We start from the raw sequence: 72,089 nt of genomic DNA on the forward strand, positions 1-72,089 counted from the left end.
TCACATGTTCCATTTGAAATGTGTTCCCTTAGGAAATTATGCCTAATTTCAATGTGTTTGGTTCTTGAATGCATGACAGGATTTTTGGTTAAGTTGATTGCACTTGTGTTATCACATAGCAGAGGTATATGGTTAAGTAAGATACCAAAATCATTTAATTGATGTCTTAGCCATATAGTTTGAGCACAACAACTCCCTGCTGCAATGTACTCTGCTTCAGCCGTGGAGAGAGCTACACAAGCCTGCTTTTTGTATTGCCATGAGATCAAGCTTTATCCAAGCAAGTGACAGGTTCCACTTGTGCTCTTTCTATCAATTTTGCAACCTGCAAAATCTGAATCAGAATATCCAGTTAAACTTACTGAAATGTTACCTGGATACCACAAGCCAACTTCTTTAGTTCCTTGCAAATACTTCAAAATCCTTTTGTCAGCATTGTAGTGTGATTCTTTAGGAGCAGATTGCAACCGAGCACACATGCACACTGCAAACATTATGTCTGGCCTGCTGGCTGTGAGATATAATAGAGATCCTATGAGTCCTCTGTATTTGGTTTCATCAACAGAAATTTCAGCTTCATCATGATCCAAATGACAGCTTGTTGAGAAGGGTGTGCTGATTGGTTTGCACTTGTCCATTTCAAATTTCTTCAGCAGATCCTTGCAGTATTTAGCTTGATTTAAGAAAATGCCATCCTTGAGTTGTTTGACCTGTAATCCTAGAAAATAGTTCAACTCACCCATCATTGACATTTCAAACTCACTCTTCATGACTTTCACAAAAGTTTCACACAATTCTCTATTGTTTGATCAAAAAATGATGTCATCCACATATACATGTACTAGAATCGTGTCATCTACTTTCTTCTTAATGAACAAGGTCTTATCAGATGTGCCTCTGTCATAGCCTTGTGAGGTGAGGAAATCACTTAGCCTCTCATACCATTGCCTAGGAGCTTGCTTGAGCCCATAGAGAGCCATTTTGAGTTTGAACACGTATTCTGGATGTTGATGGTCTTCAAAACCTGGTGGCTGTGAAACAAATACCTCTTCATTTATATAACCATTCAAGAAGGCACTCTTCACATCCATTTGAAATAGCTTGAACCCTTTGATGCAAGAGAAGGCAAGCAGCAATCTAACAGCTTCTAGCCGAGCCACTGGTGCATATGTCTCATCATAGTATATCCCTTCTTCTTGATTGTACCCTTTAGCTACTAGCCTAGCCTTGTTTCTGGTAATCACTCCATGCTCATCCATCTTGTTTCTGAATACCCATTTTGATCCAATTATATTCATCTCAGGTATTCTAGGAACAAGAGTCCAAACCTCATTAAGAGCAAATTGATTCAGTTCCTCTTGCATGGCTAAAATCCAGTTGCTTTCCTTGAGAGCTTCATTCAGATTCTTGGGTTCCACTTGAGATACAAAGGTCATTGTTTCACAGAAGTTATTCAAGGATTTTCTAGTTGACACTCTTTTCTCAATGTTCCCAATGACATTGTCAAGGGTTAGGTCTCTAGGAGTTTTCCACTCTTTTGGCAAACCTGCAGACACAGTAGATTCTTGCATAACATGTGTATCAGCAGTATCAAAATGAATCGATTCATTTTGATTTAAAATAGATTTAAATTCATTACTGTCAAGGTCATCAGCAACAGTTTTAGATATGTTATGATCAGTTTCATTAAAAACAACATGCATTGATTCTTCTACTATGAGCAACCTTTTATTGAAGACTCTATATGCATGACCATTCAAAGCATAACCAATGTGCACACCTTCATCATATTTAACATCAAACTTACCCAGATTTTCTTTGCCATTATTCAATACAAAGCATTTACACCCAAAAACTCTAAGGTGGCTCACACTAGGTTTTTTGCCCTTATACAATTCATATGAAGTTTTCTTAAGGATGGGTATAATTAAGGTTCTATTTAACACATAAGCTGCAGTATAGATTGCATCTGCCCAAAAATACTTAAGAAGCTTGGATTCATTTAACATAGTTCTCGCAAGTTCCTCTAATGATCTGTTTTTCCTTTCAACTACACAGTTTTGTTGGGGAGTCCTAGGGGTTGAAAAGGTGTGTGATATCCCATGCTTCTCACAAAACCTCTCAAATCTAGCATTCTGAAACTCTCCCCCATGATCACTTCGAATTGATTTAATGCAACAACCATTTTCATTTTGCAGAACCTTTGCTAATTTCTTAAAAGCAATGTAAGCATCATTTTTATGTGCAAGAAACAAAGTCCATGTAAATCTAGAGTAGTCATCCACAACAACTAAAGCATACAAATTTCCAGCCAAGCTAGCAACTCTAGATGGTCCAAATAAGTCCATATGTAATACATCCAATGGATTTTTTGTAGAAACAATATTTTTTAAATTGAAAGAGGATCTGATTTGTTTACCTTTCACACAAGCATCACAAAGCCTGTTATCCTCCTGTGCCACAGCCAAGACTCATCACTTCTAGACAGCAAACACTCATTTGAAGAGTTAGTTTCCATGATATTCAAAAGATATATGTTATTCACTCTCTTACTAGTAAACAACACTTTACCAGATGAATCACTTGAGATTGTGCAACCCTTTGACTTAAAGTTCACCTTGTATCCTTTGTCACAAAGTTGACTTATGCTGAGAAGGCTATGCTTGAGTCCTTCTACATAAAGCACATTCTCAATAGTGGTTGAATTCCCTGTTCCAACAATGCCTCTGCCCAAAATCCTTCCTCGGTTATTATCACCATAGGTTACATGTCCCTCTGCTTTGAGCTTCAAGCTAGTGAATTTTGTAAGATCTCCAATCATATGCTTGGAACAGCCACTGTCCAAGTACCACTGATTTTTCTTGTTGCTCATCTGCAAAACAGAATAAAAATGATACAAATGGTACCCTTTTCAGTATAGGGTCCAGCACAGATTAAAACCTTCTCTTTGGTAGCCATTTTGCTAAATTCTTAGGAACAAGATGCTTTCTAGCAATGCATGACCTAGAGGTATGACCAGATTTCATGTAGTAAAAACAGGTTACATGAGATGCCTTTTTGCCACTGTTAAAAGCTGAAAAACCTGATTTTGCTGGAACAAAAAAACTTGAAAGCTTTTTGACATTGGTTACATTTCCAGGGATATAACCAAGACCATGTTTATTGAAAAAAACATTATGTGAGCCAAGGAGAGACTCAAGGTTTTCTCTTCCCTTGCTGAAATTGGAAAGGGTTTTTAGCAAATACTCCACTTGTTTTTCCAATTTTTTGCAGTTTTCACAGGTTTTAATAAAGGCATGCAAGCATGTTAGTTCAAGGCTTACCAAATCTGTTTTGGCCTTATGCAGTTCTTCCTCAAGTGTTTTTACTTTAGGTGCAAGCACATTATTTACCTTTTGCAACTTACTGCATATTACAGCTAGCCTATTTGCTTCATCATGTGTTTCCTTGAAAGCAGCAAGCAATTGATCATAGTTATCAGAATCCACAGAAAATTCACTTACTGAATCAGAGATTGACTCCTCATCCTTCATCATGAAGCACTGATTGTTTTCCTCACTCTCAGTTGAAGAGTTGCTGGTTGAAGATACTTCATTTTCTTCCCATGAGATGTAAGCTCTTCTCCCCTTGCTCCTTCCAACTTTCTTGCTGGCAGATTTGTCCTTTGCTTGATTGTTTGGACAGTCCATTTTGATGTGCCCTGTTTTGCCACAGCCAAAGCAAGTATAGTTAGAGGAATTTGAGTCATTAGGTTTAGGATACCTTCTTTTCTGTTGGTTCCTATCTCTGCTCTTCTTTTTCAAGAATTTGCTGAATCTCTTTGTAAGAAGACTGATTGTTTCATCATTTTCAGCATCTTCTTTTTCCTCCTTGATCTTATTTTATTCACTTGCTTTCAGTGTAAGCCCTTTGGGTTTTCTTTCTGTTGTTTCCTGCTCTTTGAGTCTCTTGAGCTCTAGCTCATGCTCCATTAGCTTTCCAAAGAGTGTAGCAGTTCCCAGCTTTGACAGATCACGACTTTCTGATATGGCAGTCACCTTTGGTTGCCAGCTTCTGTCGAGGTACTTCAATACCTTTATGTTGAGTTCCTCTCTGTCAAATTCTTTTCCCAAACCAGTAAGGTGATTCACAATATGAGTGAACCTTTTCTGCACATCAGCAATGCTCTCCTCGGGTTGCATTCTAAACAATTCATATTCTTGGATGAGAGAATGTTTTCTTGACCTCTTAACATCTTCAGTACCCTCATGAGTGACTTCTAAGACCTCCCACATCTCCTTAGCTGAATTACATTGGGATATCCTGAAGAACTCATCCATTATTAATGCAGAGGTTATGATGTTCTTGGCCACAAGATCATATTGAGTCTTCCTCCTTTCGGTCTCATTCCATTCAGATCTTGGCTTTACCACTTCTTCATCCTTGACAACATGCATTGGCACATACGGTCCATGGACCACAACTTCCCAAATTAATGCATCGATAGATTCCATGAAAATTCGCATTCTAATTTTCCAAAATGCATAATTCATTCCATTGAACATAGGTGGTCTATTAACAGCAGATCCCTCAGCAAAAAAACACTTAAAACTCAGACATTATTGCAAACAAACTTGATTAAAATACAAGTCCTAGCTCTTGATACCAATTGTTGGGTTTAATAGTGCCAAAGTTCAAGAGGGGGGTGAATTGACCTTTTAAAAATTTCTCGCATAAACAATATTTATCACAGTACACAAAAAGTAAATCGATTTATTTGGAAATGAACATATTTATTTTGGCATTATTTATGTTTGAAAACGTTTATATCACTCAAGTTAATCACAAGATTATGCAGATTAATTTGCAAGTTACACACACCCTGATATTAGAAAGAAAACCAGTGAATCACAAAACAGCAAGCTTCAATTTTAAGCTAGTGATTAAGGTTCAATTGAAAGCTTGACAATTAATTGAGTAACATATCACAATCAATCTGTTCCAGTGGCTTTTAACAGATTATATATGTTCTTTTCATAATCAAACAGATTTTCAAGAAATTAAGAACAGTATGAAACAAGCCCAGAAAGAACAGATTTATTATTAATTGAACAGATTTATTTCTTGACAGTTTAACAAATATGCAGTAATTCAAGTGCAGAGATTAAGGGAGAATGAACACGAAGCAATTATACTGGTTCACTCCAATGAGCTACATCCAGTATTCACCTAAACCAAGGTGAAATTCACTAAATCACAATTCAAACAAACACAAACACCACTGTTCTTCAACCCTACAAGAACTTTGGTACACTTGCTGAAAAACCATATTTTAGCATACACACTCTTCAAGAAACCCTATCAAGAGGAGTTTACAACCACACTTTTACAAGAAATGAAATGTGAAATGAATACACCTGATAGAGGACGCAGAAATCTGCCTTAACCTAGTAGAACAGATCGCTTAAACAGTAGCAACACCTCTCACCAAGCTTTGGAACCAAACAAGAACAAACACACTTTTGATTTTGGAAATCTTTCAAGAACAAATGCTAATTCTTTGTAAAACCTTAATTCTCTGATGCACAACTTGTTTTCTCAATTGTATGATCGATACTTAAACTCAGAAGCAAGTTTTCTTTTTATAGAAAACCAACTTATAACAGATTTTTGAAAAACAGTTAAAGCTGTTATAAAAAGAACATATTGAAAATAAAATGAACAGATTTATTTTCAAAAGCAGTTAGAGAATTTGTTATGAGAGAAGACTTAGCCAACCATTTTGGTGTAGGGACAAAACTGAAAACCTGTTTAAGATAAGCATTGCACCAGACTAAAAAGAATCCATTCATTTACAGATGAACAAATTTATTTTTCAAAATGATAACAGAAAAAGCTTAACTATTAAAACACAGTCATTTTGAAAGCTAGAAGACTTAGTCAAAATACTTGATGCACAAAATCTAATTTTCACAAGACTTAGCCAAAGCATCAATTTAAAAAAGAATCTGTTTATTTAGAAAAGAACAAATTTATTTTTATGCAGTAAACGTGTTTTTTGGAAAACATGTGAAAAACACTTTAAGAAATTTTGTGCTTGCGCTTATCACATGGCCAGGGGTTAGGAGGTGAGTTACTCAACAAAAAGCCTACTCTTAAACAACCTCTAAACACTTCCTAAGACATTCTTAAAGCAAAAGGAAATATACATGAATTGTACATAAAAGTCTTCATCAAACACATGTTTTGAAGGGGCAGCAACCATCTTCAACAATCTCCCCCTGTTTGATGGAGACAAATCCCCATAGCTCTGTTGCTTTAAGAACATGTACTGCACCAAATAATAAACCAGAAAATTGAAACATTGCATAACATGTAAATCAGTTTTAAGGTGCAGAATGTAACTTCCTGTTTCAGCTAGCTTCACCTAGCATGGTGAGCTATTTTTCTCCCCCTTTGGATTCATCAAACAACATTTAAGCATAAGGGAAGATAAAACAGAAACATAACCATAATAGTCCAAAAAATAAAGACAAATTGTTCAGCATTACAGAATTTTAAAACACTGATAAAAGAAAGCATGGAAAGCAACATACTTATAATCCTTGTAGTATAGCTCTGCAAGCTACGCCTGAACTCCTTCAATTTGATCATCAAGGTGCTGAAACCTTGCTTGAGTGATCTCAAAATATGCCCTCTGTTCTGCAGTCATGACATCAAGGCGATACAGAACTTGCCTTTCAAACATGGATAATGGTTCACCTCGGTATTCTGGAGTTTGATAGGCAACAATGGCATTCTGATGAGTTGCAGCAGCCTCTTCATGCACTGATTGGGGAGCAGGTGAGTCTCCTCTGACTTCTACAGATGGGGAGCTTGTCCTATGACTTCTAGCATGACCAGCAGATTGCTCTTGCCCATAAGAGTGATGGATAAGATAACATGAGTGTTCTTCGTTTTTCTATTTGAGGAGGCACACCTCTCTTCATTCTTTTGACAATCTTTTTTGCTTCTCTGACGTATCTCTTCCATATGCTTTTGTAGAGTTGGAAACATAGCCATTTGATCTTCAAAAATTCGTTCGTTGTTTATCGTATGTCTTGTTGAAACCATGATTGCTTGTAATTCTATCTTGACCTCACGGTGGACGCCAATTGTACTTGTATAGACAAAGTGGGTCTGGATAGTACCTGAGACTGGTTGTAACAATTGTCTTTTGGTCACTCCTTTGCTCTTCAATACTTTACTCCTTAAGACTTTAAGACTCCTTCCTCAATTCATCGGCACTCGTTCGGGGTTGACCTGCAAAAGGTACTCCGACGATCAAGTAAGTGTTCAATATTTGGAGTGTATATTAAGAACTGATCAAAAAGTGTACCTTACATCTCTGTAGAGAATTTATTTATAATATTAAGCCATTGGTCATTTGAATGATGGGTTGAATCTAACATGTACCATCATTAGCTGATTTCTAGGATGGTTATCTTGATTTCTTGGGACATTACTCGAATTTTGTGGGATGTGACTCTGATTCTCAATGAGTCTTTGCAGCTGCTTTAACTGCTATTTATTATATTTGTTTTAAATGTGTTCCAACCAAGTTGGTCAGTCCCCAAGGTCGAGTGGCATGGCTCGTCCAGCATCGACCAATACAAGGATAATTATTCTCGCCGGTTGACTCGGTCGTCGTTGACTTCAAAGGCATATGGTGGCTCCTCCTATCTCCTGATGGTTTACGCTCTCTCCTTGGGTAGTTGAGAGTGGCTCCGTTGAAACAGAGGGGGCCCTACCTATTGATTGCACTCCGGCGATTAAGTCAGTACTAGGCTAAGAAACAATAAGTGTGTAAAGCAGTTTCAGTCTTACAAATGGCGTACCTTTTTTAGGGTTCTTACCACCCTTTATATAGGTTGTAATTAGGTCAACTCCCTATCCCTCAAGGATTTTTCATTAAGTGGAATTAGGGTTTGCAGGTGAGGCCTCTTGGGATGCGTTGCACAAGCTTAGCGCAGCCGTGACACAAGACTTGCCTCTTCTGGAGTGCAATCTTTCTAACAGTATAGCCGTCGGGGTACCAACTCATGTACCAACGTTGCGGCGTCATCTGTTATGTGGGTGCCCTAATTATTCACGTGCCATGCATGCAGTCTTTCCCTGGAAACCCTAACCCTTATGGGCCTTAGCGCCTCCAGGGAACACTTGCTTGTGTCGTACCCGAATGTGCTATACACACCCCATGCATGATCCTCTCGTGATTTAGGTCTTTCTGGTATTTGGGTGTTAACTCACATTAACTCATACTATTTGTGGGGCCCAGCTTACGTGGCCCATTATTACTATTGGACCACCAAGGTCCGATGTCGACATCTGACGTCGACCTCTTCTTCAGTCGAGGTCCGAGGTCTGGCCTGTACACAAGCCCCCCAAGCTCAAGCTATAACTTGTTTCAGCGAAGAGGCTAAGGGATCGCCCACGGCAACCTACGTGGCACTTAGAGTGACGGGACGTGAATAGTGCACCGAAGTGATGTCTCACCATACTTTTTCAATTAGCGTACACGTGGCAAGATCAACGGCTAAGGCTCGTTGCCGTTTGCACTTCTTCGTATACGTTAAACCCTTCAAACCCCTACACTCCTTACTGTTTTATTACTTTACTTATCATTTTCTCAGGCATTTCTTGCTCTCAAAACACTCTCTCGTCTTCTTCAACCACTTCAACCTTCGAACCCTAGTTGCTCAAAGGTGAGTTCTTTGCTTTATGATCGCCCCTGTTTTATGATTCTGATGCTCATAACATGCTATAATTGTTCTAGGACTATTTATGTTTTCTGCACTTTATATTCCATGCTTTTGTTCGCGCATTCTCTGTTTTTCTGGACTCCTGAATCGCACCATCTTCTTCCTCTAAAGCTTCGTTTTTTCTTCTCCTTTTTTAGGTCTTCTCTTTAAGATGGCTCAACCGAATCCTTCTCCAGTCTCAATACCAAATTTTACCCCAACCTCAACTCCAGCCTCGACCCCAACCCAACTCCTTCTTCCTCTAACTATAGGTCTTTGTATCGTTGGGCACTCAACAACCTTCTAGAGGAAATGATGGATTTGTGTCTTCTTCTTTGCGGTTTTTGAATGGATTTGCGGAAGCTCCATGGTTTGATGGTGGAACAAGGCTCTCCTAGGAGTTATGATAGCCTTGGAGGTGCATGAGAAGTATGATTTGAGAAAGCTGAGGCCTACTCTTCTTGGAGGTGAAAGTTTCGGAAGATTAAAAGCCTAATCCTAAGAAGTCTTAGGCAAAGAGTGAGAATGGCACAAATTTGGCAGCATTTCACTAATGAATTAATCTTAGAAAAACATGAGGTAGGCTCCTCCTTTTATAGCCTAAGGAGGACCGGAAATGAATAGCCAAATGTGAAGGAAATTCAAACTAAATGAAATGGAATTGGCGCCTAATGCAAGCACACATGATAAGCGTGACATGGTGTGTCTCATGTGATGCTTACTAGGCCTAAAGTGACCGGCCTTAGTTAAATTAGGAGTTTCTAGAAACCCTAATCTAACTTAGGTTGGTTTTTAGGAGCCAAAATTCATCCTAATTACAAATTAAATAATTTTACAAAAGAAAATTCCTATACTACTTTGACAAGAATTTAAAGACTATGCTACGCTTGATTTTGGACCTCTTGGAACATGTAGAGGTAAGTTTCTCTGCCATCAGTGGCAGTGTTCCAATCCTCATCAAGCCTCTTAGCCATGACCCTTGTAGTTGGCCCAATATGTCTTGATGTTTAGCTCTCTTTTGGGTTGGTGCTTGGCCCTCTTCCATCATCCCTTCCCCCTTGGAATGGATTTGTCCTCAAATCCAAGACGTCATCTTCTTCATTAGTACCTACAAAAGGAGACAAGTTAATGACATTAAAGGTATCATGTACTCCATATTCGGTAGGTAAATCTAATTTATATGCATTATTATTTACTTTCTTGAGGATTTGGAAGGGTCCATCACCACGGGGACTAAGTTTGGACTTCCTCTTAGTTGGAAACCTATCCTTCCTAAGATGAAGCCAAACTAAGTCTCCTTCCTCAAAAATGATTTCTTTCTTCCCCTTATTGTTGTATTTGGCATACTTCTCAGTTTGTTGTTGTAATTGCATTTTAACCTTCTCATGCATTTTCTTAACAAATCCAGCTTTGTTAGCTCCTTTCTTATGCACAAATTCTTGTGGATTAGGAAGGGGTAACAAATCCAAAGGAGTAAGAGGGTTAAAACCATATACAACTTCAAATGGAGAAGCATTAGTAGTTTTGTGAACTACTCTATTGTAAGCAAATTCAATATGGGGAAGGTACTCTTCCCAAGATTTGTGGTTACCCTTCATGATTACCCTAAGCTTAGTACCAAGAGATCTATTGACTACCTCGGTTTGTCCATCCGTTTGAGGATGACATGATGTTGAAAAATGTAGTCTAGTGCCAAGTTTTTCCCAAAGGGTTTTCCAAAAATGGCTTATAAACTTTGGATCTCTATCTGATACTATACTCCTTGGTAAACCATGAAGTCTTACCACTTCTCTAAAGAAGAGTTTAGAAATATTTTGAGCATCATCGACTTTGTGGCAAGGAATAAAATGTGCCATTTTACTAAAACGATCCACTACCACAAAGATGGAGTCATGACCTCTTGCAGTCCTAGGAAGTCTTAAGATAAAATCCATGCTAATATCTTCCTAAGGAGCATTTGCAATCGGTAGAGGGGTATATAGTCCATGAGGCATTGTTTTAGATTTTGCTTTTAAACATGAAATACATCTAAAACAATGTCTTTGAACATCTCTTCTCATGTGTGGCCAATAAAATTTTCCTTTTAAAAGATCAAGAATTTTGTCAACTCCAAAATGGCCCATGAGACCCCCTTCCTGTGATTCCTTTACAAGAAGTTTTCTACGTGTACCTTGGGAAATACAAAGTTTGCCTTCTTTAAAAAGATACCCCTCGGACACATAGTAACTTTCTTGTGCTCTATGTTCACATTTAGCAAAGATGGACGCAAAGTCTTGGTCTTCTTGATAAAGTTCTTTTATGTTGTCAAATCCAAGAATTTGAGCACCAAGTTTTGAAAAGAGCACATGTCTCCTTGAGAGAGCATCCGCCACTATATTTGTGCTTCCCTTCTTGTATTTGATGACATAAGGAAATTGTTCAAGAAATTATATCCACTTTCCATGTTTTTTATTGAGCTTGTGTTGGCCTTTCAAATATTTTAAAGACTCATGGTCACTATGAATAACAAATTCTTTTGAAACAAGATAGTGCTCCTAAGTCTTAAAGGCCCTCACAAGTGCATAGGGCTCTTTGTCATAGGTGGGGTAGTTAAGGGTGGCTCCATGAATTTTTTCACTAAAATAAGCAATTGGATGCCCCCCTTGTAACAAAACCGCACCTATGCCAACCCCCGATGCATAACATTCTAACTCAAAAGTTTTAGCAAAGTTTGGTAGAACTAGAATGGGTGCATTAGTAAGTTGAGCCTTTAGCCTTTGAAAGGCTTGTTCATGCTTTTCACTCCAACAAAATGTAGTGTCTTTCTTCACTAACTCATTGAGTGGTGAAACTAGACTAGAGAAATTAGGCACAAAGCGCCTATAGAAGCTACCCAAACCATGAAAGCTCCTAACATCTCCTACATTTTGTGGAGTTGGCCATTCTTGGATGGCTTTGATTTTTTCGGGGTCAACATGTACCCCCTTTTTGTTTACTACAAAACCAAGAAAAACTATGCTATCAACACAAAAAGTACATTTATCACTATTGGCAAACAAATTATTATTTCTAAGCACTAGAAAAACTTCCCTAAGGTGGCTTAGGTGGTCTTCTAGGTTTTTACTATAAATTAAGATATCATCAAAATAAACTACCACATATTTACCTATACAATCTCTCAAGACATGATTCATTAGCCTCATGAATGTACTAGGTGCGTTAGTGAGACCAAAAGGCATCACCAACCATTCATATAGTCCAAACTTGGTTTTAAAAGCGGTTTTCCACTCATCACCCTCCTTGATTCTAATTTGGTGATATCCACTTTTAAGATCAATTTTGGAAAATATGATTGACCCATGTAGTTCATCAACCATATCATCAAGCCTTGGGATTGGGTGCCTATACTTGATGGTGATGTTGTTGATTGCTCTACAATCACAACACATTCTCCATTTTCCATCCTTTTTGGGCACCAACAAGACAGGTACAGCACAAGGGCTTAGGCTCTTTTGAACCCAACCCTTCTCCAACAAATCTTGGACTTGAGACTCTATCTCCTTTTTTTCCTCGGGGTTAGTTCGACATGTTGGCCTATTTGGTAGGCTTGCCGCCGAAATCAAATCAATTTGATGTTCTATACCTCTAAAAGGAGGAAGTCCTATGGGTCCCTCTTTAGAGAATATATCATCAAATTCATTTAAAATATTTTCAACTTGAGGAGGTAGAATCATAGTTTCAAGGTTTGTGGCAGTGCATGTAAGTGTTCCTTTACAAAAGATAAGGCTAGGTTGTTCAACAAGAAGCATATTTTCAAAGGTATTTTTAAATTTTTTGTCTTGTTGAATGACCTTGTGGGAAGGAACATTCTTTTCCCACGCCTTTTGATCCCTAAGGATTTTCTCTTTTTCTATTTTTTTTTCTCCTCATCCCTCTTATGTTTCATTTGTATTTGATCTCTTACCACTCGGGAGTGTCGTAAAAGATTAAGTATAAATGTCTTTTCTTTGTGGGTGAAGGTAATCTCATTAGTTAGACTATTATGCATGGTTTTCTTATCAAATTGCCATGGTCTACCTAATAAGATGTAACAAGCTTCCATAGGTACTACATCACATAAAACATTGTCTTTGTAGTTACCTATAGAGAACTTGACTTTCACTTGTTTATCTACAGCTAGTTCCCCATCTTCATTCATCCATTGAAGCTTGTATAGTTTAGGGTGAGGAACTACTTGTAGATTTAATTTTTCAACCATCCTAGTGCTACAACAATTGCAGCATGAGCCACTATCCGCAATGAGAGAACATATGTTTTCTAAAACTTTGCATCTTGTGTGAAAGATGTTCTCTCTTTGTGTTTCCATGGTTGTACTAGGTTGGTTGTTGAGGGTTCTTCTAATCATCAATAATTCCCCCTCTAATGGATACACTATCTCATCATCTCCCCCTTCTTCTTCTTTCTCACTAGGTTCGCCTTCACAACTAGTATATTCATCTATTCCTTTCAAAAACAAGGTTCTTTGGTTTGGACATTGTACTTGCACATGTCCTCTTCCAAAGCATTTAAAACATTTGACATCCCTAGTGCAAATGGGTGGAGTGAGGGTATCTTTTCCTAAGGGTTTGGTAGTCTCTTTTGGTTTTTCTTTGGATGTACTACCCTCCCTTTTGAAATCTCTCTTGGGATAGGAGTTAGGATATGAACCTACCTTTTGACTTGAAGTTTTCCTTAAATTTTGTTGTTCAACTTTGATACAAAGTTGAACCAAGTCATTCAAGTCTTGATAAGGTAAAAGTTCAACCCAATCTCTTATCTCAAGATTTAGCCCACTTAAGAATCTAGCTATGGTGGTGGACTCATTCTCCCTAATGGAGGCTCTCATCATATAAAGCTCCATCTTTTGCCTATACTCCTCTACACTCATTGTTCTTTGTTGGAGTCTTTGGAGCTTATCCATCAACTCCCTATTATAGTAGGAGGGTATATGGTGGCGCCTTAGGGCTCCCCTAAGGTCATTCCAATACTCTATGGGAGGCTCCCTATGAAGACGCCTATCTCTTTCTAAAGATGTCCACCAATACATAGCGTTTCCCTGAAAAACTAAGAGTGGTTAGGGGTACTTTTCTTTCTTCACTCACTCTATGGCAAGCAAATAATTGTTCTACCTTCATTTCCCAATCTAAATAGAGTTTTACATTTTCTTTTCCATGGAAATGGGGTAGGTCTACCCTAACCTCTCTTGGGTGCTCTTTTTCTCTTCTATCTCTTCTAGTTCTTCTAGGGGGTGGTTGATAATACTCATTTATCCTAAGGCTTTCCTCCCCAAAAGATTCATGATCTTTAGAACTAGATGCATGAGAACGTATTTTTTTTATTTTTGAGAATTCTCATCCTTTTCTCTAGTCATTCTCAACTCCTTGATTTGGGCCTCATGCTCCAATTGTTTATATGATAGTGATTGAAAGTCCTTGGCTAATTGTTGTATAAGAGATTTGATGGACTTTATATCACTTTCATTAGATTTAGAAGAGTGAGTTGACATGACTAAAGATTTGTGTTTAAAAGTATTTTACTTCAAGAAAGAAGAGGAAAGTAGTGAAGGTAGCTTTCTAGGAAAGAGAGGTGAGTCACTAGGACTTCTTAAGTACCAAGTCTTTCCTTGCCAAAACCTATCCCTCAAAAACTTCACACAATTCTTTTTCTAAATAAATTACTTAGACCACAATGAGGAATGAAAAGTCAAATTTTATGCGATGGAAAACAATGCAAAGCAATTAACCAAAGCTAAACAAGTAATTACCGTAAACAATTAAGCAAAGCTATACAAGTAATTAACGTAAAGCAAACTAGCTAAGCACAATTAAAGATTGCTAATCTACAAAGCTTTAAACTAGACGTTTCCTAGGTGAGGCTTCTAGACACTTTGAGCCTTTGAAGACACACTCACCGTCTATACGTGATTAATCCACTAATTAAACAAAGGTTAAATGTAATTACAACTCAAAGAAATACAAAGAAATTGAATTGCACAAATTAAATTTCAGCTTTCTATACTATGCACTCATTGGCTTGTGATTGATCTTCCTTGTTGTGTTCTAGAAAGTGTATGTGTTTGTATTTATATTTGTTGCAACTCCTTGCCTTAACCTCTTATGGTTAGCCAATTAAAATCTTCAAAACAGTACCTACTAAGTAGGGATAGACTCACCACAAGGTTAATTCCACTTAAAAGAACCAATTTGAATTTTGTTCTCCAATTAATTTTAGAGGTCAAGAAATGAAAGCAAGAAACAATTCAAATTTTAAAAACAGGACAACAGCAATTGGATTTGATTTATAGGACACAACTAGAAGGAGTATTGAATAATATTGGACAAGCAATAAAATAGGGACTCAACAAAAGGTAGCACTCAAATGGAACCTAGAGAATGGCACTAGAATTGATTAGAAAAACCAAAACAGTACTACTGGAAATTTTAGGTCCAAAAAGTGTGACTTATAAAACTTATGCTGAGCTGGCCATTTGAAATTTGATTCTTAAATTTGAACCACAAACAATTCAAGGTCTTAGAAAACTTTTGGCGCTATAATCACACCAAAATTATGCACCAAATTATTGTGATAAATTTGTCAAAATTCTTATCCAACTGCCGTATATTTTGGCGCCAGGATGCATTCTTTTTTTGTTTTATTTATCATTTTTTCTCTATTTTGTCTTTTCATCTGATTATTTTTTTCTTGATTTTCTAACACATCAAAATGTATTAATCCATATTTTCAGAATTTTTCTCCAACGTATTTAAAATTCATAACAAAAAAACAGCTAGTGCAGAATTTGAAAAAACAGAGGAGTCCTAATTCTGGAATTTAAAAATAGATTAAAAAACTTCAAAAACACAATGGGGTAGATGTATATGAATTTGTATAGAACTAGCATACAAATATGAACTCAAACTAAAAGAAAAATGCACCAAAGGATCAACAAACACAGAAATATAAATCATCACTACATGGATTTGATGACAAATTAGGAGAAACATGACTTAGACAAAACATAATACGATTCAGAAATTAAAATGACTCAAAACACATCATATGAACCAAATAGAATTGCAAACAAGACTCAAACAACCTAAAATCAAAACAACAACACAATTCTATATAGATTCCTACACAAAATGTGAAAATAAGAAGCTCAAGAACAATTTGAACATTTTGCACCGATTGAATTTCTTCAAACAGCACCTAAATCAAATTAAAATGTAAAAAACAGCAAGACAACATGAAGAAGTGAAGAACAACACGAAATAAGAAGAACACAAACATAAATTTGGAAGAAGAAACTTAGCTCTTGTAGAACCATAGCTCATGATACCAAATGATGGATTTATGTCTTGTTCTTTGCGGTTTTTGAGTGGATTTGCGGAAGCTCGATGGTTTGATGGTGGAACAAGGCTCTCCTAGGAGTTGTGATAACCTTGGAGGTGCATGAGAAGTATGATTTGAGAGAGGTGAGGCCTACTCTTCTTGGAGGTGAAAGTTTCGAAAGATTAAAAGCCTAATCCTAAGAAGTCTTAGTCAAAGAGTGAGAATGGCACAAATTTGGCAGCATTTCACTAATGAATTAATCTTAGAAAAACATGAGGTAGGCTCCTCCTTTTATAGCTTAAGGAGGACCGGAAATGAATAGCCAAATGTGAAGGAAATTCAAACTAAATGAAATGGAATTGGCGCCTAATGCAAGCACACATGATAAGCGTGACATGGTGTGTCTCATGTGATATTTACTAGGCCTAAAGTGACCGGCCTTAGTTAGATTAGGAGTTTCTAGAAACCCTAATCTAACTTAGGTTGGTTTTTAGGAGCCAAAATTCATCCTAATTACAAATTAAACAATTTTACAAAAGAAAATTCCTATACTACTTTGACAAGAATTTAAAGACTATGCTACGCTTGATTTTGGACCTCTTGGAACATGTAGAGGTAAGTTTCTCTGCCATCAGTGGCAGTGTTCCAATCCTCATCAAGCCTCTTAGCCATGGCCCTTGTAGTTGGCCCAATATGTTTTGATGTTTGGTTCTCTTTTGGGTTGGTGCTTGGCCCTCTTCCATCAGGAAACCTCCATTTTGACCTCCCTCGCGAGCATAGCTGTTTATAGGAAGAAGCAGACCTGTCACAAGTCTTGCGTCTTCGGGAAGGAGCACGATAAATTTGTGAGGGTTGTGCCCTGTAGGGTGGGTGAGCCTGTGTGCTCTGACGAGTCATCAGACCCTAAGGGACCCTTCTTGATAGAGATCAAGTAAGAGAGGATTTTACTAATGGAGGAAGAGGCCATCCACCCAAATATTTAAAGTTCTTCCTTCTAGTCTTCTCCAAAATTAAAGAAGAATTAAATAAAGAGAGGACCAAGCCTAAAGCCAAAAGAAGACTACGAGCATTCAAGAATGGGCTCCAATTAATATCTCTCTTTATAGTTTCTTTTGTATAAATTTCTAAATAATATAGAATAGCTTTAGGATGTGCTAAAGAGGGAAACCTTAAAGACACCTCTTTTTTATAGCACCTATAGGCATTAGTTTTAGGAAAAAACTAGAAGGTGCCTCTTCACTCTCCATTTAGGCGCTATAATTGGAAGAGTTAGAAGGCTACCTTGTAAAGCTTCTCTTGTAAGCTTCTTTTGTAATAGGTGACCGGTCCTCCTCCCTATAAAAGGAAGGCTTGGGTCTTTGAAATAATAGAATTGATTTTTTTAGTAAAGAACCTCTCCCAAATTGGTGAGTGAATTAAGAGAGACTTGCACTAGTGCAAAAAGAAGAAAAGGATACTTTTTATTTAGTGCGACTTTTGCGCTACCCGCTTTCGTAAAAAACGCGGTGGCATTTTTGAAATTATTTTGATTTACGAATGCGGCTATTTGTATAGCCGCATTTGTAAATCAAAGCGCTTGATTTACGAATGCGGCTATTTGTATAGCCGCACTTGTAAATCAAAATATTTTGATTTACGAATGCAGTTTTATCTTTAGCCGCATTCGTAAATCATTTTTTACCCTAAATGTTGAAGCGCACCACACACAATTTCATACTTTCTTTCTCGTCTTTGCTTTCGTATCGTGTTTGCGCTCTGAGCTTATCTCCTTCTGTTGCATCTGCATTCCATTTGTGCCAATGTAAGTTTCTTGGTCTCGAAGCATTATTTCATTGGCTGACATTCGTTGCTTCGTCGCTGCTTCCCTATTCCGCCGTCGCCGTTGTTGGCGCTCGTGCCACTCTTCATGTATAAATTTTTTTCGTTTTTCTTACATTTTGGTTTCTTGCATTGCTCAGTACTCTTTCATTGCCTTCGTGGGTTCTTGTGGGTTTTTTGATTTGCTCCGTCGCTGCTTCCCTGTCCGCCGCCGCTTCCGCTGTCGTTGTTGGCGCTCCCGTGCCACTCTTCATCAACGTTGCCTTCACACAAGATTGGCGGTGTTTTAAATTTTTTGAACTTTTTTTTAATGTTTTGGCATATACAAGTGCGGCTATAAGAAATAGCCACACTTATAAATGGTATTTTCAAGTGCGGCTATATAGCCGCACTCTTATCTCTTTGATTTACTAGTGCATGCTGATCAAATGAGGCTATACAACTGCTTTTATAAATTTAAAATAGTCGCATTCGTTTCGTCTTTGTGCACTAGTGTTGTGTCTTCTTCTCTTCTAGTCTTATCTTGAGTGCATTCTTGGACTCTCAAGTGGCGGCAACTACACTCATCTTGAAGCCTTTCATCCTTCAAGTGGCGTGCACAAATCCAAGAGCTCCAACCACATAAGTTTCCTAGTTCTTTTCATCTTCTTCATCCATTTCCATTCCAAAACAAACTCTAAAACATGTCTTTGGTGTTTCTTGTCTTTTCAATTGGTAGAACTAGTTTGTTTTCTGTTTTTATTTGGTAGTTTCTTTTAGTTTGTTGTTCTTGTGGTTTTGGTTGTGTTTCCTTGTGTTTTAATCGGTTCATTTGCGTTCATTCTTGTTTTAATCGATTCATATGCCATAATATGGGTTTCTATATGAGTTTGGCTTGGGTACTTATGTTTTGGTGAGTTCTTGAATGTTAAGAACATTGATCCAATTCTTAAAAAGTGCCTAATCATATTCTAACTCTTGCTGAATCCATAACATGTTCATATCATATCCCTATAATGTTATTGGAATCACATCATGTGGTATCATGAGTCTTAGGTTTGTTCTTATGTGTGTTTGAGTTCTTTTGCCACTTTTAATTCAAGAACTTGACATTCTTGTTGTTACCTTTCTGTTTTAGGTTTATTTTTTAGTTTTCTTGCTGTTTTCTTGTTCTAATCACTTTGTGTTTGTGTCATTTTGGTTTTTTAATCCTTATAAGTTTTGTCATAGTCATGTTTCTCCAAAAATGTTATCAATTATATGTAGTCCTTTTGTTGATAATTTTTGTTTCTTGATTTTGTTTTGAGTACAGTTTTATGTGTTTGTTTTCTTGATCCTTTGGTGTTTTTTCTTTTTAGTTTTGAGTTCATACTTGTGTAATAGACATATACAAGTTCTTAAACATCACTTCTATTATGTCTTTTGAAGTTCTTAATTCTGTTTTTCATTCCAGTTAGGTTTCCTCTGTTTTCTTGAAAACATGCTGAATGTTTCTATTTATTGCAATTTCTTTGCTTACTGGAAAATTCTGAAATTCTGGATTTGAGTTCTTGAAAGTGTTATAAAAAAGTAGAAAGAAGAATTACATCAAAAATCCAAGTACCAAAAAAATGATAAATGAAATACGTCCAGTGTGTAATTCTGGCACAAAAAATACAGTAATCTGGCAGTGATTTTGCAAAATTTATCACAACTAATTGGCTTACTTTTTTTTGTGTAATTCCAGTGCCATTTTTGAGATAAGATCTTGAACTTTCTGTGGTTTAAATTTCATAATCCAGTTTGCATTATACAGTTCCAGATAAATCTGTAAAGTCACGCACAGTTTATTAAAAAAATAAAAATTCCAGTAGTTCTGTTTTTGTTTTCTTCATCTATTCTAGTGCTTTTCTCTAGGTTTCTTTTGTGTGTCATCCTTTAATTGAGTACCTTAATTTTCTTGATTGTCTTTTCTTCACTATTCTTTGTGTTTGTCTTCTATCTTGTATTCCTTTTGATATAGTCTTTCTTGTTTACATCTTTTCTTGCTTGTCTTTTATTGTTCTTTAAGTTTTGTGGTGCATTGGCTTTGAGAAAAAGTGCTTTTGCTTTGACATATTTCATTTGAGAGTTACCGAGACCTCACGAGCAGATTGGTTGAGGGAAGTATTCTTTCTTTGAGTGACTTGAGTGACTTTTAATTTTCAGTACATCACTATAATTGTTCCATTTGCTAACCTTGTTTTTCTTAATATTGTTTGCTATTGTGTTTGTTGTTTTCTTTGTCCAATGGATACATATTCTGTTAGAATGTATGGCTTTAAACTAGAGGGGGGTGAATAGTTTAAAGAGGTTTTTCAAAAACTTTTAAGCCTATAATGAAATTACTTCGAAAATAACTTGATTAAGGAATCAGTTTGTCAAAACACAAAGCAAAAAGCACAGCACCAGAAAAACAATCGGTTGTTTCGCAGAAACAATCGATTGTTTATACCAGTTCACAAATATCAAAACTGAATTTAAAGAGTTAAAGGATAGAGAAAATGCACACAGAGGTTTATACTGGTTCACTCTAAACCCAGAGCTACATCCAGTCTTCCCAGAAACCACTGGGGAATCCACTAAGCAATCAATCCTAGATTACTTACAACACAACCAAAGAAGTGACCTTGATCCCCTCAAGACACACACTTCCTTTGGTCCAGCACAACAACACTAAGAATGTTGATCTTGATCCCTTCAAGAACACACAACACTTCTCAGCAATACACACAAAGTTTCTTTCAAAGATACAAAGGATTACACTTGTTACAGAACAAATCTGAAATCAATACAAGATGAAAATCCTATCTCACACTCTTTGATCAAAATGCAATCTCTAAGCAATTCTCAAGTTTTCAAAATCTCAAAGCTATGAAAAACTCAAATATGTTTTTCTGTATTAAATCAAAGATGTTGTTTGTTACAAAATCTTAACAAACTATTCATTGCATTTAAAGATTGGTCAAAGCATTAAAAACTAGAGCGTAAACAGTTAGAAAATCATTTAATGCTCAGTCAAAGCACAAAACAGTTTTCTGTTATAGTCCCAAAACACACAATCGGTTGTTTCCACGATTCAATCGGTTGTTTTGGTTTGACAGCAAGTCAACCATTTAAAAACAGTTTTCAACCTTTCTAAAAACTCCTAAGTATAAAACAATCGGTTGTTTCGACAAAACAACAGGTTGTTTTTCACTTAGTTTGAAAAACACTTTTCTTTTAAAAGGTTTCAGAATGCTTATGCTTTGGATTCAATCAAGAGTGGATTATACATAAAGTCTACCCCAGATCCTATCTAAAAGACAGCTCAGCAACAGCAAGCACATCTAGTCTTTCATCAACCTTCAAAGGGTTTGGATTCTTCAAAGCTTGAACACACTTGGTTCAACATATTCAAGTGCTAAATCTTCCAAACCACATTCTACTCATAAAGCTTATGTTCTTAATGAGTTAAAAGAAGCCAAACGAACCTTTGCTATCAAAGATGAAGCTATGCAAAAGTTGGAAGAAAGATTAGCCATCAAAGATGATGTTATGTAAAAGTTGGAGGAAAGATTAGCAAAAGTTGAATTAAAGCAAGAACGATCCTCACATTCCATCCATGGAAGACATCATTCTCCTAGACATTCTTCCAAAGGTTCTTCCAATGCTCACGGCCATGGAGAAGAACATAGAAGAAGGAGGCATCACCATCATTCTCATGGAGAAAGCCATCACTGTAAACAAAGACATCACCAAGAAGCAAAGCCTCAACTTCCTTTTGTAAAAGTACCTAACTTTAGTGGTGATAGTGATCTTAATGTGCATTTAGATTGGGAGGCTAAATGTGAACAAGTTTTTCAAGTCTATGAGGTCAATGATGACCAAAAGGTGAAAATAGCCTCTTTAGAATTCATAGATTATGCCATGAAATGGTGGCATAGCATTGTAATGGACATTGGATATAACAAGAGACCTCTCGTGGTTTCTTGGAACGATTTGAAAGAGTGTATACGCCTTAGATTCGTGCCACCACACTTTAGGAAAGACCTATTGTTGAAGCTCCAACGGTTTCAACAAGGCACGCTAAGTGTGGATGCTTATTTTAAGGAGTTAGAAACGCTTTTACTCAAAGTAGACATGGATGAAAGTAAGGAAGCTAAGATAGCTAGGTTTGTGAGTGGTCTAAGAAGGGATATTCAAGATGTTGTTGAACTTCAAGAGTATTCATCTTTAGGATCTTTGGTTCACCTTGCAATGAAGGTTGAATCCCAACTTGCAAAGAAAAATGCTTTCAAAAACTCTCCCAATGATGGCTACTACAACAACTCTTGGAAAAATAAAAAAGTTTTTTCAAACCTTCCTTATAAAGATTCTTCTTTCAACCCTAAGGAGTCTAAGCCTTCTACATCTACTCATATATCACCAATCAAATCGTCTAGTAAAAAATGTTTTAAATGCTTAGGATATGGTCACATAGCTTCTAATTGCCCTTCTAAACGTAATATGTTTATACATGATGGGGTAGTAGTTAGTGAGCATTATTCTGAAAACTCTAGACATTCCCAAGTGCGATTGAGAGCGAAAGTCCTTGTGAAGGTGACCTATTGATGATAAGGCGAATGTTGGGAACAATTCCAAAATCTTTGGATGATACCCAAAGAGAAAATATTTTTCACACCCGTTGTCTTATCACCAACAAGTTATGTTCCTTGATTATTGATGGGGGTAGTTGCACTAATGTGGTTAGTACAAGAGTTGTGGAGAAGTTAACCTTACCTACTATCTCTCATACCACGCCTTATAAATTGCAATGGCTTAGTACCGAAGGTGAAATCATGGAATCACATCAACTGTTTTTCGAAGGCTCTCTCTACGTCTTCTCTTCACGCCCTTCGAGCGAGCCCTTATCACCGAAATAAACATTGCTCCCGCCCAACTTCATCCAAACAGATGGGCGTTCGTGAGGGCCTTCGCGATCATGTGCCACTGCCTTGGCCATATGCCAACTTTTTCGAAGCGAAAAGCCCAGGCCAGAAGTTGTGGGTTAGTTTCAACGGAGTTGCTGGGAGGGTGCTGCTAACGCTCTTCCAGTAATCTTACAAGGGTTTCAAGGGGCACTTCTTCAAGCTTCGGTGCAATAGGAGGGACCCTTCCCTCATGGACGAGTTCCCCCTCTACTGGGCAGAGAAACCCAAGCTCAAGAAACCTTGGTGCCTCGAGGACCTGCCTCCACAAGACCGGGAGGTGTGCAACCTCCTCTCTGAACTTCAAGCACCTTTTAACATGGCTGAGCTGCTCAAACTTGAGTTCAGACCTAAGACCCTTAAGGGTTATATTGGTACTTGTTTAACTTTGCTTATGCTCATACCTCTCTGTCTATGCACTATACCTTGTTCAGCTCTTTTATGCTTCGTTTCCTTGCGCAGGTATGGTGTTCAATGCCGAAAAGAGGAGGCATCTAGCTGAGCTGGCCCTCCAACGGAAAGCTGCTTCTGGCCCTTCTGATGTCGATGCCTCGGCTCTTGTTGACACCCCTACCGTGGCTAATTCTGCCACAAGCCCTTCTGCTCCAGCCCCTGTGGATCATAGGCAAAAGGGGATAGTTGAGGCCATTGCCTCTGAGGACTAGGACACATGTTCAGGCTTGAAGAGGAAAAGGAAAGTTGACGTCGCGGTTCCAACGAACTCTGCCTCAGACGACCGCGCCCCCTCCTTTAGGGAAAACCCTTAAAGTGCCTCTTCTCCTCGTGACATGGTGGTACACGAAGGCGGGGGGAGAGCGCCTCTGGAGGTGCTCACGATGCACCTTCTGCTGCTGACTTGCCAGCCTTCCTCCAGCGGACCCTTCAATCCTTCCAAGATCGGGAGAGGATGAGAGCATGGTGAAGACCCCCTACAAGAGCATGCACCTCATCGCATCCATTTTTGTTATGACCAAAGGGCAGGAACTGAGGACTGAGATGCAGGAACTAAGGGAGGCAGCAAGCCAAGATGCCCTCTAGATCAAGAAGCTCAAACAACGCGAAACCGCACTGTATCTGGAGGTGTCAGATCTTCTCTAGACTGACAAAGAGACCAAGAGGCTTTTGTTTGAGAAGTCCCAGGAAACCCTGAGCGCTCACTCAAAGACCTTATCTCTCCGAACTGAGGTCATTGACTTTCAGGAGAAGGCAGAAGATTCGTAGGCTAAGATGGCCAGGCTCGAGGAAAGGGCGACCCAACAGGAGGTACAGCTTGGCCAGATGGAGGAAGAGCTAGTTCACAAGGACGAACTCTTCAATCAGACCAAAGAGGAGCTCACTAACAATGTTGTTGATGCCTATGCCACTGGGTTTGAGGATGCCATGGCCCAGGTTGCCTACGCGCACCCTACGGTGGATCTTTCTCAAATCGGCTTGTCAAAGAAGATCGTTGATGGGAAGCTGGTCAATGCCAAGGAGTGACTTCTGTTTGTTGTAATTATTTAACTGCTTGATGAACAATTGTCTCTTTGCAAATATATATGTATAGATTTCTTATATATATATTTGTTTTCTCTTGTCTTGTTCCCTTTTCGTTGTTAATTGCTTTTCCTGACTTGCTTGGTCTAACAACGCTTTAGGGCCTTTTTGACTTAGGTAGCACGCTTCTTTGCCACTCGTTTGACTTTATTCTTTCTTCGTCGTCTTAGGGTAGAGGCAATGCTTACCCAAGCTCTTACTTCGCCCTATCCTTTGTCAAACAAAGGTAAGGGAGATGTTGCTCTCAACCTTGACTCATGAGGTTAAGGGAGATCTTTAACTAGGTACCGCACCGTTCTCGGCCTTGTCTTACAAGACAAGGGAGACCCTTGGTTGGGGACCATACTGTTCTCGACCTTGTCTTACAAGACAATGGAGAGATTCACTTAGCTGGACTCAACCTTTCCATACAGGGATAAGAGAGACGTGTAACTGGAAACCATACTAACCTTTCCTTACAAGACAAAGAAGAGGTCCTTCTTTCTGACCTCGCCCTAGCCGTATATATGTAGGGGAGGATTTTACCTGGTAACTGCTCTGTTCTCGACCTTGGCGTTCCCTCACAAGAGAAGGGCTTACTAAGAACCATACCGCTCCCAGTCTTGGTGTTTCTAACCCAAAGGAGATGATTACTTTGTTTACTGACCTCGTCCTCACCATCTAGGGCAGGGGGGATTTTAACTGGTGAACCATTTGTCTCGACCTCGACATTCCCACGCAAGAAGGAGGCTCACTAGGAACCATACTATTCCCAATCTTGGTGTTTCTAACCCAAGGGAGAGGTTCGTTAACTGACCTCGTCCTTGCCATCTAGGGCAAGGGAGGATTTTAACTGGTGAACCATACTTTTCTCGACCTTGGCGTTCCCATGCAAGAGGGAGGCTCACTATGAACCATACTATTCCCAATCTTGGTGTTTCGAACCCGGAGAGGTTCATCTGTTGCACTGTACAAAATACTTACAAGAATATCTCTTTAATTGAAATTTTATTGGATGATCTCGATAAAAAACCCTTATAAGGAAAAAAGAGTGTCCCCTAAAGACTGTGTACAATGCAATAATTCAACTGAAATAAAACTTAAGGTTGGTCGCATTCCACGTATGAGGGATTGCTCCACCTTCTAAAGTCTCAAGCTGGTATGCTCCATTTCCAAGGGCCTCTGTCACACGGAAGGGACCAGTCCACTTGGGAGACAACTTGTTTTCTAGCTGGTATGGGTGGGCCTTTCGCATCACCAGGTCGGTGACCTGGAACTGCCGAGGTCTCAGCTTGGAGTTGTACTTGTACTCCAGCCTTGATTCTTGCTTCTTCCTTGAATTCATCCAATAAGTCCAGGTTCACCTTTCATTCTTCGTTGGATTCTTCAGCCACGAAGTTCTGGAAACGTGGTGAGCTATCCTGGATTTCTACAGGAATCATTGCGTCCGAACCATACACCAAGCTAAAGGATGTTTCTTTGGTAGTGGACTAGGGAGTGGTGTGGTAAGCCCACACAATTCTAGGAACCTCCTCTGCCCAGATCCTTTTGGTTTTCTCCAGCCTTCTCTTCAGACCTCTGAGCAGAACTCGGTTGGCAGACTTGACCTGCCCGTTCATCTGGGGGTGTTCGACTGATGCAAACACCTGCTTTATACTAAGTTATGTACACTACTTGCCCAATTGTTGGCTCGCAAACTGGGTGCCATTATCGGACACCAATCGTTTTGGGACTCCAAAGCGGCATACTATGTTCTTCCACACAAAGTGTTGGACCTTGTGGATTGTGATCTACGCTACTGGCTCAGCCTTTATCCACTTTGTGAAGTATTCTATGGCAACCACGAGGTACTTCATCTGTCGTACCGCTAAAGGGAAAGGCCCCAGAATGTCGATCCCCCAGGTACGGAACGACCATGGGCTATAGATCGACCTCAGCTCTTTTGGGGCGCCTTGTGATAGTCAGCATGTTGTTGGCACTGCTTACACCACTGTGCATACCTCGTACAGTATTCCCTCATAGTTGGCCAATAATATCCTACGCGAACGGCCTTCGACGAGAGAGCTCGGCCGCTGATGTGATTCTCGCATATCCCTTCGTGAAGCTCTGCCATAATGCGCGTGCACTGCTCACCACTTACGCATATCAAGGTAAGGTGAGTAAACCCATGTCTAAACAAATCCTTGTCGATCAGGGTGTATTTGCTCAAATTCTTCTTGACTACTCTGGCCTTTGTGGGTTCCAACGGGAGTATCCCATCAGCCAAGTAGCGTCGGTAAGGTGTCATCCAAGTTTTGCCTCCTTCAACTACACAAACTTGCATTGACTTTTCCCCTGCTAACGCGTATGTGCCTATTCTAGGCGTTTTTAGGGTTTCTTGAGTCAACGACCGATGACTTCTCTTAACACCTTCTGAGGTGCTTATCTGTTGGACCTCCACTATGACATCTGTGATGGTTTGAGGTGTCTCAGGGTCTCCTGAATGACTGTCCTCTGCCTGCCCCCCTTGCCTGAACTGGCGAGCTTTGCTAGCAAGTCAGCTCGGGCATTCTATTCTCGAGGGACATGTACTAACTCGAACACTGTGAAAGTCTCCTTTAGGATCTGGACATACTGAAGGTTTGCAGCCATCTGGGGGTCCTTGGCCTGGTACTCTTCTGTAACCTGCTCTGTTACCAACAGGGAGTCACTCTTCGCCATCAAACTCTTCGCCCCCATCTCTTTAGCTAGCAGCATTCCAGCTATCAAGGCCTCGTACTCTGCCTGGTTATTACTGGCCTTGAAAGCAAACCACAGGGCCTGCTCGATCAACAACCCATTTGGTCCTTCAAAGATGACACCAGCTCCGCTACCCTGTTGGTTAGAGGATCCATCTATGAAGAAGACCCACCTGAAACCTCCTTCCTTTTGGTGTGTGGCTGTTGAGGAGAGCTCTACTACGAAGTCAGCATAAACCTGGCCTTTGATACATCCTTTGGGTTTGTACTGCACATCGAACTCTGATAGCTCCACCGCCCAGCGCACCATTCGTCATGCCACATCAAGCTTCTGTAAGACCTTGCGAATGGGCAGGTCTGTCATCACTATCACGGTGAAGCTCTGGAAGTAGTGGTGAAGTCTTTTCGCTAAAAAACTACCGTCAAAGCTGCATTCTCTATGGCCTGATACCTCACATCAGGCCCTTGCAATACTTTACTCACGAAATATATCGCGCTTTATACCTAGTCCTACTCCTGGATCAGGACCGAATTGATCGCCTGATCCGTGACTGCGAAGTACAAGCGAAGCGGGGTGCCTGGTTGTGGATTGCATAATACTAGTGGGTTGGCCAAGTATTCCTTCAATTTGAGGAAGGATTCCTCACACTCCTTGGTCCAGACGAACCTGTTATTCCTCTTGAGGCATTGGAAATAAGGATGCCCCTTATCTCCCCCTGCTGACACGAATCTAGACAAAGCGACAATCCGCCCTGTCAGCTGCTGCACCTCCTTCACTAAGATTGGGCAACACACTTCTCAGGGTTCGCCCCTATCCCACACTCAGTGAGTAGGAAACCTAAGAACTTGCCTGCCTCTACCCACAAACACACATTTTTCAGGGTTCAACTTCAGCGCGTACTTAGTTATTGTGGTAAATAACTCTTCCAAATCAAAGGCGTGTTGATTTCTCACCTAGGAGTTGACCACCATGTCGTCCACATACGCTTGAACATTTTGTCCTATCATGGACGCAAGTACTCTGTCCATCAACCGCTGGTAGGTCGCCCCTGCATTCTTGAACCCAAAAGGCATCACTTTGTAATAGTAAAAAGAAAGCTTTGTTATGAACGTTGTCTTGCACTCGTCCCTAGGATGCATCTTGATCTGGTTGTACCCGAAGAAAGCATCCAGGAAGCTAAGAAGTCTGCATCCTGAGGCACTGTCTCCTGTTGGGGTCGTTGTCATCAGGGCCCCTTGCAGCTCTTGCAGGTAGTCCTTCAAGAAATCGCTCCTTATCAGTTCGTCCAACTGGAATCCCAATGCCAGACAGTTGCACAGGTTGTGGCCAGAGGTTTGGTGGAACTCGCACCAAGCGTTTTTGCTGGACCCTAGCCTCTTATCGGTCTTTGGTGGAGACTTTAATCTGTCGGCCACGTTGGGGATGGAAATCAGCTACTTAAGGTCCACCCGAGAATTGTATATGGTGGGGGCGTTTTCTCTCATGCGTGCCCTGGTCTGGGGCTTCCTTGCTTCGTATGATGGTTGTGCTCCCGGGGCTTTCTTCTTCGTTGTGGCCTCATGTACCCTCATAGGCTGAGGACGACCAGCTCCTCGAAGTCGGACTAGGCCGACGCGACCGCACTTTTCGGTGACCTCTCCTCCTGCGATGATGTGGGCCACAGCTCGACGTCTAATCTCGCAGAAGGTCATAGGGCGACATCTTATCAGTGAATCACTGAAGGGTCCTGGCAGCACTCCCTTCCTGAAGGCATGCACCGTCATGTCTTCGTCCTTCGTGTGCAGCTTCACCACCTGTACCCCGAATCTGTTTAGGAAATCTTTCAATGACTCTCCTTAGCATTGCCTTACGTCGAAAAGATCGTAAGAGACTAGAGGGGGAGCTCAGTTAACAATGTATTGTTCTCTGAATAGCGTTGAGAATTGATTGAACGACGTAATGTGTCTATCAGGAAGACTAACGAACCAGTTCAATGTTGTGCCTGACAGCGTACTCATGAACAGCTTACAGTGCACGACGTCGGAGCCTCCTGAAAGCATCATCTGGGTGTGGAAAACTGTGATATGAGCCTCTAGGTTCTCTACACCTGTGAAGGTGACCTTCGTGCCCATGAATGTGGCTGGTATCACAATGTCCATGATCGCCTAAGAGAACGGCATGGGGCGAGCCCTAACTGGCATGGGTGGGGCCCGCTCATCGACCATACGTTCTCCTACATGTTGTAAACTCCTGCGTAGTTCCTCATTGTTTCTGCGCAGCTCTTCGTTGCTTGCTTGCGACGCGGCCAGGTTGACCTGGAATTGATCTTGATCAACTCTGGACGTCGCTACCGCCTGCTGAAGGGCACGTATGGTCTCCATGAGCTGTTGCATGGTGACGTTGTCCCCTCCTTCTGTCGCGACTGATCCTTGCCTCATGTTCCTCATGTTGCTAGTTGGCTCTCAACACGATTATGAATGAGACCTAGTTTTATCGTGCCCTACGGTGGGCTCCAAATGTTCTCGTCGGTTGACTCGGCCGCCATTGACTTCAAAGGCAGATGGTGGCTCCTCCTATCTCCTGGTGGTTTACGCTCTCTCCTTAGGTAGGTGAGAGTGGCTCCGCTGAAACAGAGGGGGCCCTACTTGTTGATTGCACTCTGACGATCAAGTCAGTACTGGGCTAAGAAACAATAAGTGTGTAAAGCAGTTTCAGTCTTAGAAACGGCGTACCTTTTCTAGGGTTCTTACCACCCTTTATATAGGTTGTAATTAGGTCAACTCCCTATCCCTCAAGGATCTTTCCTTAAGTGGAATTAGGGTTCGCTGGAGAGGCCTCTTGCGGCGTGTTGCACAAGCTTAGCGCAGCCGCAGCACAAGACTTGCCTCTTCTGCAGTGCAATATTTCTAACAGTATAGTCGTCGGGGTACCAACTCATGTACCAGTGTTGCGGCATCATCTGTTCTGTGGGTGCCCTAATTATTCACGTGTCATGCATGCAGTCTTTCCCTGGAAACCCTAACCCTTACGGGCCTTAGCGCCTCCAGGGAACACTTGCTTGTGCCGTACCCAAATGTACTATACACACCCCATGCATGATTCTCTTGTGATTTAGGTCTTTCTGGTATTTGGGTGTTAACTCACGTTAACTCATACTGTTTGTGGAGGCCAGCTTATATGGCCCATTATTACGGTTGGATCACCGAGGTCCGATGTCGACATCTGACATCGACCTTTTCTTCAGCCGATGTCTGAGGTCTGGCCAATAATGTTGTATTCTAACTATTCTCTATAACTTTTGACTCATGGTAAGGTAAACGTTCAATTCAACAAAAAGTTTTATTACTAGTCATATGATATGAGACACAAAATTAAGGATTTTTAATTCCCAAAGTAAAAGCTCATACTCATTCTCGATACCCGACACATGAAATTTGTGTTTTGTTATTGTTTCGATAATGTAAAGGGTATACTCATACCACACCCGTAACCACTCAAATATTTATTAAATAATATTTCTTAAAAAATAAAAATTAAAACAAAAAATAAACATAATATTATCAAGAATTTAATGTTTAACATATTTTATTTTCTTAAATTTAAAAGAACACATTTTTTTCTTCAATATAAAATAAATTGAAGAAATTACAATAATTTTAAAATAGAGTATCAAATAAACTAATTTTTTTTAATAATTTAAAGCGGATACACGACAAGTATGTTGGTACATACTCGTCTCCTACCCAAAACTAATTTTAAAAATTTGAATGTTATCCGTACAATATCAATCTAAATATTTTTTTCATTAACACGAAGACAAGTTAAAACAATATCAGTGAATATTAGTTTATTTGTCATTTAGATATAGATATATGGAATAGATATATGGGTTAAACGAAGTTAAAGTAGTTCATTGTGCTCAATAGCAAACATAGTATCGTCCATAGATGGTCAGCCAACATAATGGTCACTCGCCGGAGAAGAGCGACTCCGATCTTGGGATCACATCAGTGATCAAGGGACATGACAGCACCCAGAGAGCAAAAGCATTACAGCAAGTACTATTCTTCTCAGAAAGAAAAAGGATGAAACTCGCGGCTGCACATATCTTGCAGTGAAAACCTATTTCACTTGACAACGTGTAGGATTTGTTGTATGTATCAAAACATACAAAGGATTCGCTGTTCATAATGATCAAGAATAAAGAAAGAAGATATTAAGTAATAAAAGATATAATCCTTGATTGTTAGCTATACATTTTTCCCTAGATTATCGAAACATGTCTTCGATATTAACTATACATATTTCCCTCTTTACATTGTATAGTATCTTTAACAAAACTATACAGTTAATAGTGGCTCCTTAGTTATTCCAGTATTAAAATTCGTATCCCTCTACCTGATACAAACTACATTGTATTTTTACTTTTCATGCCATTCATTTCATGTAAGCATGCTGAAAAAACAAAGTTTAATGGTGAAAAAAAAACTTATTTTGCATATTATTACTATAAAAACAAAGTTTTAATCAATAACAAGCATGGAGTTGAACAATACAATCTTCCAAGCTAAGCTGCCATTGTGTTTTGTTCAGAAAAAGAAGAAGCTTCATTTTTTTTTCAAGCTCTGGTCTTCTGGAAAATCTGCAAGTTGATTGATTTACATATAGCACTCATCTAATCTGCTTTTATGCAGCTGAAATGCAGGGTTAATCCAGGCTCCACAGCTGCACTGCATACCCGCCCAGTTGAAATTACCCAAACGAGCATTGCAACCCATACATAGAAGTTTATCCCCCACATTACCTTCTTGTACTTTCAAGCCAATCCATATATCCAGTGTTAGTATGAAGTTTGACATTATTTTATGGCAAGTAAAATATATGAGGGAAATTTTACACGTACCTGCTTCCATCCATTTCATCGGCTCAACAAATATTGAAGTGCAATCAACTGGTTGCGGTTCCGCTTCCCAGGCTTCACTGCTTCTCTTTTTCCACTTGAAGCTTAATTCTCCTTTCCCGCGCTCATGGGAAACTATATTTTCTTCTGAAGCAACAATTCTTCTGCATTTCTTACACCGGTATATAAGTTGAGATTTGGTCGTGGCTTCCGTCCGAGAGCTACTAGCTTCAGCCATTTGTATTGAATAATCAAATGATATTTGATTTATACACTGCAAATTTATAAGCAAAAGAGTGTAATGAAAGAATTTGATGTCCAAAACTCCCAGACAATTCAAACTGCAATTAGCATGTAGTGACATATAACAATTTTCACCACAGCAATCTTCTTCAGGAACACTAACTGGATTTGCTTCTGGGTATAATTACTTTGAAGTTCGTATGAAACATATCGAAAAACACAGAGTTCATACACCTTAAGTCAGCCAGCATGCATGATGCATCTCAAACCGAATCAGAAGATTAAAATGAACACCTCACAGGACAAACAGAAAGTCCTATAAAGTTGTTAGATCAAATTAATAGCAGTAGAGACATATCAAATAGTAACTAAACGAAAAGAATTTAGTACCCCTACCATGAAGCAATCAGCACAGGTTCAAACCAATGGACCCACTATGAAGGTATATCCAAAATCAAGAGAAAAAAGGACAAAAAGTAATACAGCTAATGAAAGAGAGCCAAAATTCAGAGTTTGTGAATAATAACTTTGTTCTTCTTAACATAGGAATGCTTACACCAAAGTACTTATACCAAGTAATACAACTCAAACAGAGTAACAAACTCATAACAGACAAGTAGCTCTCATTCCTTACACACCCAAAGTTGGCGTTTTATCAAACACTTAGTATGCACTAACATCAAGTTAAATTAACAAACCCAACAAACATATCAAGCGTCTCACAGTATTGACAGCATTCAACTCCGATTTGCAAAAATTTAAATTCATTTCCACACGGGAGCGAGTCATAGATAATAAGAACAAACCATCAGAGAAATTAAGAAGATAAACACATGTATCTGATATCTTTACAATTTATAAAAAAAAAAACACAGAAAGGGAAGAGGGTTACCAATGAATCTTTTCCTCTAATATCTCTGATTTATGATTCCACCACAAAAACCTTAATCTTTACAGTGTTGTTGAGTTGAGCGAATATCAATTCACTCTACATTTTGAAGGGTAAAATATGTTTTTGTTTAAGTAGTACACCAAGAAAAAAATTTTAATATAATAAGTTTAATTCTATTAGTTTCTTGTTTCAATTTCATTAAAGTTCTGTTAAATGGGCATAAGAAAGTATTATTTTGTGAAAAGAAACAAATGTCAAGAGTTAAATAAAAAGCGAAGGGTTACAGAAATAAGAATATTTACTGGATAAAAGTTTATTTGAGACTATTAACAGTACAAAACATATATTTGATATTGTTTATAATAATATAATAATATTTTTAATTAAAAAAAAATAAAATAAATAAAATATTAATTTATTTAAAGTGTGAAGTGTATGTTTTTATTGTTGAGAGTTGTAATATATCAATACCCTATTTATTATGATGTGAAAAAACTTTTCGTTGAAGAATGCGTAATTTTATTTTGTTTTCGAGTATTTTTTGTGAAGTGTCATTTTCGTTTGTTCTATTTTGCAGTAAGGTTGGTGTGGAATTGGTTTCATGTACTATGCTAGATTCACCGACTTAAGTAGAGTTCGTGAATAAATCTTTTTTAATTAAACAAGTTTTACTTAATTTACTTCTATCATCATTTAATATCCACTTCCTCTTCTGAAAAAAGACATTTTTATTTTACTTAAAACGCAAATGTCTATCTATATCCCCTGCAAAGAAAAAATAAACATAAATAATATGTTTTTGGTTTAACTGGTAGAAATATCTTGTTAAAAGAAATTGGGACGAAATATAACCTAAATTCGAAAGAAAAGAGTCCCTAATAAAATAAAACATTGACATGAACCTCAAACATTCATCTCTTTGATTGATTGAAGAAGGGCTGTGACATGATCATAAGAGGATCCACCTTCTTGAACAGCTTTGTGTGCTTTTTCCTTTAATTCATGCACTCGTTTTGTGAAGAAACCTCCTTCATCCTTCATCACCTTCCTCACAGCACTCTCAATTCTTTCCCAGCCCACCACCTTCCTCCTCGCATCATAGGGTGACATGCTCCATTCCCAAACCCCCACAGGCTCCCCAACCCCATGCACCTCAGTCACCAACTTCTCACACAGAAAATGGTCACCAAACCTAGGCATGGTCATCATAGGCACCCCCTCACAAATCCCCTCCACCACTGAATTAGCTCCACAATGTGTTAGGAACCCTCCAATCGCAACATGCTTCAATATCAAACCCTGTGGAACCCAACCTCTCACTACCATCCCTCTCTCATTTTCCCTCATCCTTTCTTCCAACCCATGCACCCACCCATCATCATTTACATTCTTTGGAAGCACAAGAAGGAAATTCTGCCCTGAGGCCTCCATCCCTCTTGCTATCTCCAAATATTGCTCCTTGCTCAGACCACCCAAGCTTCCAAAACATATGTACACCACTGATTTCGCTTCCTTTGAGCTAAGCCAGTTCAGGCACTCATGCTCACCAACCTGAAATTATTACAAAAGATACATATTCATAACAAAATCGTAAATAATCCTCCTTTTCTCCATGTAAAAATTGGATGTTCATCCATTTTCTCCAAACAAGTGTACAGTGAAAGTCTACTTACTTTGTCGCTTACATGATTCTTCTGTGATGACGAGCCTCTTCTGTGGTAATAATCCAGCATAAGGGAGAGTTCGCCAACGTGCCACACTTTAACGCCGGTGAGCTTCTGGAAGTACTCACTGTACCCATCTTCGAGCTCTGCAAAGGTGTTTACAATAACCCCAGCAGTGTTTTTTTCCTTGGCGTGTAGCCAACAGCGAGCCATGGTGCGAAAGCTGGTTGTCCAAGGGTCAAAATTAAGTGTGACATGGTGGGGGAGATCACCAGGGACAACAAAAGGAAGCGAAGAATCCGAAGGCAACACTTGGGGGTGGCAATTGTTGATCGCCTCAGCAACGCAAAGAGCGAAGATGGGGGTGGGGCTGAAAACCACTCTGGGGATGTTGAGTGTGGAAGCGAAATTCCATGGAAACATTATATCAGAAATCAAAACATGAGGAGGGTTTTGCTGCAGAAAGGTTTCTATCTGGGGTTTGAGACCGTGTGTGGCCTTCCATATCTTGTAGGCGGTTTGGTTGTCTTCTGCAGAGGATATGTTCTGGAGGGTAGAAGAAAGACCAGCTTGGTCGGAGGGGAAGTTGAAGGTATGAACGTTGAGATGTTTTGGGATGAATTGATGGTTTAAAGGGGTGGTGAGAATGGTAACATGGTGGCCACGAAAGGCTAAAACTTGAGCCAGATTGATCTGTGGGTTCATGTGTCCCGGAGCTGGAAATGGAAGGATGTAGAGCTTTAGAGAACTTGATTCTGCCTCTGAAAATAAGCCTTCCATCTCTTAGATTTCTCCTTCTCAATTGTTTCTGCACACCTGTTTGTGTAGAATAGACAAAACAGATCATACCAGTTGTGTAAAGAATTTGTCAAAGCTTGTTTAGTTGTGATGAAATATGTGTGGATTGGATTCCATGCATGCTTAAAATCCAAGTTTTTTTTCATTGGTGAAATCTAACAATCCTAAACAAGAAGAAACTTAGAAATCAAAAGAAATTAGCTTAAATTTAACTGATAGGTAACAATTAAGAAGAAGAAATGTTGTGTAGAAAGGAAGAGAGATTTACCAATAGAGAAGAGGATTACCAATAGAGAAGAGGATCTATGGCTTGTGATGTGTGTTGAGTTAGGTGAGTGGAATAGATTTTGAAGGTGAGTAAGAGGAGGAGGACACCAAGTTTTCTCAGAGTGACATGTATCTGATTATCTGATTGAGTTCTATTATTGTCTGTGCCAATCTCAATGTTCTTCTCACTCTTATGCATTCTTTATTTATTTCTTATTTCGAGGTAAGAGGAGGGAGTGGTAGTTATTATGTTTCTTTCACTATTTTGAAAGTGGGTGGGGAGTGAATGAGTCACATAAGTCTATATAAAGATTTGTACTCATTTCATATAAATCTTTTGCATTTTATTCAAATATATATATATATATATATATATATATTACATTTTATTATAAAATTAAATATTATATAAATTTATTTAACAATTTTAAAAATATTTAATTATACTATTAATAACAACATATAGTTATAAATAATAAAATAAAATTATAATATCAACAAAATATATATAGTTATATAGAATAACAAAATATATATTATAATAAATATTATTTTCATAAATTTTAATATATTTAATAAATTTATTTTAATTTAACACAAAATATATTTTATATATTTTTAATTTTTTATTGAAAAATAAAAGTAATTATGGATGTTATAAATTAGAAAAAATAATTAATTCAAACTTACACAACAAAAATATATAGCATAATTCATTATTTAAATATTTTTAATAACAAGGATAAATTTGTAAACTTACATTTTACATCAGTGTCACATAATTCTCATTACAAATTCAGTCTATCATTCCTTAATCCAAACAACCTCACATATATCCTCGGGCATCATCTACATATGACTTTCTATGGGTACTATGTGTTGAATCAAGTGGTGTTCAAGCTTTGAAGAATCCAAACCCTTTGAAGGATGTTGAAGCCTTGGCTGTGCTTGCTGTTGCTGTGCTGGTTTAGTTTAGTTCTGAGGTAGTTAGAGTGTTGTAATCCACCTTTTGATTAAATCTAAAGCATGGGCATTCTCAATCTTTATGAAAGTAAAATATTTTTCAAACTAAGTTAAAACAACCGATTGTTTTGTCGAAACAACCGATTGTTTATACTTAGATGTTTTGAGAAAAGATTGAAAACTGTTTTTCAAATGGTTGAACTGTTAGAACCAAAACAACCGATTGATTCGAGGACACAACCGATTGTTTGTTTTGGGACCATAACAGAAAAACTGTTTTATCTTTGACTGAGCTTTAAATGATTTAACTGTTTACTCTCCAATCATTAAATGCTTTGACCAATCTTTTGATGCAATTTAAGAGTTTGTTAAGATTTGATAACAAACAACATCTTTGAATAAATTCAGAAAAACAGATTTGAGTAACAATCTTTTACAAGATTTTGAAAAGAGTTTTTGAGTTTTTCAAAGAGCTGAGATTGCTTAGAGTTTGTGATTGATCAAAGTGTGTGGAATAAGATTCTGCTTGTATTGATTTCAGATTATCTTCTGTAACAAGTGTAATCCTTGTACTCTGTGAAACAAGTTTCGTTTCTGTGTTTGCTGATATTGGTTGTGTGTTCTTGAGGGGATCAAGATCACTTTCTGGCCAAGAAGAGTGTGTGTCTTGAGGTGTTCAAGGTCACTTTCTTGGTTGTGGTGTAAGTGATGAAGTTGTGATTGCTTAGTGGATTTCCTCAAAGGGTTTCTGAAAAGACTGGATGTAGCTCTGGATTTGGAGTTAACCAGTATAAACATCTGTGTGCATTCTCTCTATCTCTAACTCTTTAAATTCAGTTTTGATATTTGTTAACTGGTATAAACAACCGATTGTTTCGGTAAAACAACTGATTGTTTTTACTAGTGTTGTGCCTTTTGCTTTATGTTTTGAAAAACTGATTTCTTAATCAAGGTTTTCTTGAAGTAATTTCATTCAAGGATGAAAAGTTTGCGAAAATCCCTCTTAAACAATTCACCCCCCCCCCCCTCTCGTTTAAGGCCATATATTCTAACAATTGGTATCAAGAGCTTGGTTCTTGAAAGTTATTCAAGTTGATCCAAAAATCTTTTTTCTATGGCTGGAAAACTATCTTTTGAGGAAGGTGCTTCAATCTACAAACCACCTTTATTCTGTGGATTGAGTACAAATATTAGGAAGCAAGAATGAAAATCTTTATGGAATCTATTGATCAAGGAATTTGGGATTCAATTGAGAATGGTCCTTACATTCCAAAGTTTAAAAAGAATGGTTCTTTCATTGCAAAACCTTGGTCTCAATGAACCAATGATGAATGTAAGATGGCCAAGCTTGATTGTACTGCTCAAAACATAATAGCTTCTGCACTAGATACTAATAAGTTTTTCAGGATATCAAAATGCAAAATTGCTAAGGATATGTGGGACACACTCAAGGCTGCTCATGGACACAATGAACCAAAGAAGACAATGACAAAGAGTCAAACAAGAAGGAAAAGAAGGAAAAATAAGAAAAGCCTCAACCTTTGCTTCATGGCCAGAAAGGAGGATGACTCAAGTAGTGTAAGTTCATCAAACTCTTCAAACTCTGAAAATTATGGTCAATTGCTTCAAGCCTTTCAAGAAACACATGAAGAAGCCAACCGATTGGCTCTCTTGAATAATCGGTTAAAAGAAAAAGAACAGTTGGCTTGAAAACAGAGTAAAGACACTGGAAGAGGAATTAGAAAATTCAAAACAAGATTTTGAAAATCTTGAAATCATTTACAAAAACTCCTCGTGCAAGTGTGATACTCTAGTTTGTGAAAATTGCGAAAATCTTGAAAAGAAGGTCCATTATCTTGTTAAAACTGTGGATAAGCTTTCTAAAGGCCAATCCAACTTTGAGAGTGTTCTAGCATCTCAAAACTGTGTTTTTGGAAAAGCTGGATTGGGTTTTAATCCACAAAACAAACAAGATAGATTTTCAAAATCATTTTCGAAAATGTTAGAAAAACAATCGATTGGACCATCGAAACAACCGATTGTTATATGCTTCTATTGCATGAAAAGAGGTCATTATGTGAGGTTCTGTAAAATCAAAAAATATGTTGTTCCTAAAGATCTTATGAAGTGGATTCTAAGGGTAATAAAGCTTTAATTGATGAGTGTAAACCAAATGGACCCACATTCATAAGGGGACCAGATCTTTGTACTTGAAAATCTTTTTTGTAGGAAATCTTGGAGGAGAGCAAGCAACTGTGGTACTTGGATAGTGGATGCTCCAAGCACATGATAGGGGACAAATCAAAGTTCCTGAGTATCTCCTTTAAGCAAGAGGGTCATGTCACCTATGGAGACAACAACAAAGGAAGGATTCTTGGGAGAGGATCCATAGGAGACAAAGACATCTTGGTAATCCATGATGTGCTTTATGTAGAAGGCCTAAAGCATAATCTGCTGAGCATTAGCCAACTATGTGACAAGGGATATCAAGTGATGTTCAAGTCAAACACATGTGAAATTTGTGTACCCAACACCAAAGAGGTAATGTTGGTAGGTAAGAGAGTTAATAATGTGTATCTTCTAGATATCTCTTCACCATGTTCAATTGGATGTCTTCTATCCAAGCAAGATGAATCTTGGCTTTGGCATAGAAGAATTGCTCATATTCACATGAATCACTTGAACAAGCTAATTTCAAAGGATCTTGTGATTGGGCTGCCAAAACTCAAGTTTGAGAGGGATCACATTTGTGAAGCATGCCAAAAAGGGAAACAAGTGAAAAGTTCTTTCAAAATTAAAAATGTTGTTTCATCTTTGAAACCTCTTGAACTTCTTCACATGGATCTCTTTGGATCCTCAAGAACTATGAGTCTTGGTGGAAATTATTATGCTCTTGTTATTATTGATGACTATTTTAGGTACACTTGGACTCTTTTCTTGGAATCAAAGAGTGATGCCTTTTCTGCATTCAAAAAGCTAGCAAGAAGGTTGCAAAATACAAAGAACAGCAACATAGGTTCTATTAGAAGTGATCATGGAGGAGAATTTGAGAATGAGAAGTTCAGCAAATTCTGTGAGAAGATGGGAATTCTGCACAACTTCTCTGCTCCAAGAACACCACAGCAGAATGGAGTGGTAGAGAGGAAGAACAGGTCTCTTGAAGAGCTAGTAAGGACAATGCTTAGTGAATCATCACTTCCTAAGTAATTTTGGGCAGATGCAGTGAGCACCTCATGTTATGTGATGAATAGGGTGCTTATAAGGCCTATTTTGAAGAAAACTCCATATGAACTCTTCAATGGAAGGAAGCCTAACATCAGTCATCTCAAAGTCTTTGGATGCAGTTGTTTCGTTCTCAACAATGGAAAGGAAAACTTGGGAAAGTTTGATGAGAAAGCGGACCTTGGTATCTTCATAGGGTATTCACTCACAAGTCATGCATATAGAGTCTACAACAAGAGGTTGATGACTGTAGAAGAATCAGTTCACGTTTTCTTTGATGAGGTAGATCGCAGAATCAATCAAATCCCAAAGACCAGTGCTGAAGAAGATGAACAGAGCATCAGTTTGGAGAAGCTGGAAATCTGTGCAAAAAAACAACCAATTGAAATTCTGCAACAGACTGAGCTGCCCAAGGAGTGGAGGATTCCTAGAGATTTGTCAATGGATAACATCATAGGGCAGATAAAGGAAGGTGTCTCCACACGTAGCTCCATCTCAAACTTCTGCAGGCACACGAATTTTGTCTCTCAAATTGAACCAAAGTCAATTGAGGAAGCTCTCAAGGATGAGAAGTGGGTTGAAGCTATGCATGAAGAGTTGAATCAATTTGTAAGGAATGAGGTATGGTTTCTTGTCCCTAAAACTAATGAAATGAATATTATTGGTTTGAAATGGGTTTTTAGGAACAAGCTAGATGAGGATGGTGTGATCACAAGGAACAAAGCAAGGCTAGTTGCCAAAGGCTACATCTCAAACTTCTGCAGGCACACGAATTTTGTCTCTCAAATTGAACCAAAGTCAATTGAGGAAGCTCTCAAGGATGAGAAGTGGGTTGAAGCTATGCATGAAGAGTTGAATCAATTTGTAAGGAATGAGGTATGGTTTCTTGTCCCTAAAACTAATGAAATGAATATTATTGGTTTGAAATGGGTTTTTAGGAACAAGCTAGATGAGGATGGTGTGATCACAAGGAACAAAGCAAGGCTAGTTGCCAAAGGCTACAATCAAGAAGAGGGCATAGATTATGGTGAAACCTTTGCTCCTGTTGCTAGATTGGAGGCTGTGAGGCTGCTGCTGGATTTTGCGTGTATGAGTGGTTTCAAACTCTTCCAAATGGATGTCAAGAGTGTCTTCTTGAATGGCTACAATGAGGAAGTCTATGTAGATCAACCACCGGGCTTTGAAGATCATAAGTATCCCAACCATGTCTTCAAGTTGAAGAAAGCTTTGTATGGACTGAAGCAAGCTCCAAGACAGTGGTATGAGAGGCTTAGCAACTTCCTGCTATCTCATGGATATGAAAGGGGAATGGTAGACAAGACTCTCTTCATCAAGAAGTCAAATGCAAAAATAATTCTTGTGCAAATCTATGTTGATGATATCATCTTTGGTGCTACACAAGATAGTTTGTGTGAAGAATTTGTGCTGCAATGAAAGGTGAGTTTGAAATGTCTATGATGGGAGAACTGTCTTTCTTTCTTGGATTGCAGGTTAAGCAAACAAAGGATGGGATCTTCTTAAGTCAATCAAAGTATTGCAAGGAGATTCTTAAGAAATTTGAAATGGAGAGTTGCAAAGAAGCATACACTCCAATGCCATCAAGTTGTTACATGGATGCGGATGCTGTTGGAAAGAGTGTAGATCAAACAAAATACAGAGGATTGATTGGATCTTGACTTTATCTAACAGCTAGTAGGTCGGACATCATGTTTGCGGTGTGTCTATGTGCAAGATATCAAGCAAATCCTAAAGAGTCACACTTCAAAGCTGCAAAAAGAATTCTGAAATATCTCAAAGGAACATCATCTGTTGGATTATGGTATCCTTCTCACTCTCCAATTCATTTAATTGGTTATTCAGATTCTGACTTTGCAGGTTGCAAGCTAGATAGAAAGAGCACAAGTGGCACTTGCCACCTTCTTGGCTCAAGCCTAATCTCATGACATAGCAAGAAGCAAACATGTGTTGCTCTCTCTACTGCTGAGGCTGAATACATTGTTGTTGGAAGCTGTTGTGCACAGATTTTGTGGCTCAAACAACAACTTGCATACTTTGGATTACAAATCAGCAAGATTCCTTTGATGTGTGATAACACAAGTGCCATCAATCTGACCAAAAATCAGATTCAGCACTCAAAGACCAAACATATTGAGATAAGGCATCATTTCATCAGGGATCATGTAAACAATGGGAACTGTGAAGTGAAGTTTGTGGAGACCAAACTGCAGTTAGCTGACATCTTCACAAAACCTTTACCAAAAGAGAGGTTTTTCTTCTTAAGAAATGAGTTAGGTATCCTTGATCTTAATAATCTCTCCTAAATCTGTTTTGATACATGCTAAAGTCTATTTGTGAAGACAAATAGGGGGAGAATTAATTGGCTCTTGTATATCTTTATCTGATACTGTATAATTTGTTAAAATCTTTGATATAAAAGTGTTTTCTGCTGCTGCTGATAAAAACAACCGATTGTTTCGTGTAAACAACCGATTGTTTATCATGTTTTATGCTTTGAATATATAAAAATCTAACCTGCTGCTGTAAGAAGCATTGGATAGTATAAATGTTATTTTTGCAGGTACTGCTTCAGATTCAATCAGATCAAACACAAGCACCAGGGATTTGTCTTCATCAAATAGGGGGAGATTGTTGAACCAAGTGGTGTTCAAGCTTTGAAGAATCCAAACCCTTTGAAGGATGTTGAAGCCTTGGCTGTGCTTGCTATTGTTGTGCTGGTTTAGTTTAGTTTTGGGGTAGTTTGAGTGTTGTAATCCACCTTTTGATTAAATCTAAAGCATAAACATTCTCAATCTTTGTGAAAGTAAAATGTTTTTCAAACTAAGTTAAAACAACCGATTGTTTTGTCGAAACAACCGATTGTTTATACTTAGATGTTTTGAGAAAAGATTGAAAACTGTTTTTCAAATGGTTGAACTATTAGAACCAAAACAACCGATTGATTCGACGAAACAACCGATTGTTTGTTTTGGGACCATAACAGAAAAACTATTTTATCTTTGACTGAGCTTTAAATGATTTAACTGCTTACGCTCCAGTCATTAAATGTTTTGACCTATCTTTTAATGCAATTTAAGAGTTTGTTAAGATTTGATAACAAACAACATCTTTGAATAAATTCAGAAAAACAGATTTGAGTAACAATCTTTTACAAGATTTTGAAAAGAGTTTTTGAGTTTTTCAAAGAGCTGAGATTGCTTAGAGTTTGTGATTGATCAAAGTGTGTGGAATAGGATTCTGCTTGTATTGATTTTAGATTATCTTCTGTAACAAGTGTAATCCTTGTACTCTGTGAAACAAGTTTCGTTTCTGTGTTTGCTGAGATTGGTTGTGTGTTATTGAGGGGATCAAGATCAACAATCTTAGTGTTGGTGTGTTGGCCAAGAAGAGTGTGTGTCTTGAGGTGTTCAAGGTCACTTTCTTGGTTGTGGTGTAAGTGATGAAGTTGTGATTGCTTAGTGGATTTCCCCTGAGGGTTTTTTAGAAGATTGGATGTAGCTCTGGATTTGGAGTGAACCAGTATAACATTTGTGTTCATAAACATTGATACGAAGACACTTGTGTTTGAAACAGATTTAACAAACAAAACATTTATATGTAAAATAGTAAATTTTATATTAAATTTATAATAATATAATTTAAGATCTCAACAATTAAAAGATAGTGAGCATATTTTACTCTTTTGTTAACGTGATAAATTATTATTTAACACTACATTACACGTAATTCGTCAATTTTCAATAAAATCAAACACATAATTCGTAAATGAATAATAATAAATTGATACAAAATATTTAAAAATAAATTTATTGTTTTTTAAATTCAAATATTGGTACAGATCACACTCGAGAAGGAAGTGATCTAACATCTTGATAACTTAGTAAATTATTATTTAATATTGAACAAAACTTTTAAGTTTCCAATAAAACCAAATAAACAATTAGTAGATGAACAATAATAATAATAATAATAATTAAAAACACTATAACATAAAACAATTCAATAATATAAAAAGATAATTGATGCAAAATATTTCAAAACAAATATATTGTTTTTCAAATTCAAATATTGGAACATATTTCAACTATTGAAGGTAACTTACTAAATTATCATTTAACATGAAGCTTTTCAGTTTCCAATAAAACCAAACATATAATTCATAAATGAATAATAATAATAAAAATAATTAAAAAACAACTAAATATTTTAAAATGGTAATTGATGCAAAAATATTTAAAAATAAATTTACTATGTTTCTAAATTCAAATATTGGAACACATCCCAATAATGATGGAAAATATTTAAAACAAATTTATTTTTTTTAATTAAAACATTGAAAAAAAATCTCATGATTGAAAGATAGTTAATACTTATATTTTTGTAACTCAATAAATTATCATTTAACGTTGTAGTAAATTTTTTAATTTCTAATAAAATCATGTAAACATTTCGTAAATGAATAATACACTACAAGAAAATATAGGTTTAGTAGGGGTTTATTTTTATATTATTTAGGTTTAAAAACTCTAATAAGTCTTTTACTCAGGGTTGCAGTTTTTCCTGCTAAACCATCTCTGGGGAAAATGTTTCCCGGGATTTCTTAAACCTCAGGAAAAGTCTTTCAGAACCCCTGTTAAATACCATGGGTTTAAGAACATCTGTAAAATACCATGGGTTTCAAAACCTCTTATGGGCATACGTAAAATGGTTTAAGAACCTCTGTAAAATACCATGAGTTTCAAAGTTTTCATAAAATGACTTGTCATTTGAAATAACCTTCAACCCCGTTGTCCACCATCTCTAACAATCCTCCTAATTTCTCTCTTCCACCGTAGACACATTGCTCTCCAGCATAAGCTCAACGGTCGCGGGCAGCAATCCTAGGAAGGAATCACAATTCAACCACGCTTATATTTATTATATCTAAGGAGAAGAAACACTAAATAACGCATTATCTTCTTCTTACTCCAATATTGCTTCTTCCATCACCTTACTAAACCACTGTTACCTAACTCGACAACAATTGGTGTTTATCACTACTTTATATATCCTAAATAATTGATTATCTATCAGATGTGGGCTTCAAAGTCATGTGTGTTATTGGATGAAGATTGCAAGAACATATTGCGAGGAGAAATTAACTTTATTACTTCTCACTTTCACAATGAATTAATTATTAGATGCATTTTAAAGTAAAGGTATTAATTTAAAATATTTTAAAATTATGAGAATTAAATATTAACAATTATAATTAAAACTAAAATTGAACATATACAAATACTGTTAAAATACTTATTATCTAAAAGATTAGTTGTTGAATTACTTATTATCCAAGATTATTTTGCTGAGTTTTTAAATAAGTTTTTGAAACTTTAAAAAACTTATTTGTAATATAAAGTTACACTTTCAAATTTTTTAAGAATTTAGTTATAAAATATATTAAAACTATGTAGTTTTTAATTAATTATTTATAAATAAATTTAATTATGTTTATTTATTGAAGTTTGCAAAATCTAGAATATTTTATTGAGGTTTTCCAATAAATCTTTGAAATTTAACAAAGATTTAAAAAACTTTATTTTGCTAAGGTTTTAGAATAAACCTTTGGAATTTAACGAAAGTTAAAAAAATCTTCATTATTTTCCTGAGATTTTAAAATAAACCTTTAGAATTTAACAAATGTTAAAAAATCCTCAATTATTTTGCTAGTGTTTTAAACTAAAACTTTAAAATTTAACAAAGGTTAAAAAGATATCCGTTATTTTGTTGAAATTTTAAAATAAATCTTTGAAATTTAATAAAGATTAACAAAAACCTCCATTATTTTACTGAGGTCTTAAGCATTGAAATTTAACAGGTTAAAAAAAATTACAAAACCATTATAAAAAACTATTTAAAAATCTTACTCACTAAACCACCCCTCTCATATAAATACATTACTTTAAAAATAAAAATTAAACAAAACAAGTCGCTATCTTAACAATCACATCAAAGTAATCATGTTCATAAACTTAATTTTATATATAATCAGCACAAATTATCCATATACTATATAATTAAATTAAAAAAGTATTTAAATAGTTTAAATATTTAATAGAGTAATACAATATTACACATTTAAATTATTAAATTTTTTATTTTTAATTCAATTTCATTTAATAATATTATTAACTTAATTTAATATATTTATTCTATATATAACTTAATATATTAAAATTTTCCTTAAATTTATTTCTTTATACAAAAAAGGGAAAAACATACTTATTGCGGTTCACCATAAAAGTACATGTTAAATGTGATACCTGTCTCAATTCACATGAGGCAAATAAATTGTTAAATTAACTACATATTATAAAAAAGTTAATAATTGCATTTAAAAAATCTAAATATCTAACAAAGCTATAAAATATTAAAATTTTCAATTAATAATTTTATTTCCGTATAAAATTAATAAATTTTTCTTAATTTAAAATGAATTTATTGGATTTTTTTTTTTAATTTAGTAAATTATTTATTTTCCATCTTTCATATTTTACTTCTGTGTCTGTTTTACTAAATAGCATTACTATCAATAATGGATATTTTTTAACTTATTAAATTATATTCAAATAAAATTTTAGTTAATAATGTTACTTAATAATATCATTAATAGTTAACTTCTTCAAAATTAAAAAAATATTAACAATAAAATTATCTATTAATTGTTTACATAAAATTTATCAAATAATTAACTTTTAAAAATAATTTTAATTTTTCTTTAAATACCTTTATAGAAAAATTAGATTAGAATTTCATTTTTCTAAACCCAATTTTTACAATTATACTTGAGCTTAGAAACTTTCTTAGAGAGAGACTATATATATATATACATATATATATATATACATATATATATATATACATATATATATATACATATATATATATATATTTTACAATTATACTTGAGCTTAGAAACTTTCTTAGAGAGAGACTATATATATATACATATATATATACACACATATATATATACATATATATATATACATATATATATATATATATACATATATATATATATAATCAAATACAAGTTCATCCAAAAAAGGCCAGTTGTATAAGATTTTATTTTATCACAATTATTGTAGAATGAATGACACATATAACGAGTAAGAGAAAGAAAATTAAAATGGTATGTTTGTGACATCAAGCCAAGAAAAAATAAGTTTGTAAAGTAGTGATAACTTGTGTAATATAATTTTTTATTCAATCAATCAAGTTACATAACTTTAAAAGAATTATTTTTCACACATTTACATTTTACTAAATAATTACATATCTTTAATTCTAAATTATTTTATTATATTTTAAAAATATTTTTTTAAGAAAATGAGATTTATGTTCTTCGTGTATTTTTCTAATTTATTTATTTTTAGAACAAATCACTTTCGACTGATTTTATAAATTTATTGAATGAATCACATTCATCATACAAATAGTATTTCATCATACAAATAGTATTTCATCTTACAAATTTGTCTTTATTATTGATTGTAAATCAACAAATACAAACACATATAATTTGTGGTTTCTATTGACTACAACAACACAATTCCCATAGTAAACACAGTATTAGATATTAGTGTTATTATTATTTAGTGTATTTTTTAATATTGAGGAATGCAATTATGATAAAATATAGAAACTTGTTTCTTTTATAACTTTTGTTATATAACTCTTTTTTGAGTGAATTTTAAACGTAATCCTAGATTGTCATATTCAAGTAATTAATTTCTTAACTTTAAATTACCAAATTCTAACTATATAGGGCAATATAATTACAAAGCAACTACTAATTGAATAAAGAAAAATCCTAAGTTAGGAGTTTAATAATGCTAAGAAGTTCCACTTTTCTCAATGCAAGAGTGTTAAGAAGATGATCCCTCCATTAAACATCCCCGAAGAAAGAAATTAAATTAATAAATGATAGCAAATAAAAGAAGGGAACTGTGATGGCGCCACCACAGTGGTAGCGGAGGAAGATGGTGCAGCGCGGTGGGCGAGTTAGGATTCGGGATTCTGAGGAAGAGAAGGAGGGAAAGGAAATTTAGGGTTAAGAAAAAAAAGTAAGGAAAAAATGAGAGAGATCCAGAAATAAATAAAATTAATTACTTTAAAATTAGTATCTAAATTTAAATTTGGTATCTAAATTCAAATAATATAATAGTAACTAAAAAAGTAACAAATGATATGATGATTAGAAACTAAAAAAATAGTTTTTAATTTTATTATTTTTATAGACTAAATATTAGTTTTTAAAAGTGATGACTTAAAAAATGATTTCCAATTACATCTTAATAAGAGACTAAACAAATGATCTCTAATTTTTTTATTAGCTACTAAAAATATAGTATTTAATTATATTATAACTTTTTATTAATAATAGATACCATTTTAGTATTCAATAATTTTTAGTTTATAAAATGATATCTAAATTAGTTACTATAGAAACTTTTTTTTTTCTAAATTAGTTGTCATTCAATCATTTTCTTGTAGTGAAACATCCCTGAAGAAATTAAATTAGCAAATAAAAGAAGGAAAAATAAAAGATTATTTCAATTGCACAACTTCAAACCCAAACCCTAGAACAAAAACCCTAAAAAAAAGAACAAAGGAGAGCTTACCTCTTGGAACTCTCTTTCTTGGTAAAAATATGAAGGGAAATGACAAGAGATAACAACTCTTTGTAGGTAAGGGAGAGCTCCCAAAAGGACTAGAATTAGTAGGAAAAATTAAATCCAAAACTCCATGAAAAGGCTATTTGGATGGTTGTAGAAGAAGAAAGAGAGGGTTCAAGATCTTTCATGGCCTTACTCCATTACTTAAGTGAATAGTATTTATATTTCCTTGTCCTTCTTTCTTTCTTGGTCTAAAATCATTACAATAATGGTTTGTGTGTTTTCGGGTATGATAAGGGAGGAGGGAGGGGCGAGTAGGTGGAGTGTGTGTTTGGTTATGTGTGTTTGAGGGTGTTGGTACGAATGGGGGAGAGGGGTGGGGCATTTTTTTACTCCTCACAAAAGTGAGAAGATTTGTGTTGATTACACCTTGGCAGAATAAGCATAATACAATTTTACTTTCGTATCCTTTCATCGTGAATATATTAAACATAGTGTGGGCAGTTGTGCATGCATTTTTTAATGAGGTTTTTTCCTTACAGTACTTAGAGTGCTACCAGTGGTGCATAAGAGAATCTTGACCACTTTTTAAAAAAAGTTGTAGACCCATGAACTTTGTTAATGTTTGTTAGTGTATAAATAAATATAGGTTTGTGAGAGTTTTGATTTTGTATTGTTACAGGTCCTATGCCAAGGACATGAAAGTGAGAATTGGTTTGAGGAAGAGCAAAAGGTAAAATCCCTTCATTGTCTTGATTTCTTTAACAGTCGTGTACATTTAGAATCATTTATGGCTTGTTTGTTTTCAGGTATGATAAGGGAGGAGTGAGGGGTGAGCGGGTGGAGTGGGTGTTTGGTTCAGTGTGTTTGACGGTGTTGGTGCGAATGGGGGAGTGAGGTGGGCATTTTTTTCCTCCTTACAAAAGTGAGAAGACTTGCGCTGATTACACCTTGGCAGAACAGGCACAATGCAATTTTACTTTCCTACCCTTCCATCCATTGTGAATATATTAAACACGGTGTGGGAAGTTATGCATTCATTTTTGAATGGGGTTTGTTCCTTACCGTGCTCAGAGTGCTACCAATGGTGCAAAAGAGAATATTAGCCACTTTTTTAAAAAAGTTGTAGACCCATAAACTTTGTTAGTGTTTGTTACTGTATAAACAAAATTAGGTTTGTGAGGGTTTTGCTTTTGTATTGTGAGAGCTCGTGTGCCCAAAACGTGAAAGTGAGAACTAGTTTGAGGAAGAGAAGAAGGTAAAATCCCTTGTTGTCTTGATTTTTTTTAACAGTCGTGTACGTTCAGAATCATTTAAAATTTTGACGTAAAGAATAAAATCGATTTTAAACAAGCAGAATCAATTTTCGAATTTTCCAAGTACTTAATCGATTTTCGTAATTTTTCTAAATGGTACATAATCAATTTTCGATATTTCCAAATGGTGCATAATCGGTTTTTAAATTTTATGAAATTGTGCAAAATCGATTTTCTAAGTACAGGTTGATTTGAGAGAATCAATTATATGTCTTTTAAAAGTAGAACGAGAATTGATTCTCGTTGTGTGACAAAAGTGCTGGAATTAATTTTGATTTTCTATAATTACATACATAATCGATTTTGTTAACTAACTTATAATATTTTTTATTATGTTTTTTTTTTCAAATTGGATCTTGGATGTTTTGGAGGCAGTGATTCTTGGTTTTATTCATCATACTTCTTCTTCTCCAGTGTCTGTCATGTAAGTTCTTAATTTTTTATTTTTTTATAAATGTATTTAAAGTTTTTTTTATTCAGTGTGATTAATGTTTTTAATTTTTAAAAATGTATTTACATTTTTTTCTATATTTTTTATTTATTTTTATTTTTAATAAATATATTTATATTATTTTATGTGTTTACTATTTAGTTTAATTTTTTGTGTTTATGGTTTTTAATTTTTATAAATGTATTTTTTATTATTATTATGTGTTTACTTTTATAGTTTTTGTTATTATGTTTTACTGTTTAGTTTTTTATTTTATGACTTTTCTGTTTTTATATATTTATATTTTTATTATTATTATTATTATTATGTGTTCAATGTTTTTAATTTTTTATTATTATGTGTTTACTATTTTTAGAGTTTTTATTATTACGTTTTACTGTTTATTTTTTATTTTATGACTTTACTGTTTTACATATTTATATTTTTATATTATTATGTGTTTAATGTTTTTACATTTTTTATTATTATGTGTTATGTGTTTTTTTTATATGTTTATTGTTTTTAATTTTAATAATTGTATTTACATGTTTTTTTTAGGTTTTAACTGTTTTTTTTATGTGTTTACTACTTTTAATTGTCATAAATGCATTTACATTTCTTTTTCTTTATGTGTTTATTGTTTTTAATTTTTATAAATTTATTTATATTTTTCTTATTATTATGTGTTTATTTTTTTTACAGTTTTTATTATTATGTTTTACTTTTTACTTTTTTATTTTATGACCTTACTGTTTTTATATATTTATATTATTTTTATTATTATGTGTTTAATGTTTTTATATTTTTTATTATTATGTGTTTATTGTTTTTTGTTTTAATAATTGTATTTACATTTTTTTAGGTGTTTATTGTTTTTGTTTATTTTTCTTTTCTGTGTTTACTAATTTTAATTGTTATAAATGCATTTACATTTCTTTTATTTATGTGTTTATTTTTTTATTTTGATAAATTTATTTATATTTTTCTTATTATTATGTGTTTACTGTTTTTTATAAAGTGTTTATTGTTTTTACATTTTTTTTATTAACAAGATAGTGTTTAATTTTTTTTATGTGTTTACTGTTTTTAATTTTAACAATTGTATTTACATTTTATTTGTTAGATTTTTACTAAGTTGTTTTTTTTTATGTATTTAATCTTTTTAATTTTTATAAATGTATTTATATTTTTTTATTATGTGTGTATTATTTTTAAATTTTATAAATGAAAGAGTGTTTATTGTTTTTGTATATGTATTTACATTTTTTCATTATGTATTTATTGTTTTTACATTTTTTATATTTTATATTAACGTATTATTAAATTTCGAATGGTATGATAGGAGGTTCGAAACAAAGCAAAAGTCAGTCAGACACATAATGATACCTCACACTTATTGTCCCGTGGTGGTTATAAGTTGTTAGAGTAGAAGATGCTTGAAGAAAAGATTAAAGCACGTTCTACTTCCATTGAGGAAATGAATAATGTAGATTCTTTGAGGCCTCCATCCCCACCACCTCGACATGAGATTTGGAAGGGTGCCCATATAAACCCATTAGGGACATGGAGTTCTAAGTCTACAGAACAAACAATTGAACGAATTGTAAGAAATATGTTTTCTATGTGTTATTTTAAATTCAATGTGTTGAAGTTTGACAATTTCTTTTCATTTGTTTTAGGATTCTCTTGCTGAGCAATCAACACAAGGGACTTTTAATCCATGTGGTCGCAATGATACACAATGTGCCTCTTCCTTCTAATTTCATGAAGGTCACGACAAAGAAGGTCCTTTATGGTGTGATCTTGCAATTCCTGTGCCGACATCAGAGGTCACAATTGTAGCAAAGACATTACATACTTTCGTTGCCTGGCCTAGACATCTCGTCAGACCTATAGACTCTATGGTATATCTTTGCTCTAATACTAATAGATTTATATATCAAATATATTACATTCTAACTAATTTAAGTACTTGTTTGTTTGTTGATGAGTAACAAGAACCTAAGACAAAACTGCCTATGCAAAAGAGGAAAATATTCTCCATTGATGATCCTTTGGCGGCATTGGTGGAAGTTGCTACAACTTTAGTACAACCGTCTTAGAGGTTCCATGAGATGCCAATGTTTTTGGAAGGCATAGTAATCTATCGTTGTACTTTCACATGTCTGATTTGTTGGACCTTGCAGTTGGAGATCAAGAGATTAACATAACAATTTTGCAACTATGGATGATGTAAGTTCAAAATATTAAAATCTTTATACTTCTGATTTATTAAATATATTAGTACTAACTTATTGAAATTTAGGTATCTTTTTGGATTATGCTTCGATGAGGGGAAACACAATATATATGGGTTTTTAGACCCTCAAGTCATTCAATTAATTGGAAACAAGAAGTCGGAAACACAAACATACATCATCACTGCCTTAAAGAATGGTGGAAAACAAATTTATTTTGCTCCGTACATCCAAGAAATAAGTTTTAATAAATTATTGAAATAAGAGAAACTAATTAACTGATTTGTTATACAAGCGTCATTGGCAACAATTGACCATATATGTTCAAGATCATATCGCTGCACGGTTTTGCTCATTGCATAAAAAATCCCTTACCTATTTTAAAAACATTATAGATAGGTACGACAATTTCATTTAACATTTATTATTACTTATACAATGTTATGTATTCTAACATGAAATCTTATTATTTCAGTGCTTACTCAGAATATAATATGTTGTGTGAGAGGAGAACTTCAAACGCACAAAAACTCACTTGGATGTACCTTAAGGTATTTAAAGTATATTTGTTCACTCAATTTAATGTTTTTTACTCATTCATTTAATACATTTATTTTCACATGCAGTTCAACAGGCAATCTGGAAATTATGAGTGCGGTTATTGTGTTATGTAGTGTATGTTGACTATTTTGCAAGTTGCAATTAATAAAGGTTGGGATCAGGTAATACCTCAATACAATAAACACTTTAAAATTTGGGGTTTATTATTCATGCACTAATTCAAAAAGTTTCAAATGTCACAATTGTTCAACGACCAACACCTGTTAGATTCGGAAGCATTGTAGTATGTGAGAACAACATGGTCAAAGTATTTTGTAACCATGTATAACACCTCAGGATAGATAAATTATTAGAATGACATACTTTTTCATATATTAGCAAAACTTTTTGTATAATGTTATAATTTGTTGTATGTATTTTTATATTTAAATTATAATTTTAAATGTTTTGATTTTCTGGAATAGGAAATTTTATGCAATTTTGTGATTTATTAAAAAACAATTTTTTTTAATAACGTACATATAACGACGGTTCCACGTGGAACCATCTTTAAAAGTCATTGCTTTTAAAAAAAAATACATACAACAATGGTTCGAGAGGGAACCGTCTTTAAAAGTCATTGCTTTTTTTTAAAAAAAAAATACATACAACGACCTTCTTTAAAAGTCATTTAATTTTTTTTTTAAATTATTAAAAACCACTTATACAACGGTTCAAGAATCATTGTTAAAAATCATCACTTTATAACGACGTCTATAATAACGACGATTCTGAAACCGTCTTTACATGTTATTTTTAATTTATCTTTTTTACTAATGAGATAGTGTTTAATTTTTTTTGTGTTTAGGGTTTACTGTTTTTAATTTTAACAATTGTATTTACATTTTATTTGTTAGATTTTTATTGTGTTGTTTATTTTTTTTTATGTATTTACTCTTTTTAATTTTTATAAATGTATTTATATTTTTTTATTATGTGTGTATTATTTTTAAATTTTATAAATGAAAGAGTGTTTATTGTTTTTATTTTTTTTATATGTATTTACATTTTTTTCATTATGTATTTACTGTTTTTACATTATTTATATTTTTGTTATTTAGTTTTTTATTTATTTACTATTTCTAATTTTTATAAATATATATATATATATATATTTATTGTTATTATGAGTTTACTTTTTTACATTTTGTTTATTAACAAGAAGCTGTTTAGGGTTTTTTTTATGTGTTTACTGTTTTTACATTTTTTTGTATTAACAAGAAATTGTTTAATTTTTTATGTGTTTACTGTTTTTAATTTTAATAATCGTATTTAATTTTTTTTGTTAGGTTTTTACTGTTTTGTTTATTTTTTTATGTGTTTATTATTTTTAATTTTATAAATGTATTCACATTTTTTTATATTATGTGTTTACGGTTGTTTACTGTTTTTATATTTTTATTATTTATTTACTGTTTTTATATTTTTTATTATTATGTCTTTATTGTTTAATTTTTTATTATTATGTGTTTACTGTCTTTAATTTTTTATTGTTATGTGTTTACTGTCTTTATTTTTTTATGTCTTTATTTTTTTATTTTTAGTTGTCAATGACAAGGTCAAGAAGATTACATGAATAACGAGAACAATTGGAAACCATTTTGGGACGACGATGACATGCAAGAATTTGAGGACACAAATTCAATTTATAATGATTTTGCTCGTGTGAACATGAATCTAATTTAAAAAAATACAAGAACAATTGAAAAAAAATACTCAACTTGCATAAGTGATGATCCTTTGCATAATTGTTTTTGGTTTGAATTTGTTACGTATGTTAAGTGATACAATGAATTCTATTACAGAGTTTGAACCAAGAAAAAAGTGTCTAAGACAATAATTGATGGAGTATTTGGTGCACACCGAACGTTCTCGTGACATTATTCGCATGAGACAAAAAACATTCATTCAATTATGTGAATGGATTAGGACAACTGAAGTTGTTAAGGATGCATATCATTCAACAATTGAATAACAAGTTGCCAAATTTCTTCATATTATTGGACATAACGTCAAGAATCAAAGTGTTTCATTTTTTTTTTCATCAGTCTGGAGAAACAGTTTCTCGTCACTTTCACAACGTATTAAATGCCATTTTGGTGTTTGAAGGACAATTCATAAAGCAAGCAGATGATATTGATGTCCAACACCAAATCTTACCCAACAACCGATTTTTTTTGTACTTTAAGGTTTGTTTATTACAAATTTTCTTTACAATTCTTATAATGTCTTTTGTGATTTGGATTTCTTTAGACCTGAAATTTTGGTTACCATTAGGATTGTTTAGGGGTCATTGATGGCACTCATGTATGTGTGAAGGTCTCACGTGCTGATGCACCTCGTTTTCGAGGAATAAAAGATTGGCCAACTCAAAACGTATTCGCAGCTTGTGATTTGGATATGAAATTCACATATGTTCTAGTCGTGTGGGAAGGAACGACCTCAGATTCGAGGATATTGAAGGAGCTTTCATAGTAGAGGATCCTTTGGTTGAATTATGACTTATTGAAGGAGCTTACAAGGGTGGACAATTTGTATGAGACAAGTGAGGTTGAATTATGACTTATGGCACAGGATTTTCACCTACCAACAACATGTATTTAATGTTGGGTATGAAGTCAAGACCAATTAGGTTGGGCCTACTAGACACCATGTTTAGTGAGTGGGCTTAATCATTGTACACAGTTGAAGCGCAGGTGAACATTGTTCCGTGGCTTCAAGTGGGAGATTGTTGGGTATGAAGACAGAACCAATTGGGTTGAGCTGACTAGATACGTGTTTAATGAGTGGGCTTAATCATTGTGTCCCTTTTATAATCTTGATTTAAAGAGATCATTGTACCTGTAACTGGTGTTCAACAGGACAAAATGAAAACCTAATAGTTGCCCGTGTGGATGTAGGTTGCAGTTGGCGATCGAACCACGTTAAATCCTGTGTTGTTTATTTTCTGCAGTTGATTCGTGATTATGTGTGTTGCTTCCGCGTGCGTTTTTTCCCATCATTTAATTCAATAAATTTTTGATGATTTTTAATTTACTCTAACATCTATTTTTGTGGATTATTGATGTTTCATCTTAATTCTTAATTTTCTAATTTTTAAAATGATAAGTTTATAATGATCATTGATGGATTTAGTAATCTTATCTCTAATTATTAATACACTTTTTTGTTTTATTAATTTGGATCATCTATTATTTAACGTATTTATGTTTGTAAGCTTATTAGTCCTCAATATTTAAAAAATAAATTGATATTAGAATTTTGGTTGAAATTTGTTTCACATTCGTAAGAGGTTGATCCCATACATAGATCAAATTCTTTTGTTTATTGCTTTTTATGAAGAATATATGTAAGAAGATTATCAACACAATCAAAATTAAAAAGTTTATGTGAATGAAATATTTCAATTTGTGGCACATCAAGATGTGTGTTCTGTGGAAAGAACAACAATATAGAGGAATCAATTTGAGAATTCAAGACTAGAAGTCTCATTTAAAAAACTTATTTAAATGGTGGCATTGCATTTGGGCCACACGAGTGAAAAATGGATGGAAGTTCTATGCAAGGGTGGGTTATTAGATAACACCAAATGGAGGCGTTGCAATTTTGTGAGCATTGCATCTATGATAAGTAAATATAAATAATCATGTTGGAGATCCCACATCGACTAGAGATTAGGATATTTCATTGTATATAAGTGGGTGCAAACCTCATTTCAAGACCCGACCCGGTTTTATGGGATTGAGTTAGACTTAAAATCAACTTCATAATAAATCTTTTTCGAATGTAGTACATACTACAAAAGTCATATTGAACTATGTTCATTTTCATTCATAAGATCCTTCAAGAATTTTAACATTAGAAAACACAATATATTTTCTCCTTATAATTATTATATATAGTTTGCACATGCCTAATTGTAAATATTCATGTTTTTTTTAAAAATATTTTAGAACAAAGAAGAAAAATATATTGATAAGTTATAGTATAATATAACTAATTATCTTGTGAATTCTATTTATGAGAAAAGTCTTAATGTTGTACACAATTAATTATTAATTGAATTAATTAATTATTTTTTTAAGTGATTTTTAAATATTTATAGATAATAAACTATAAATTATTAAATTGATAATAAATTCATTCTTTACACGCATATTGCTTCAAATTTCACTAACAATGTTTGTTTTCACTTTCCACTGCTACATTGTTTACGCAAATGGAAAAGAGGGTGTAACACTTGTGTTGGATCTAGTGATCAACAAAGAAATTGGAGCGATGAAAGGTGAGAGTAGTGATTCAAGACTTTCTCACACGTGTGTGAAGAAACAAGGGAAAACCACGTTGATATATTGATTTTGTTGAACAAGATGATTTGATGTCTCTAAATCCATGTGAAAAACTTGAAGATCTTGATGTTGGGTGTGTGTGTTGTCTAGTAGTTTTTAACTTTTTAATTCACTTCTTAAGATGATTCAAGTTCATTTGAATCTTTACCTTTTTGAAAAGATGAGTTTTCTAAAAGGGTGTGAAATTTCAACCTGTTAAAATATCGAATCAACCTGTTGTTTGACACTTAGTGGTTCTTGAAATGGTTTGGAAAAGCTTAGCTTTGTTTTGTCTTTGCTGTCAAACATAATCAACCGGTTGTTTCGATAAATCAACTAGTTGTTTTTATGAAAACCTTAACAAAAAATTATTTCAATCGAATGATTTGGAAAACAACTGACTGTTTTCATAAAAAAAAATTGTTAAGTGTTTTAAATTGTTTTAAATGATTCCAACTATTTTTTGTTTTTGATTTAACTGCTTTGACCACTTGATTGAGGTTATATAAAGGTTGTTTAACGCTCCTTTGTATTAAAAAAGAAGAGATATTATAAAAAACGTTTTAAAAGATTTCAAAAGCTTTGGACCATCTCAAGTGTGTGCAATAGGATTGAGTTTTGTACTTCTAAACCTTAAGCTTTGTAATATCGAGGTGTATGATATGATATGTCCTGAGAGGAGTGCAAACCTAGGAAGAAGATTTTTATGGGGAGGCTTTTGCAAGATCAGCAATGATATTTCCCAATTTTTGGCCCGCTTATATTGAATCAACTACTACAGGCTATGCAAAATGGTTAAGATCAACATTGGTGGTTGCTATATTTCACAAGTCTCTAAGGATTACTCATGAAGCACAAAAGCAATTTGCGACTAGAAGATTTGCTCTTAGCAGAAAAAAAAAATACTTGTACTGAATCTACCTCTTGATCCAACTTTACTAGTTAACTCAATAAAGAATGGATACTTTTTTTGGGATGCAAAGGCAGAGAGCCCTACATTGTCAAACATAAATATGGAAATACCTGTTGGTTGTGTAATTGCAGTTGTTGGTAGTACAGGAGAAGGGAAGACATCATTAGTGTCTGCAATGCTTGGAGAATTCCTCCAATTGGAGATTTAACTATTGTTATGAGAGGAGTACTTGCTTATGTATCCCAAGTTTCATGGATTTTAAATGCAATTGTACGGGATAATGTTTTGTTTGGTTTTGTCATTGACACAACAAGATATCGAAGGGCAATAAATGGTACTGAACTGCAACACGACCTTGAGTTACTTCTTGGTGGTGATCTTACTGAAATTGGTGAAAGAGGGGTTAACATCAACGATGGCCAAAAGCAGAGAGTTTCCATGGCTAGAGCTGTGTACTCCAATTTTGATGTGTACATATTTGATGACCCCCTAAGTGCTCTGGATGCACATGTTCTAGTCAAGTACAAGAATGCATTATGAGGGTTTTGGGGTGGTTCTAATACTATTTGAATGTTATACCGCCACGAAAACCTTGCGAATATCAAGTAGCACATGGTTAAGCCATTGGATTGATCATACTTGAGCTCTCTCATTCTTACTATCGTAACTCACTTTACTACACGAGGTGGAAATCTTGGTTGGATTCCTGATAACTTGAACAAAGGTTAGAACTACTGCTTCCATGCTCTGATATACCACTAATTATGCTACATAGTTCTGCTGCACACAACACTGTTTTGCCACTGTTTTGATTGTTTTTTTTTTCTGCTTAAAGGCTTATGCAAAAAACTGGTTTTGTGTGCCTTGTTATTCTTCTGCTATACTTTCTTTGTATGTGTACAAATTTTGTTTCATAAGACCTTTCAAGTTCCAAAACTACAACACAAGAAAATCAGGGATTTGTCTTCATCAAATAGGGGAAAATAGTTGAACATGATGTTTTGATGTCTCAAAATCCATGTGGAAAGCTTGAAAAGCTTGCTATTGGATGTGTGTGTGTTGTTTAATAGTTTTTAACTTGTTAATTCACTCCTTAAGATTATCCAAGTTCATTTGAATCTTCACCTTTTTTAAAAGATGGGTTTTCTAAAAGGATGTGAAATTTCAACCTGTTGAAATGTCGAATCAACCTGTTGTTTGACACTTAGTGATTTTTAAAAATGGTTTGGAAAAGCTTTGCTTTGTTTTTTTTGTTGTCAAACAGAATCAACTGGTTATTTCGATAAATCAACTAGTTGTTTTCTTATGAAAACCTTAATAGAAAAATTATTTCAATCGATTGATTTGGAAAACAACTGGTTGATTTCATACAAAATTATGTCAAGTGTTTTAAATTGTTTTAAATGATTCCAACTGCTTTTGGTTTTTGATTTAACTGCTTTGACCACTTGATTGAGGTTATATAAAATTTGTTTAACACTCCTTTATATTAACTAAGAAGAGAGATTATAAAAAAAGTTTTAAAAGATTTCAAAAGCTTTAGATCATCTCAAGTGTGTGGAATAAGATTGGGTTTTGTACTTCTAAACCTTAAGCTTTGTAATACCCAGGTGTATTCTATTCCCTTCTTCTTTGAATACTGTATTTTTGTATTTTTGTGTAAGGCAGTTTCAGAAAGTGTTTTTGAAAACTGTGGTGTTGCCAATGAGTGTTGTGTGTTCTTGAGGGGGTTCAAGATCAACATTCTTGGTGTGATTTTGGCGAATGAGTGGTGTGTGTTCTTGAGGGATTCAAGATCATCACTCTTGGTGTGTGTTTCGTAATCTAGGTTTGATTACATAGTGAATTCTTACTGGTTAGTTGTGGATTGGATGTAGTTCTTGGTTAAGAGTGAACCAATATAAACATCTTGTGTGATTCTCTTTATCTCTACTCTTATAATATGTTTTAACTTGATTTCATATTCTACTGGTATAAACAATCGGTTGTTTCGTGAAAACAACATGTTGATATTCTGGAAACTTAAAATAGAAATTTTATTGAATTGAACAGAAAATGAATTGGTTGATTTTTCAGAGCTTTTCAGTATACCTTTAAACTTTGCGAAAATCTTTCAAAAACAATTCATCCTTCTCTTGTTTAGGCCACTAGTTCTAACAAGTTTTTCCATGGTACCCTCCACTTTTGTGGTTCACTGTGGGCGTGTGTGATGGTGTTGCGTTTTAGTGGTTGGTAAGTGTTAGATTTTAGTAACATTTTATATTAAAATATAGACACTTGTGGATATTAATTGATAAAATAACCATAATATCACCCCTAATTGATGAATTTAAACTTTTTAACATATTTTGTGATTATAATTTGAATAAGAATGATTTATTCTCAAATTTGTGTCAATTTCAAGATTACAAGGAAGAATGGAGATGAAAGGGCAAAAGGGGAAAAGACAAAGCTAAAAGGGAAAGTTGGAACGCACCAGCACTCACCCAAGTTTGCCCAAGCTAGAAGCTCCCAGAGGATCTCACCCAGACGAGATCACTATAATGACGTTGGGTTTGTTTTCATGCAACTCGCCCAGGCGAGCTTAATCATGCCCAAGCGAGAAGTTGTTAGAATTTCAGGGCTAAAACAACGGGGGTGAATTGTTTTTGCAAGATTTTCCCAAACTTTGAAGGTTTAATGAAAGTCACAAGCAAAATCAAAGATACAAAGCTAGTTCACCAAAATCAAAACTATTTTTAACTTGATTCCAGAAAATCAATCAGTTGTTTCTTCGATTCAACCGATTGTTTTTATCAATAGTGTAAAAAAATAAAGATTAAACAGGTTTAAATGAGATAAGGGAAAGAGAAATCAACACAACAAGTTTATACTAGTTCACTCTTAACCAAGAGCTACATCCAATCCCCAGAAATACCTGCGAATTTCACTAACAAATCAAATTCGTATGATTTACAGCACACACAACAAAGAGATGTTCTTGAACCCTTTAAGAACACAACCTTCTCTTTGCAATCACAACACAGATAAAAAAACCCTCTTGATTTGTACCACATAACCTTACAAAAGTACAAAGATTAAAAGAAGAGGAAAGAATACACCTGGATCAATTCACAGAATTTAAAAATTGACTTTACATACAAGAGTCCTATTCCTCTTGAAGAAAAGTCCAAAGCCTTAGGCAATCTTGGAAAACTTGATTTAAAAAATGCAATCTGAATCTCTTCAAAAAAGTATATTCAGCTAGGATTATAAAGCCCCTTTCTATAACTTCCAAAAAGTTGTTAAAAACATTAAAAACAAAAGCCAAAGTAGTTTGAAAACCAACCAAAACATATTTAACAGTTGTAACCAAACTCTGTTAATAAATTTAAAAAAACAATCGGTTGATTTATCGAAATAATCGATTGAATTGGTTTGACAACAAAGTCAACCAAAGTCAAATTGTTTAAAACTCTTTTAGAAACTTCTAAGTGTGAAAACATATGATTGAAACGATAAATAAACTGGTTGATTTTCCACTTAACTTTGAAAACTTAACTTTTTAAAAGGTTTCGAGATCAAATGGCCTTGGATCAATTCTTTGAAGTAGATTACAAATTCAAACACTACAGAATATTCAACTAAACAAGCATCAACGGAACTTCACTCAATTCTTCAAGATTTGATCAAAGCTTTGTTTCAACAATCTGCCCCTGTTTCATGAAGACAAATCCCTGGTTGCTTGTGTCGTTTATTTTAATTTTGAAGGAACCTGCAAAACAACAATTGTGCATATACCAGGTAGCAATATATCCCATGTTAAACCAGTACCACAAAACCAATTTTCATCATGTGGTTTTAAACAAGAAAACCAGCAAAATGAATGTGAAAACTAGTGTAAAATCAGAGTAGAGCAACTAAAAATTGGCAGAATCTAAACCAGATAGCTGCAGCAAATGTTCAACATAAGACCAACACACAACCAAATATAGACCAACACAAAACCAAATATATCTCTCTCTATTTGTCTTCACAAATAGAGTAAGATAACAAAAAACAGAACTTTAAAATATTGTTCAACAGATTAAACATAATTTGGAAATAAAGCATTGAGAACTTCAATCATCTCTTCCATATTGAAGCTCAAAAGGTTGATTTTGAACAGTTTCAATCTTTTCATCAATGCTTTGAAAACATGGCACACAAAACTTATGGTGGCTTCTTTGTTCATCAGCAAGGTCATCCATTCTTCTTAACACCAATCTTTCAAAAGGTGACATAGAGGTGATGTGATCTCCCATGATTCCAGCACTTGAACCAACATCATCTTCTCTGGCCTGGAATCTAACACCATCGCCACCAGCAACAACATCAGTTTGCTCTTTATCACCATCTTCAACATGAGCTCCACTAGAGGATCCAGCTTGATATCCATCCTTGCTGACCCATTTTCCTCCAATTTTTGTGAAACCCATTTTTCTTAGAGAGCCATTGTTAATTTCATGTGATCCCTTGACCACCTTAGTTAGATCTTATTCAAGATTAACTTCAAAGAAATTCAAAAATTTAGAAATAAGGACAACATAGGGGTAGTGATAGTCACTTAACCTCATAGACTTTTGCATATGTTCTTTGATGATTTGAATCCAGTTGATCTTGACCTCGTTCATTAGGAAGTAGATGAGGACATGATCTTCCTCAGTCAACATGGAGTGGTTGTTCCCCCTTTCTGTTAGCATTCATGAGACAATAAAGGCAATAAGCCTTTCATTAAGTCTTAAGCCATCCACCGAAAAGTTCCTCACCTTGATTTGAGGATTCTTCAAGCAACTTCTATAAAACTGCAATTTGTTGAAGTCTTCAACAACTCCAATGTTCCCTTTGTTTATTCTTAATCCATCAAACTTTAGTCTAGCAACCACGGTCCAGACTTCAGGGGTTATTTTTGTTGAAGATGGTTGCTGCCTCTTCAAGACATGTGTTTGATGAAGCCATTTGTGTAAATTTCATTTGTATTTACATTTGCTTTAAGAATGTCTTAGGTATAGTTTAAAGGTTGTTTAGAGTAGGCTTTTTGCTAGGTAACTCACCTCTTAACCCCAGACCATGTGATAAGAGCAAGCACAAGTTTTATGAAACTGTTTTTCACATGTTTTGCAAAAATATCTTTACTGCATAAAAAATGAATCTGTTCTTTTCTAAATGAATAGATTCTTTTCTTAAGCTGATGCCTTGATTAAGTGTTTTTGAAAATCATGTTTTGTGCATCAAGTATTTTAACTAATTCTTCATTCCATCAAAAGGATGGTGTTTCATTTGTTAAGAAGTTTCTGTTATCGTTTTAAAAATGAATATGTTCATTTGTAAATGAATAGATTCTTTTTAGTCTGGTGCCATGTTTACCTTAAAAGGCTTTTTACGTTTTATCCTTGCACCAGGGTGTTTTACTAAGTCTCCTTCACATAACAGATTCTCTAACTGCCTTTGAAAATAAATCTGTTCATTTTATTTTCAATATGTTCTTTTTATAACAGTTTTAACTATTTTTTGAAAATCTGTTATAAGATGTTTTTCTATAAAAGGAGAGTTTGTTCCTGCGTTTAAAGGTTGATCATACAATTGAGAAAACAAGTTTTACAACAGATAAATAAGAATTTTCAGAGGATTAGCATGTGTTCTTGAAAGATTTTCCAAATCACAAAGTGTGCTTGTTCTTGGTTGGCTCTAAGGCTTGTTTAGAGGTGTTGTCACTGTGTGAGCAATCTGCTCTACTGGTCTAAGGCAGATTTCTGCATTCACTGTCAGGTGTATTCGTTTCATATTTCAATTTCTTGTAAAGTGTGGTTGTAAACTCTTCTTGATAGTGTTTCTTGAAGAGTGTGTGTGCTGGAATAGTGTTTTTCAGCTAGTGTGCCAAGTTTCTTGTAGGGTTCAAGAACAGTGGCTGTGTAAGTGTGTTTGATACGTTTGTTTAGTGGATTTCACCTTGGATTAGGTGAGACTAGATGTAGCTCATTTGAGTGAACCAATATAATTGTTGTGTGTTCAATTTCTCTTCATCCCTGCACTCGGTTATTGCTTTATCTGTTAATCTGTCAGAATTTGAATCTGTTCAATTACAAATAAATTTGTTCTTTCTGGGCTTGTTCGTTCTATTCTTATTTTCTGGAAAATTTGTTTGGTTATGTTAAAAAGATATGTGAACTGTTGAATACAACTGGAACAGTTTGATTGTGGAAGGTTACCCAATTAATTGTCAAGCTAGTAATTGAACTTTTATCTCTTGCTTTAGAAGTTGAAGGTCACTGATTCTGCTTCTCATAGTTTCCTTTTTAAAATCAATGTGTGTGTAGCTTGCAAATTAATTTGCATAACTTCAAGAATTACTTGGCTGATATAAACGTTTTTAATACATAAACAGTGTAAAAATAAATTTGTTCATTGCTAAATAAATCGATTTATTTTCTGTGTACTGTGATAAAATATGAATCTGCGTGAAAGTTTTAAAAGGTTAATTCACCTCCCTATTAAACTTTGACACTATTGAACCCAACAATTTCCATATCAACTCCTTTTACATGAGAGTTGATAGAATCACGAACAATTTGTAGATTGGTATAGAAACTCTTACCAAGTCTGGATAAATGTTTCCACACATTTTAAGGAATCTCTTCAGTAGGCTCCTTACATCAATAAATTTCTACTCTTTTAACTAGTTGAAGATGATAAGCTTTGGATTATTTATTGCTTTTCTGCTAGTTTCATAAAGATATTTTTCAATTTTCTCATTTTCACTAGCAAACTAGCCTTCTAAACGAACACTTCTTTTTACTCCTTTGGACTTCATCCTTTTAGAGGGAGGAGGTGTTGATTCCACGGAGAAGGGAGGAAATATCAGAGGCAACAGGAGGGAGACAACAAATTTGATATGAGGGCAGAGGGATAATCAATGGGTTGATTCTGTGAAAAAAAAAAAACTGAATAAATGTTGTTATATAGCAATAAAAGCAGTTACACAATTTGGTTTTTAGTGGCTTGATTTCTTCAAGAAAAAGAATATGTTCAGAGAAATAGCTGCCCATGTCAACCTTTGAACAAAATTCACATGACCAGCACAAGGAGAATTGACTAATCATAAAAACACTTAAATTTCCAATAAGATATGGAAAATATTCTCTTTATGACCAACATAACTACCTTTCAGAGCAAATTCAAACTATGATAAATGCAGTTTTGACCCATTTCAGTTTAGAATTAAGAGAAACAGCTAAACAAAAGGACGAAGTTTCAAAACAGCTTTGAAACCAAACTGACAAAGAGAAAACAATCGGCTGTTTCGTGAAAACAATCAGTTGTTTTTCTGTACCATAAATTTTTTTTCAAATAATAAAAAAAACTTTGGCAGAGTTGAACAAACAGTTTGATTATCTCATAAACCATTGTTTAGATATATTTTCATAACAGATGTGCACAGGAAAACAAATTTCAATTAATCAAATTACAATGAATCACGTATACATGGTGTGAGATAAGAGATTTAATATTTTGGGTGTTTTAACTCTTATTACAGTGGTTTTATACAACACAAAATATATCTGTTCATAGGATTATCCATTAAAAGCATCCATACCAGATTTCTTTTCAATTGAGGCACCATCCTTCACATCAAAGAACCTAAACATTCATGAATCCCTGTAAGATACAAATATTAGTATGAAAGATTTGGTCCCTTTTTGAATTAGGGTCCATGAGTACCAATTGGATTGATTGGAACTTTAGAATCCTTAGAAACCTTAGGAACCCATTTTAAAATGCCTTTGGGAACACAAAATTTTTGAATTTTGCAGTACTTAACATAATGGCCTCTTTTCATACAGTAAAAGCATGTAACAACTGATTGTTTCGACTTTTCAATTGGTTGTTTTTCAAAAAAATGTAGAAAAAGGTTTTGAAACTGGTTTTGCTTGCTGTGAGGATTAAAACCCAATCTACACACTGTTGAGAAGAAAAAACATTTTCAAAATTAGATTTGCCTTTGGAAAGTTTATCCACATTTTTAACAAGATAGTGAACCTTCTTTTCAAGAGAATCACAATTTTCACAAAACCTTGAGTCACATTCACAAGAAGAGTTCTTGTAGATCAGTTCCAGATTTTCAAAATCATTTTTAGAATTAATAAGCTCTTCTTCTAATGTTTTGACCCTTTTTTCAAGCCAATTGTTTAAGCCTTTAAAACGGTTGTTTAAGAGAGCCAATCTATTAGTTTCTTCATGAGTTTCTTTAAAAGCCTCAAGAAGCTGGCTATAGTTTTCAAAATTGAAGGAAGTGTTTGAACTTACACTGCTAGATTCGGATTCTCCTTTAGTCATAAGACACATATTTGCCTTCTCATCTTCACTTGAAGAAGAAACATCATTATCATCCCAAGCAATATAGGCTTTCTTTGATTTTCCTTTTTTTTCAAAACTCCTGCTTGATTCATTATTTGTGTTGTCTTTGTTGGGACAATCAACCTTTATATGCCCTTGTTCACCACACCCAAAGCAAGTATACTTGTTAATGTTAAAATCATTGAGTTTCTTGTTATTGTTCTTCTTTGGGAATTTACTGAATTTCTTTGACAACAGGCTAAATGTTTCTCCATCACTGTTTTCACTAGAGTCTTGACTTTTCTTGTGCCCAGTAGCCTTCAAGGTAATGTTCCTTACCTGCTTCTCTTGATGTTCTTGAAGATTTAGTTTATCCATCTCCAATTCATGCTCTCTTACCTTTCCAAACAAAGAAGCAGTTGTCAAAGAGGTCAAATCTTTGAATTATGAAATTGCAGTGACCATTGGTTGCTAAGTCCTGTCTAGACACTTGAGATTATTATATTCAGTTCCTCCTTTTCAAAGGTCTTGCCAAGGATGATAAGATGGTTAACAATGTGAGTGAACATCTTCTGCACTTCAGCAATTGTTTCCGCTTTTAGCACTCTGAACATTTCATACTCTTGTATAAGAGTGTGCTTCCTTGCTCTCTTCACATCATTTGTTCCCTTGATAAATGTCTAATTTCAGTAATATTTCGTATTAAAATATAGGCACTTATGAGGATTTACTGCTAATTTGCATATAAAATGATCCCTAATTTATTAATTTATACCTTTTTACATTTTTTATGAGCTTTATTTGAATAAGAGCATTTTATTCCCAAATTTGGTTTTAATTGCAGATTTTTAGGGAGGATTGAAGATTTGGAGTAAAGGAGAATAATTTTAGCTAAAAAGAGAAAGTTGGAAGGTCCCAAAATGGAAAGAGATGTAAAGAAAGATTGGGTCTTTTTTTATGTTTTATCACTTAGCCCATTACCGCGACACAGGAAGCGATCTAACCCTAGAAAACTGGGATAAATAAGGGGCTAGAGGCTCAACCCTAGGTGCCAGATTGAGAGGAAAACATCATATAGTGAATTGTAACCCAATTGGGAGAATGGAAGGTGCTAGAAGTATGTGTGGGTAATTCTACCCTTTGGGGATTAGGAATAATATGCTCAAACTCTTATGTATTGAGGTGATATCTTATACATTAATATTCAGTTCTTGATTGATTATTGGTATTATTGTTTTACTTTTAACTTTCTTTGACAAATTGAGAATCCTAAATCTGACCGGGAGGTATTTTTTGGGTTCGGACCTAAACAACAATACTTAACATATTTGAGTGCTAGGGATAAACTTGAAATGTTAATTGCCATTAACATCTGAGTGTGATTCTAAGTTGTTTTTATAAATATTCGAGGGATCGATATTTAGGAAACATTCTTAAGGATTTTATATGCGAGGAATCAATGTAAATGAATTTTCTATAGGCATCAATTTCAATCAAAGAACTTAATATTAACATGCTAATCAAAATATATGAGAGTGAGAGAGATGAAACCTAATCCATATTTTTCCAATTGAAGCAACTAATTCGTTGTTTGTTTTCTTATTGATCAATGCCAACACAACCAACTCAAAACTCTTTTTATTGTGATACCCTGGAAAATTCATTAGAGTTAAGAGCAGATGTTATAATGTTCTTGGCAATCCAATAAAATTTAGCCTTTTTACTTTCAGACTCAGTCCATTGGGACCAAGATTTTTCAACAGAAACATTGTCTTTTTCAATAGTTGGAATGAAAGGACCATTTTCAATAGCATCCCAAATCCTTTTATCTAAAGACTCCACAAAGATTTTCATTCTAACCTTCCAAAACTGGTAATTCAAACCATAGAACAAAGGTGGTTTGTTGATTGATACACCCTCCCCAAAGGGTAGTTTTTCAGCCATGAAAATAGATTTTAGGATTGAAAAACTTGAGTAAATTTCAAGAACTTAGCTTTTGATGTCAATTGTTAGAATTTCAGCGCTAAAACAAGGGGGTGAATTGTTTTTGCAAGATTTTCGCAAACTTTGAAGGTTTAATGAAAGTAACAAGCAGAATCAAAGATACAGAGCTAGTTCAGCCAAAATCAAAATTGTTTTTAACTTGATTCCAGAAAATCAATTGATTGTTTCTTCGATTCAACCGATTGTTTTTATCAGCAGTGTATACAAACAAATATTAAACTATTTTAAATAAGATAAGGGAAAGAGAAATCAACACAACAAGTTTATACTAGTTCACTCTTAACCAAGAGCTACATCCAATCCCCAGAAATACCTGCGAATTTCACTAACAAATCAAATTCGTATGATTTACAGCACACACAACAAAGAGATGTTCTTGAACCCTTTAAGAACACAACCTTCTCTTTGCAATCACAACACAGATAAAAAAACCCTCTTGATTTGTACCACATAACCTTACAAAAGTACAAAGATTAAAAGAAGAGGAAAGAATACACCTGGATCAATTCACAGAATTTAAAAATTGACTTTACATACAAGAGTCCTATTCCTCTTGAAGAAAAGTCCAAAGCCTTAGGCAATCTTGGAAACCTTGATTTCAAAAATGCAATCTGAATCTCTTCAAAAAAAAGCGTATTCAACTAGGAGTATAAAGCCCTTTTTATAGCCTCCAAAAAGTTGTTAAGAACGTTAAAAGCAGAAGCCAAAGTAGTTTGAAAACCAGCCAAAACAGATTTAACAGTTGTAACCAAACTCTGTTAAGAAATTTCAAAAAATAATTGGTTGATTTATCGAAACAACCGATTGAATTGGTTTGACAGCAAAGTTAACAAAACTCAAATTGTTTCAAAGTATTTTAAAAATTTCTAAGCGTGAAAACAATCGATTGAAACGATAAATCAAGTGGTTGATTTTCCACTTAACTTTGAAAACTTAACTTTTTAAAAGGTTTAAAGATCAAATGGCCTTGGATCAATTCTTTAAAGTGGATTACAAATTCAAACACTACAAAATACTCAACTAAACAATCATTAACAAAACTTCACTCAATTCTTCAAGATTTGTAGTCATCAAAGCTTTTGTTCAACAGAAGTCACTAACCCAATCCCAACTAGGTTAAATATGAGACTTGAGGCACAACCTTAGATCCTCATTGAGTGGATTGGAAATCATTTGGGAGAACAGAAGGTGTTAGAAACCCTAGAGGAGGTAGCCGTCAAGGAAAAACATCATGGATCTTCCTTTCTTGCTCTCCATGTTTGCAATAGCCAAAATGAGTGGCTAATTCTATCCTTTGGGATTGACAGTAATCTGTTCAAACTCTTATGGATCGAGGTGATATTTAAATATAATATTTTATTCTTGATTGGTGATTGGTATTTTCATTTTATTTATAATGCTTGTTTCTATGATTTAGATCCTTAGATTTGATTGGAAAGTACTTCTAAATTCCTGACCCAAATGATAATGTTTAACATATTTGAATGTTAGGAATATATTTGAAATGTTAATTGTTATCAATGTCCAATCGTAATGATAAGAAGTTTTTATAAATATGTGAGGAATCAATATTTAATAAAAATAATTTTATTTAATAATAATATTAACGTTCTTGTCGATTGACCTCAGGCGAGCTCGATGTTGATTTGTCTTCAATGGATGCTTCGAGATGTTGTTGCTTTGTGATAGAAGGGGACTCTACCTGTTGATCACACTCCGACGATCAAGTCAGTGAGAGCATTCAAACTATAAAATTTGTTTCAATATAAAGTATTCAGAAAAGAGCGTACCTTTACCCGGGGTATTAAACCCCTTTTATAGACATTCCTTCAACGATTTTCATCAACCAAAATATTATTTCAACAACAAGAGTATATTATCAACAACAAGAATATAATTTCAACGGTAAAACATTTTGTTAACGTGCACCTTTATTTTCGAGCGTTATGCCACATCATTCCTAACAACTTTTATTTGTATTTAAAAGATATATACACTTTAACTAATTCAGCTATTTCTTTTGTTATTTTTACTTTAATTATCTTTTTCACATAGGCTACCAAACATTTGGGCCGACCTCGTAACATGCCATTGGGCCCATACCTGTCCCAGGCTAAGCTGAGTATAACTTTATCTAATCGAGCTTACTACGCTTAAGTGCTTGGGTCGAGGACCCGAGCACGTCTAGCAAGTACACAAGCCCCCCAGGCTCGAGCCAAGCTTGACAAGGCGAAAAGGCTCTCCAGTACCGGCGATTGACATGAAGTTTTCTCAGGGGGTAGTTGAGGCGCGATTACTGAAGCAGCTCGTGAAAAGACGTCTCACTTTGGCACTTGCATTGATGATAGAGGAACGTTGCCGCTTCGTTTTCCTCTTTCAAATATACGTTCCTCTCTTCTTTCATTTTCATCACGCTGTTTCAAACTTCTTCTGCTTCCAAACCTCCTTCACCACTTCTCTGTTTACCCCTGTCTATCTTTGAAAAGGAACTATTGACCGAGCTAAACGTAGCTCCTGCCTAGCTACATCTAAATAGTTGGGCATTCATCTGAGGCTTCATAATTCTATGTTCACAGCTCGACATTTCGCTGACTGTGAAAGTCTTCTTATACTTCTTTAAGGCCAAACACTCAAACCGCCAATTATGGGTTTACTTAAATGGTGCCCCTGGGAGAGGTTTATTTACCCTCTTCTAGTCGTCTAACAAGAATTTTAAAGGCCGATTCCTCAAGATTCGAGGTTCAATAGGAGATTTGTCCCTACTGGACGGCTTTCCCTTGTATTGAACACCCAACCTTAGATTCCAGAGTGCCCGACGCTTGGAAGATCTTCCTCCAAAGGACCAAGGATTTGCGAGTGTTTCATGAGTTTGAAAGTCGTGTTTGATACCTCAACGTTATTGACCAAAGAATACCTTTTCGATGCCCTTAAAACTAACACCGGTACTCCTCATTTCCTACCCTTGACGCAAAATCTTATGTCATAGCCATTAATCCTTTTTCTTTCTCGCTTTTGCAGATAACATGCTCTCCAACATCAGCCAAACTAAGCTGGTCGAGCTCACTAGAAAAATGAGGGTGGTTGCTAGTCTGCCTAAGGAGTCTTTGGCACAAAAAAGGAAAGCTTCTGCTGTGATTACTCAGACTCCCACTAACCCAGATGAGCAGACTACTTCAGGGTTCGTCTTCAAAAGGAAA

At 35.0% G+C, this 72,089-nt stretch overlaps 3 protein-coding genes across 6 annotated transcripts; all 3 read right to left on the reverse strand.

The window, feature by feature from the left end:
* Positions 1–26,938: 26,938 nt before the first annotated feature.
* Positions 26,939–27,415, reverse strand: LOC137824738 (uncharacterized). Its single transcript, XM_068630410.1, has one exon. It carries the CDS (start codon positions 27,413–27,415, stop codon positions 26,939–26,941), a length of 477 nt encoding a protein of 158 aa, XP_068486511.1.
* Positions 27,416–31,554: 4,139 nt separating this feature from the next.
* LOC137825942 (probable inactive dual specificity protein phosphatase-like At4g18593) lies at positions 31,555–33,079 on the reverse strand. Its single transcript, XM_068631759.1, has 3 exons — positions 32,952–33,079; positions 31,989–32,259; positions 31,555–31,898 (listed from the first exon to the last, which is right to left on the reverse strand). The coding sequence occupies exons 1-3, from the start codon at positions 33,015–33,017 to the stop codon at positions 31,744–31,746; spliced, it is 492 nt and encodes a 163-aa protein (XP_068487860.1). The 5' UTR covers positions 33,018–33,079; the 3' UTR covers positions 31,555–31,743.
* An 820-nt stretch (positions 33,080–33,899) lies between these two features.
* Positions 33,900–36,126, reverse strand: LOC137825941 (scopoletin glucosyltransferase-like). 4 transcript variants are annotated; one of them, XM_068631758.1, is made up of 3 exons: positions 35,870–36,126; positions 34,806–35,600; positions 33,900–34,671 (listed from the first exon to the last, which is right to left on the reverse strand). In XM_068631758.1, the coding sequence occupies exons 2-3, from the start codon at positions 35,562–35,564 to the stop codon at positions 34,024–34,026; spliced, it is 1,407 nt and encodes a 468-aa protein (XP_068487859.1). In that variant the 5' UTR covers positions 35,565–35,600; positions 35,870–36,126; the 3' UTR covers positions 33,900–34,023. The 4 variants fall into 4 exon arrangements, with proteins under 4 accessions (XP_068487859.1, XP_068487858.1, XP_068487857.1 ...); XM_068631757.1 differs by having other exon boundaries at positions 35,851–36,126; XM_068631756.1 differs by having other exon boundaries at positions 34,794–35,600; positions 35,870–36,039.
* Positions 36,127–72,089: the final 35,963 nt, after the last annotated feature.

Source organism: Phaseolus vulgaris, chromosome 8, assembly GCF_000499845.2.
Source record: "Phaseolus vulgaris cultivar G19833 chromosome 8, P. vulgaris v2.0, whole genome shotgun sequence".
Classification (NCBI taxonomy): Eukaryota; Viridiplantae; Streptophyta; class Magnoliopsida; order Fabales; family Fabaceae; genus Phaseolus; species Phaseolus vulgaris.

Excerpts from the sequence above, each read along its gene's own strand:
- LOC137824738 (XM_068630410.1), bottom strand. The coding sequence starts at position 27,415 with ATGGTGCGCTGGGCGGTGGAGCTATCAGAGTTCGATGTGCAGTACAAA.
- LOC137825942 (XM_068631759.1), bottom strand. The coding sequence starts at position 33,017 with ATGACTCGCTCCCGTGTGGAAATGAATTTAAATTTTTGCAAATCGGAG. Across the intron at positions 32,260-32,951 it reads AGTTGAATGCTGTCAATACT|TGTATAAATCAAATATCATT; the intron begins GTGAGACGCTTG and ends ATAAATTTGCAG. Across the intron at positions 31,899-31,988 it reads GATGAAATGGATGGAAGCAG|TACAAGAAGGTAATGTGGGG; the intron begins GTACGTGTAAAA and ends TTGGCTTGAAAG.
- LOC137825941 (XM_068631756.1), bottom strand. The coding sequence starts at position 35,564 with ATGGAAGGCTTATTTTCAGAGGCAGAATCAAGTTCTCTAAAGCTCTAC. Across the intron at positions 34,672-34,793 it reads AGAATCATGTAAGCGACAAA|GTTGGTGAGCATGAGTGCCT; the intron begins GTAAGTAGACTT and ends TAATAATTTCAG.